We start from the raw sequence: 72,089 nt of genomic DNA, 5'->3' as shown, positions 1-72,089 counted from the left end.
GACTGTGCTTAAACTGACGCACAATATTTTTAGCGCAACGCAATCTGACTTTCAATAATCTCTACAAGAGAATGGCCCTGAATAACATTAAACTATACCTTTCACAAATCACTAAATCACTTACCTCACAATAATCTTCGTTTCTCCCACTACTGCAATACAGCAAGCGCCACTACTGCCAGCTAAATAAAAGATTCAAACTATGGAAGGCACTAACTACTGATAGGGATAGTTAGCAAATGAAAGATATTAATAGAGAACAAACAATGTATTTACCTTGATATCATCATATATATATATATATATATATATATATATATATATATATATATATATATATATATATATATATATCAGTTCATGACAAATTTCAAAACTCCGCCATCTCTCTCCCCACATCCACCACTGCTGGCGGCTCACCTCCAACTGCGCAACGCTACGCGCTGTTCACAGCCAGCTCCCTAACACTACAATGGTTGAGTATTACAACAATGCAAAGCAGCCACAGACTGCACACAGCACAGCCAGTGGTTTTCATACAGAGGTGGCGTTACCAAAAAAAAACCTAAACAGCCTACTTACAACCTCTATGTCTCACAATCTAGTGCGCTGTGCCTTACGCTATACAAGCAAGTCTTGAGATACCTAAATAGTGCTAAGAAATTACCCGGTACTGCATAACCGACTCGTGGAGATAACATCTTGGACCTACTGATAACAAACAGACCCGAACTTTTCGACTCTGTAAGCGCAGAACAGGGAATCAGTGATCATAAGGCCGTTGCAGCATCCCTGAATATGGAAGTAAATAGGATTATAAAAAAAAGGAGGAAGGTTTATCTGTTTAGCAAGAGTAACAGGAGGCAGATTTCAGAATACCTAACAGATCAAAACGAAAATTTCTGTTCCGACACAGACAATGTTGAGTGTTTATGGAAAAAGTTGAAGGCAATAGTAAAATGCGTTTTAGACAGGTACGTGCCGAGTAAAACTGTGAGGGACGGGAGAAACCCACCGTGGTTCAGCAACAAAGTTAAGAAACTACTGCGAAAGCAAAGAGAGCTTCACTGCAAGTTTAAACGCAGCCAAAACCTCTCAGACAAACATAAGCTAAACGATGTCAAAGTTAGCGTAAGGAAGGCTATGCGTGAAGCGTTCAGCGAATTCGAAAGTAAAATTCTATGTACCGACTTGACAGAAAATCCTAGGAAGTTCTGGTCTTACGTTAAATCAGTAAGTGGCTCGAAACAGCATATCCAGACACTCCGGGATGATGATGGCATTGAAACAGAGGATGACACGCCTAAAGCTGAAATACTAAACACCTTTTTGCAAAGCTGTTTCACAGAGGAAGACCGCACTGCAGTTCCTTCTCTAAATCACCACACGAACGAAAAAATGGCTGACGTCGAAATAAGTATCCAAGGAATAGAAAAGCAACTGAAAACACTCAACAGAGGAGAGTCCACTGGACCTGACGGGATACCAATTCGATTCTACAGAGTACGCGAAAGAACTTGCCCCCCTTCTAACAGCCGTGTACCGCCAGTCACTAGAGGAACGGAAGGTTCCAAATGATTGGAGAAGAGCACAGGTAGTCCCAGTTTTCAAAAAGGGTTGCAGTGAAATACAGGAAGATCTGCAGCGGATAGGCACTTGGTGCAGGGAGTGGCATCTGACCATTAACATAGACAAATGTAATGTATTACGAATACATAGAAAGAAGTATCCTGTATTGCATGATTATATGATGGTGGAACAAACACTGGTAGCAGTTACTTCTGTATGCGTGCGGCACGATTCGAAGTGGAATAATAATATAAAATTAATTGTTGGTAAGGCGTGTGCCAGGTTGAGATTCATTGGGAGAGTCCTTAGAAAATGCAGTCCATCAACAAAGGAGGTGGCTTACAAAGCGCTCCTTCGACCTATAGTTCAGTATTTCTCATCAGTGTGGGATTCGTACAAGATCGGGTTGACAGAGGAGACAGAGAAGGTCCACAGAAGAGCGGCGCGTTTCGTCACAGGGTTACTTGGTAAGCGTGATAGCGTGACGGAGATGTTTAGCAAACTCAAGTGGCAGACTCTGCAAGATAGGCGCTCTGCATCGCGGTGTAGCTTGCTGTCCAGTTTTCGAGAGGGTGCGTTTCTGGATGAGGTATCGAATATATTGCTTCCCCCTACTTATACCTCCCGAGGAGATCACTAATGTAAAATTAGAGAGATTCGAGCGCGCACGGAGGCTTTCCGGCAGTCGTTCTTCCCGTGAAACATACCCGACTGGAACAGGAAAGGGAGGTAATGCCAGTGGCACGTAAAGTGCCCTCGGCCACACACCGTTGGGTGGCTTGCGGAGTATAAAGGTAGATGAAGATGTAGTGTGTTTTCAGATTTGGGATATGGTGGAACACGTACACAGGTCGTTGGTTGTTGTCGGTAAATGCCGGTTTACTCTACAGGTGGTAGACCTCAGTAGCACCGAACCCGAAGCCGGCGCCGTGGTGACCGTCACAGGCTGGGGCAGCCTGCAGCCTGAAGGGGAATATTCAGAGCAGCTGCAGGCGGTCACGACGTCCATCATCGCGCGGTCTGCCTGCAACGCCAGCTACGGCGGACTCATCACAGAGCGTATGGTCTGCGCCGGCGAGCCCGAGGGCGGCAAGGACGCCTGCCAGGGGGACAGCAGAGGGCCCCTGGTGGCCGGCAACACGCAGCACGGCATCGTCTCCTGGGGCTTCGGCTGCGCCAACGCCACCTACCCGGGCGTCTACTCCAGCGTCGCCTCTCTGCGGTCGTGGATTAGAGCCACATCTGGCGTCTAGTCAAGTCACAGTGGTGTGATATTCCAGAGTGATCGTGAATGTATCTTAACTGCAGTCAATAAAAATGTTGTATGCACGAAGAAGCCCGTTAAATTTCTTTCATCGCATCTCGTGTTCTGCCCTAAGGACATATGTTTCACAATAAAGATATTATTCGTCTTTCTTTTCTCTTCGCCACCATTCTTTTAGTTTTAAATTATGGCGAATTTATGCAAAAAACACGAGATATGCATGCCTGAACGTAATGCACATGTGAGCGAAGCCTGCAAATTGCGCTGTTGTATTTGACTACGAACGGAACCTCTGCAAAATACGTCGCAAGCGTCACTCGTAGTGAGAACTGTGTAGCTGTGAGTGCGTTATGTCGGAGATAAGAGAATCCAAAAGTGCGACGATTGCTGGTGCTCGTATCGTGGCTGCGTCCATAATCAAGGTTGCTGAGGTGTTTCAGGAGACACCGTACCGAAGATTTATACCGCGCAGAGCAGCGGTGCCCACCTTTCTGAAACCGTTACCCTTCCCCACAATAATCAACATTAGCACGTAAGGATTAAAAAGAATTTTCTTTGAAAACTAACATCTTTAAAATAACGAAAGATTAATTATTTAGTTTTTCTTGTTGTTTTATTAGATCACAAACTAATGAGTCATCTGGACAATTGATACTGCTTATTTCTAGAAATCATTTTCTATAGAATACTAACATAATTTTCTGTGCACCATGAGCACTAGCTAAAACTACATCTGAGAAGATAAAGCAATGATCTACATTGAGGATAAAAACTTGCTACAAAATTTACTCCCTAGCCACACTCGCTCCAGCCACACCCTGCATCCCATTTAATATCAACTGCGTTAAAATCTGTCCAATATACTTAGGCTAACTGTTCGTAAGAATTGATTGCTGGACCCCATAGTTCTGAACTGCCACAAATTTGAAGACTTCAGGCTGTCACTGCTTTCTGTCTTACCATTTATACTAATAATATTAACAATAACAACAAAATAACTTCAACCAGAAATAGGAAATTATCATACAGAATTCCGACCCGGCCGTTCGAGTCTAGAGAAAATTTTGAAGCTAAACCTAATCCTAATAAGATATCAGAGAATTTATAGCAAAAATTTCGTGTATACATTTGTTGATTTCAAAGAAGCCTATGGCTTAGTTAACTGAGAGTCACTCCTCCAAATTTTAAAAGAACAAGGTAGGGTGAGAATGGAATCATAAAACAGACGCTGACAGATGCAAAGTCCAAGGTTAAAATTGTGGGGAAATGACAGATTCTTTGGAAATGAAAATGGGAGAACAAGCAGATCGGCTGTCTGTATTATTTTCCAATTGTATCGTTGAGAAAGTGATACAAGAATGGCGCAAATAAAAATCGGCACTCAAAACTGTCCAACCAATCACTTTTGGCAGAGGAAAGTTATCTATAGCTTGCATAGTATTTGCAGACAGTTTAGCAATATTAACTCCCAACATTTCATCAGTCAAAAATCAGACTGACCTCTTGAAAGAAACTGCAGAAAAAGTCGATCGATTTTGGAAAGACAGAGTACATGACCTGCAACAAACAAGAACCAAAATTCATGTAGACGAAATACAGCAAAATTAAAGGAATTCCACAATTTAAACATCTTGGTGAAATAATTCAGGAAAAGCTAATCGAAAAAAAGAATTTGGATGTCAAAAGATGGAAACTATATACCGAATTACTCAAAATATTTGTAACGATAAATTTACTTCCAGGCACACAGAACTAATAAATTGTGAAATAATATTGAAACCAGAATTTCCCTTTGAACCAGAAACAGCAATTCTGAACAGACACTGAAAACAATAACGAAAAGGTCCTATGAAACTTTTAACCTAATAATACTGACACAGAAGCAATCAGGAAAGCAAGCAATACACAAATATATAGAGAGACATTAGAAAACGCAGGTTAAGATTCTATGGACACATTAAAAGAATGAAACCAGACATATTTACAAAACAAGCAGTAGTTTTTCTTCGACTACAGGAGTAAAGCCACAACAGAGAAATGCTTCCATCTATGAGGTAGGCGATCATTTAGAGTTGGCCGCAAATCGATTTATTGAGACGTTTCGATATATCATCATCAAACATAGCTGTGGAGAACAAAGTACTATAATACAAAAAGATGCCTCAGGAAAAAGCGTATCCATGTGGACGTAAGTTTCATCAATAGTCGCCCTGAAAAGCAACAACAAACTACACGGGTGGGCACATACAGTGAAATACTGAAAATAAAGCTCTCATATATGTGGACCCAGGTGCAAAACTGTCCATCCAACTAGAAACGTAGTGATAAAGAAAACAATTTATGCCAGCAGTTGGTGTCAGAAACCGTACAAACAGTACTGGCTAACAAAGATCGTAACCAGTAGGAAAGCGTACAATGAATATATCGATTACATACTATATAAAATTGGAAACTGTGGAGGGACGATGCAGGCATATTACTTGAAAAGCGGAAATTATGTTTTGTACAAATTGAGAAATAAATAAACGTAAATATGCCGTTAGAGGGTGTGGTAGGACAGAGTTGGGCTGTGAAAAGTCTTTGCCCCTAGCCAAATAGATTTTATTTCATTTAAACAAGCTTTAAACATTTGCTTGCCACACATACAGTAAATTTAAGTAAATTTTAAGGCAGTTACACTTTCCAGAAAGAGAATTGTTTCACCATTAAATAACAAGTCAGTTCCGTAGCAGATCAATACAACAGTCTACCAAAACCACCAAATACCAGAGAAATAGTTCAAAACCTTTGCAACAGATGATTCATGTAGTACCAATGGTATTTTGCCATTAACATCAATTAATATTAATTTCACAGTAAACAATTACCCAGTAATTTATTTCGAGCTCGACAAAATAATTTCCGAAAGACGATAAAAGAGCCTAAATTGAATCTCTCTGCCCAAAGAATTCACAAAAGCATAGCAATACAACATCACAAGCTTAACAAACAGCTGAACGTTTAAATAGTCTGAAACAACTTGCTCACAAATGTGTCAGTAATTTTCAGCACACATGAAAACAACTGTAGAAGCAGCAAATTCTGCTTAGAATTCTAAAATGAAATACACAATAATCGTAAAAGGAAGTTCACAATAATCTAGGTAAACAACAACTGCACAGATAGGAACACATTAATTGGAACCACGGGAGAAATGCGCAAGCGGTGACCATAATACATCCTCTGCGCTAGAGAACCTTTCAAAAAAATTCAGTTGAAGCCTGGCAGTTAAAGAGCTGGTTGGTTACAGAAAAAATGAGTGAAATCTCAACTAACAGGAGATCAAACGAACTGGCAACTAACAGACTTGGATACTGCATCATGACAGTTAAGACGCAGACACATATCGAACAGCGAATGCTGGTAATATGTGGTGACCAGGCTGAGTTACGCTCAGTACATACAGCAGCCGACAACTGATTATAACATCATTAGACACCTAACCAGTGGAGAACAGGCCTATCTTACATCACACTCAAAGAGGAAAATTCGCTGTCGCCAGGTTCTGCTTGCTGGAAAGACCGGCCATTTAGCCCTGAAGCAAACTGCCCCCAGTCCCGCCGTAGAATCAGTATTCGCCCAACTCGTTCTTCCATGTTGCCGCTGTCCTACCTTGGCAGCAACGGCGTGGAGTCAAATCCAACGGCTGTCGTTGTCCGCTCTCATTCCAACACCAGACTCCTCGCTCCCTTCTTCTTCTCTCCAGCCGTCCTCGCAGTGGTGCTTATATCGCGGCGCCGAGCTGCTCCGTCATCACTGCCGTGCCAGTGGCGCGGATATGAAACAGCTGCGGCTGCGTGACGTCTTACGACGGCGCACTAACAATATATTCGGACTTCGTGCAGGATCTTAACTGTAAAAAGTATGAAACAAAGAGGAATTATTAAATAAAACTTAAATTAAAACGAAGTGCAGCTTGTACCTGCAGAAATGACAGCAATATACACTATGCGATCAAAAGTATTCGGACACCGACAAAAACATAAGTTATTCATATTAGGTGCACTGTGCTGCCACCTACTTCCAGCTACTCCATACCAGCGACCTCAGTAACATCGTGAGAGAGCAGAATGGGGCGCTCCGCGGAACTCACGGACTTCGAACGTGGTCACGTGATTGGGTGTCACTTGTGTCATCCGTCTGTAAGCGAGATTTCCACACTCCAAAACATCCCTAGGTCCACTGTTTCCGATGTCACAGTGAAGTGGAAACATGAAGGGACACGTACAGCACAAAAGCGTACAGGCCTACCACGTCTGTTTACTGACACAGACCGAAGACTGTTGAAGAGGGTCGTAATGAGTAATAGGCAGACGTCTATCAAGACCAACCTGCACTTCGTTTTAATTTAAGTTTTATTTAATAATTCCTCTTTGTTTCATACTTTTTACAGTTAAGATCCTGCACGAAGTCCGAATATATTGTTAGTGCGCCGTCGTAAGACGTCACGCAGCCGCAGCTGTTTCATATCCGCGCCACTGGCACGGCAGTGATGACGGAGCAGCTCGGCGCCGCGATATAAGCACGATTCCGAACTGCATCACGATCCACTGCAAGTACTATGACAATTAGGCGGGGTGTGAGAAAACATGGATTTCATGGTCGAGCCGCTGCTCATAAAGCACACATTACGCCAGTAAATGCCAAACGACGCAGCGCATGGTGTAAGGAGCGTAAACATTGGACGATTGAACAGTGGAAAAACGTTGTGTGGAGCGACCAGTCACGGTACACAACGTGGTGATGCGATGAGAGGGCGTAGGATGTGGTGAATGCCCCGTGATCGTCATCTGCCAGCGTGTGTAGTGCCAACAGTATTATTCTGAGGCGGTGGTGTTATGGTGTGGTCGTGTTTTTCATAGAAGGAGCTTGAACCCCTTGTTGTTTTGCGTGGCACTATCACAGCACATGCCTACATTGATATTTTAAGCACCTTATTACTTCCGATTGTTGGAGAGCAATTCGGGGAAGGCGATTGCATCTTTCAACACGATCGAGCAGTTGTTCGTAATGCACGGTCTGTGGTTACACGACAATTACATCCCTGTAATGGACTGCCCTGCACAGAATCCTGACTTGAATCCTATAGAACACCTTTGGGATGTTTTGAAACCCCGACTTCGTGCCAGGCCTCACCGACCGACATCGATACCTCTCCTCAGTGCAGCATTGGGCTTCCATTCCCCAAGAAACCTTCCAGCACCTGACTGAACGTATGCCTGCGAGAGTAGAAGCTCTCATCAAGGCTAAGGGTGTGCCAACACCATGCTGAATTCTATCATTACCGATGGAGGGCGTCACGAACGTGTAAATCATTTTCAGCCAGGTGTCCGGATACTTTTGATCACATAGTGTATATTATACATCATAAAAGCAGGTAATGTTTCATCTGTTAAAACGAAAAATGACAGGCAATAACAGTGGAAGTTAACTTTTTAAAAACTTACGAACAAGCTATGTAACACTTATGAGGCAAAACATTACGACCGCTGCCCACTGCGAGGTTGTGTGCTTCCTGGTGGCGCCGACCGGGGTAGCCGCGTGGTCAAGGCGCCTTGTCACGGTCCGCGCGGCTACTACCGTCGGAGGTTCGAGTCCTCCCTCCGGCATGGGGGTGTGTGTTGTCCTTCTGGTAAGTTAGTTTAAGTTAGATTAAGTAGTGCGTAAGCTTAGGGACCGATGACATCAGCAGTTTGGTCCCGTAACACATTACCACAAATTCCCAATTCTTTACCTGGCCGGCCGCGGTGGTCTCGCGGTTCTAGGCGCGCAGTCCGGAACCGTGCGACTGCTACGGTCGCAGGTTCGAATCCTGCCTCGGGCATGGATGTGTGTGATGTCCTTAGGTTAGTTAGGTTTAAGTAGTTCTAAGTTCTAGTGGACTGATAACCACAGCAGTTGAGTCCCATAGTGCTCAGAGCCATTTGAACCATTTTTTTACCTGGTGGCGCTGAGGGCACAAGACGCGGTAAGGAAAGATATGAGCGGAGCGGAGACGAATGGGAATCATTCTAGCGGCAATAAGTGGCACAATACAGAAATCCTCCGACTTAAGTGACTTTGATAAAAGCCAGATTGTTGTGGTCCGGTGCCTGGGAGAGAGCACCACGGAAACGGCGGAGCTGGTCGGCTGTTCGCATGCTACTGTCGTGAGCACCTATGGAAAATGATTGAAGAACTCTAAAACCACGAGTAGGCGACAAGAAGTTGGATGTCCATACCTCATCACAGAAGATAGTAATCGGGGGCTTGCCCGCTCTCTAAAGCAGGATAGGCGACGGTCCGTGGCAGATCTGACGACAGAGCACAGTGCTGACGCAAGCACAAGTGTTTTGGAGCACACCCTTCAGCGCACGGTGTTGAACGTGGAGTTCCGCAGCAGAGGACATCTACGCGTTCCCATGCTGACAACAAAATCGTCAATTATGATTACAGTGGGCACGGGATTATAGTGGTTGGACAACTGATCAATGGAATCGTTTTGCCTGCTCGGATCAATCCCGTTTATTTTTAAGCCAGCTTCATTGTTACATTCATCCAGGCAAACGGCTGCTCGAAACATGCGGCCTGCCACGGACGCAGGCTGGCGGGAGTAATTTTATGTTATGGGGTACAGTCACATGGCTTCTATGGGACATGCGGTAGTAATCGAACTGTGACTAAATGTACTGTAACCCATTATGCTTGATGTATTGCTCAACAACGATGGCACCTTCCAGCGGGATAACTGTCGGTGTTACAAGGCCAGAATGGTGCTGCGATGGTTTTAGTAGTATGACAGTGAACTCACATTGGCGTTTTGACCATCAGATTCGGCTTATCTGAATTCGTTGAAACCCAACTGGGACGCTATTGGGCGCCAGCTCCGCGCCCGCGAGCCAGCAGCCCGTAAATTACGTGAAGCGTGTGAACTGTGCGCAGGCATCTGTTGCCACAAACGTGTGGAAAACTAACAAGTACTTGTAGAATCCATGGCACGCAGAATAACTGCTGAATTGTATTCCGGAAGTGGATGAACACGGTTTTAAGTAAGTGGTCATAATTTTTTAGCCCATCAGTGTAAAGAGGTAAATATGGAGGGATGCTAAACCCTGTGTACAGAACAGGAAGTATTGTGTATCATGGCTGATAATAATGTAACACGTCAATAAATTAATGTGCTACTAAAATCTTCCACAAACACATCACATAAGTTTAAATATACCACGAAAATGCCTCCTCTGCGTTGTAGACTGCTCCCGAAATAGACTAAGAATTGGTTAAAATTTTTTGTTTTTAAAATTCAGTCTTAATCACACCACCTATGTTACAAGAACATAGGTGACCGGTTTCGGTCATAGCACATGACCATCATCAGACCTTTAATTTAATTTAGAAAGTAATAGAAAGCTTACTAGATTTACAATAAAATAAGACAAAATGCTTGTAAGGATGAAATACAATAAGACGTGTTATACCCATGGCATCCTTCGAAGATGGTAGGAGGAGCACTCTTCTCAGCTGTTGTGATGTCAACTGGTGCCAGCAAGTGACGAGCATACGCTTAAGTACGAAGATGCTCCGCCTACCTCTTCCCCCTCCACCTCACATCGACCAATCAGTATAAAAATGGGTTCATATAATCGTCAAAACGTAAAAAAACAAAGTACAATAATAACATAAAAGTAGTTACGTATAATATCTCTTTACAACCATGGAATTACTTAAATGTTGTATAAAATATCAATTAAAAGCTTTAAAATAATTGTACAGACGATGTATAGTCAGTGTGCCCTCTATTGTAAATCTATTAAGGTTTCTATTACTTTCTAAATTAAATTAAAGGTCTGATGATGGTCATGTGATATGACCGAAACCGGTCACCTATGTTCTTGTAACATATACGTGGTATGATTAAGAGTGGATTTTAAAAACAAAAAATTTTAAAAAATTTAATCACTGTTCCAAAAATGTTAAGAATTGGTTCATTACTCACTTCGCAACAAGAACGAACTATATGATAGTACAATACTACAGTACCTATGTAATGGCACACTATAAATAAGTCATTGTTCCCAATTCATAGTTGCTGTAGTTTTGTCAGATAGTTCGTTCTTGTTGTGTAGTAAACGAAGAGGCAATTTCTATTCTATTTGGGGACAGCCTATAACTCCGAGGAGGCGTTTTAGTAACGTATTTAAGCATATTTGATGTATTTGTCTCATTTTGCCGTCATGGATGCATGGTATTGCGACAGTACCTAACGGTTACTGCTAGTGTAGCTTCTCTTCCAAACAGCATACCGTACGAGGAAACTACTTGCGTCTTTACCTGAGATTATTCGTACTTTAGGTACCTGAGCTTTTCACGGCTCTGTTTAATATGATTAGTTCGATGTAGACATATGGTCGAGCCGCACACGTCTGCTTTTATGCCCCACATCCTAATTCGCTGCAAATAATAATCTGTAGCTGTGATTCTACAGTCAAATAGTCTACGCAGTGGCACGAATCGCAAGTTCATAAAATACAAAGCAGTACAGAATAAAAGTTAAATGAATAATTTAATAACAAGTGTTTTTTCTAACTTCTGTAGTTGATGTAGGCAACAGAGAATTATATTGAATAGTGCTTGTTGAAGAAAGAACGTCTCAAATAAACGGGGAGTGCTCCTATGATATTCAGCTAAAATACAGACAGAAAATAACCTTATCAAATGCAGTGAAGTTACGTTGAGAGCGTTACGAGAATTGTAGCAAAATCCCCAAACTAAACTGTGATCGAAGATACACGAAAACTAAGTCCATTTCGCAATCAAAGCACACGAAAAATTCACCAGCACAAAACAGTTCAGAGTTCGGCATAGTGATTTACAAATTATCACACGTGATACAAAAAATAGTAACTCATACTCTGTTTATCTTCAGTTCCATGAAACAGGCGGAAAAAGTTCTTACTCCGGAGCACATGCAGACGTCTCGAAACATAGCCCCTTCAGAAGTTGAAGTATGGTAGCGGCCGTTCACCACCCAGGATCTATCATCCACTCCATCAAAAACCACACGATACCACGGGCAGGTCTTCCAGAATGAACATCCAAGTGTGTAGAATCTTTCCCCTGAGCTCTTCACCACTCGTAAATTCCCAGTCTCCACTTGACTCCCATAGTGTTCCGCTACTGTCTGGTTTTATATTAGCTGAAGACCATCCCCACCAAAAATACATCGTTGTTAAGCTCTACAGACATGATATGAATCAACATGACAACTTACTGGACTGAACTAACATGTTACAATAATATTTAAATTAAAAAATGTCACAAACATTCTGTTAAACTAAGATCATTTACATTAAATATAACTAATAGTTGGTTCATAAATAAATAAGACAGCATTCTTGCTCACGTGTTCTCATGATAAATGTAACAGAATTGTCGTTTGTTGGTTGGTTGATTTGGGGAGGAGAGGACCAGACAGCGATGTCATCAGTCGAATCGGATTAGGGAAGGGTGGGGAAGGAAGTGGGCCGTACCCCATCCTGCTATTTGCCTGAAGCCATTTAGGTAAATCACGGAGAACCTCAATCAGGATGGCCGGACGCGGGTTTCCTCCTGAATTTTGCTTAAACAACTAGTTGTGCCTGCTTGACAGAGCGTCTTTTGGTTTTCTTTTCAATTGTGGTGTCCGCTAACACATGCGATTGACCATTTCTAAAGTAACACTCTTTTTTAATAGCACTTATAATCAACCTCTGAGTAGTGTTACTGGCAAAATAGTAAACTGTTCATTAAATAAATACACCAGTGTAACAAAATATGAGGTATTCCTGCCACATTCGTTTGGTGTGTAACCGTGGAGGATACGATCTTCTGGCAAACATTTTATTAAAAAAAGTGAGAAAAGACGTCGTAATTCAATATACAAAACGAGTACAGATGAGTAGCTCACAGGGATGATAACTATCAAGCAACGCTATCGGCTGAGATATCTTTTGTTGAAATCGCATGAAGCCTTTAAAAGTTGTTAATTAAGAGGTTTGTTTTGAAAATATTTAGTCACGTAAAATATTAATTTTTTGAAATATTGTTTTGTCATTGTATGCACTTCATTTTTCTAAAATCGCCGATGTATTCAGATTTGCTTCAATGCTTGACAGTGAATTATTATAGATTCTTGTAGAGCTGTAAGAAGCCAGCTTTAGCCTGTCTGACGCTCCACCATTTCTTGGAGCATTGTCTGTCCTATACAAAGGCCCTGCGGACAACAGCCATTCAGATACCCAGCTTTGAGATTTACACATTTGTCTTGTCCTTGTCTCTGCATCTGAGCTCGCCAGGGCTGGTTGCGTGACGTCGTTGACCTGCCGATTCGCACCCACCCAAGCAAGCAAACCCAGCTCTCCTCAGCAACAGCTCTTGGTGGACGAATAACTTCCCCACATACTCATAACGCTACAGTACGAAGTGCATAGTATTTGTGTACTGGGTGGAGAGTATGAGAAAGATGTTGTTTATACATTCTTTTAACAAGCTGTAATCTCCTCCTTGTGTCACAAGCTAATTGTAGTACTTTAAAAGAAATGTTTGAACATTTGTAAGTTATGCAATCAGTATTACAGCCATACAAAATACTGATAATAGTGATGATTCCTTACTAATTATAAGTTGTGTCCTTTCAGACATGGCCGAAAGAACAAACACCACAAATATTTGGACCAACTTTCACTATATGCAGTTCCCTTAGCAATGTTCTCTCGCTGACGACTAACGAGGGGGTGGGGGGGGGGGGGACCCCTCCACTAGAAATTCCTGACGGGTTTGGAAGCGATTTTGATTCACAAACCGTGAAACGCGACTATGTTCCCTCCCAGTCAGGATCTTTTACGCGACCACAATTCTGACTTCGTGTTCCAAACACGTTTGCCCCTCTTAGCTACACTGTCACGTCCTTACATTTACCCACGTTTACGTACAATGTTCGTAAGAAACATTAATATCTCACTAATCGCTACTGCCTCGTGCTCCAGTAGTGGCAATGCACTTTCAGCTGAGCAAGTGACTCAGCAGCTGTGCCATTTGTAAAGGCTTATCGATTCATCTGTAATTGCGCCCAAGGGTGATTTATTTTTGGTCTGGTGAGCTTAAGAATCTTGGTGAAATGAAATGGACAGATCCAGGGATGACAAATTGTGGATATTTGCTAAGTATTAGAAGAGACTAACATATATAATTAAAATACACGTGAATGTTCCTGAAGGTACCCTGATCAGCAACCTACTGGTTTTCAGTAACTGGCATCAGCGAACGAAGTGAATTGGATCGAAGATCAATTCAAAATTTCTTAACTGTTTTCTGTCTTTTTAGTTTTATTCGCTAAATGATATGGCATTTACAATAAGTGTAGTTGCCGTACAGAGACCTACAGTGCGGAATTTGTAACCCCAGATGTCAATGACAACATCGACCTCTAAAATTTAATAGTGTTTATAATGTTTACTCTTCTAGTTTAGATTTTACGTTCCGTACAGTACTCAATTCTGTGTTACGTTGTAGCCACACATTCATTACTGACTGAATGGACCAAAGTCGAAGGACACCACAGAGTCCGAACAAAGGTGCAGCGTTGTCCAGTATCCTTTCAATAACCAGTCAGCAAGCCATATGACTGCTTCCTTCATTTCTCTGCGCAGACACGGTCGTGAATCTCGCTTTCGCTTACTTTACATATACCGTAGGGAAGATGGCTTAGGCATTCTTCTGGCATTGTAGCTTCTGTTTCATCTCAGCTGGAAAGCATACATCCTTGGGTCATGCGCTTTGTTTCTGTTATCCCACATTAGACCTGTAAATAACACTGCGTTTCTTTAACGTTTGACACCCACATCTGATGCCCACGCCTGATACTCAGCACAACTCCGTGTTTCCCGGAGGGTCTCTATATAAACTGCTTTCTGTAATAAACTCAGACTTTATTTTATTTGTGTGGTGATGTCGCAATCACCATTTTAAGACCACCTACTCCTTTCTGACGAAAATCTACCTGGCGTCCTGTACAAAGTGGTGATCAGAAGCTGCAGGTCAGGCTCTCATTTTCTTCGTTCCGAAAGCTTGTCGTGTAGCGCACTTCAGTTTACCTCTTGTATTAAGTATAATGAACTTCGGACCCGTACCATTTCTATCGCTAAACTGTTAGTTGCCGAAGGAACAAGGGGCATATCGACGCTGTGTTATCCGCAGTATGCGCCCCTGGTTAGTCCTTGCTGCACGGATCAGACTATAGATGAATGCAATGCAGGCAGCTTCTCACCGATTTTCCTTTCCCGATATCACGTTGTGAACTGCGATATGATACAGACAACATCTGAAGCTTTCAGCAGTACGTGAGCTTCAAAATGCTACGAAAAAAATTATTTCCAATTGTATAGGGACAGGTGATAATGTCACAGTGTTTGGACGCGGTATTTGGGCTCTAAGGTTGGAGTGTTCGGTAAGATATCATCCGAAAATTCCAAATTGTCTGGGCAATGCTGGCAGCAATGGGTGAATGTACATTTTCTTGAATCGAATCAATTCCAGATCGCGGATTTCCACATCCTCATTTTTGATGATACATCTCATCTCCAAATTCGGTTGTCGCTACTCCTTGAATATAGCAAAGTTGTAAGTAGGCTGTTAATGTTTTTATATTGGTAACGCCACGTAGCGCTCTGTATGAAAATCACTGGCTGTGCTGTGTGCAGTCTGTGGCTGGTTTGCATTGTTGTTGGCTATTGTAGTGTTGGGCAGTTGGCTGTTAACAGCGCGTAGCGTTGCGCATTTGGAGGTGAGCCGCCAGCAGTGGTGGATGTGGGGAGAGAGATGGCGGAGATTTGAGAGCGGATGATCTGGACGTGTGTCCATCAGAGACAGTAAATTTGTAAGACTGGATGTCATGAACTGCTATATATATTATGACTTTTGAACACTATTAAGGTAAATACATTGTTTGTTCTCTATCAAAATCTTTCATTTGCTAAATATGCCTATCAGTAGTTAGTGCCATTAGTAGTTTGAATCTTTTATTTAGCTGGCAGTAGTGGCGCTTGCTGTATTGCAATAGTTCGAGTAACGAAGATTTTTGTGAGGTAAGTGATTTGTGAAAGGTATAGGTTAATGTTAGTCAGGGCCATTATTTATAGGGATTTTTGAAAGTCAGATTGCGTTGCGCTAAAAATATTGTGTGTCAGTTTAGTGTTGATCAGAATAGGTAAAGAGCGAAATGTCTGAGTACGTTCAGTTCTGCTCAGCTGTTTGAAAATCAAATAATGTAAGAGGTTTATCTGCATAGTAATTCATTAAGTTTTCTAAGGGGACGTTTCAAAGTGTATGAATAATACTGAAACCTCTGGTACCATGATACCCTGAAATACACCGTGTGCTCAGCTTGGCCTCAAAATTCATCTGACACCATAGCTTATGTAAACTTTGTTTGCTTTAACTTCGAGGAATTTGTTTGATTTCGTCTCATGGAATGCAGTTTAGGTTCACACTTTAGGCAACGAAGTTCTTGTTTCGTCCCGAGTAGCGGCGGGAAGACCAAACTTCGTTTCACTTCCTCAGGAACCCGGGGAATAGTACGTGCGATGATGTCCTACTCGTACTTGGGTCGTGAGCTTCTTCCATCGTTTTTGTCCCCCATCCACCACACATTTGCGAAAGCCGATGCTGCTGACATGGACCTGCTGAAGTGATAGGCAATAATGCTCAGGTTATCTTACATGACTTTAGAAAATACTGTAACACATTTCAAGGCGAACAATGATTTACATCTCTTGCGCAAAAGCTTCTCCAAATAAGTGACGACACAACTGGGTGTTAAAAGTCGCGAGTGGGAAGGGATATGCATAACGAGGCACATGTGGGCATCGTAGCCAAATCGGTACCATAAGCAGCATACTGCGTCGAAAACGGCAACGTGAAACATTTTTGGTTCGAGCTCGTACCTTCACACATGTCACAGGAACACTATTTATAGCCTCTGATTTGATCCGTCAAAGTAATTGTGATTGGGATTTGGGTGATTACGGCAACGGCCTCCTTGAAGTTTTTGCATGATTTCTGTGTGCGACAAAGTTACGGTAAGAAATTTAAATTTGTCATTCCATCACTTGTGTAAGGCATACCAGTCAGGGAAATATGATCCGTTCATTCACTACCGACTTTTGTCAGACTCTTTACCTTGCTGATTGTTTCAGCGCATACCACGATTACTCTGGTATCCAGACTGCAAATTTGAATGCCTGTCGGAAGAAGTGGACTCAGAGGCCAATAGGCGGTGGCAGTAACTATGAAGCGCTGCTATCGCCTAGATAGCACCATCGATAAATAATCCCTCATGTGAATGCTCGAAACAATATCTCCCTTGCACTGCAGGCGATATGTCGAACCATTATTCGCTTCTGTGTTCCACTTGTGTAGATTTACCGTCACACATCACATCATCCAGCCAGCGCCACTGTATCACCAAACCCTAGTTCTCGGAAATTATTGATTTTTTTGATATGCCACATATTGTGATGGTGCTTCGCTTTTCTGTAACACAATAGCAACAGATGTTGATTGGGCAAGGAATACGGAGACCTCAATACCCTATACTTGAAATTTTCCACCACAAGGTGGGACCAAGGCACTCATGGGAAGTATTGCTTCATGTGGTTCATTAGAGCGTTGTCAAGAATGACGCCTGCTTGTTATATCAAAGTTTATTTTACTCCGAAAATGTACATTGGTCATCAAAACTTTTTCCCATCTGAACTCCTCCTCTATGCCTCTACACCTCCTCTGTGCGCTGCTCTCTGCGAAAGATGACAGGTCCTGACGAGTTGCCTTCCTTTAATTTTTATTATTGTTACGATGTTTAGTGATATGAGATGACACTGACTGCGTACTGTGTGCCTTGGCATCTAGTTAGAGAGGACAATAAGAGGTGACAGGTCTCTTCTTCTCTTGACTAAGATTTTGTGGTCTGTCTGTCCTGCCGTGCCGTTACGTGGAGAGAAAAGATGTTTGGAGTTCTATCAGAAGGCCGCCTTAATGAGTCGAATTCAGGGAAAGGTGGAAGAAGCTAGCTTTAGGTAGAATGGCGAAGATTACATGGGGGATAATGGCTGCTCTCGAGTTTTCGGAGTTTGGGGGAGACACCACGGGGAGTCGCCAAGGAATTAGCAGTGGCCGGCTGCTAAAACAGCCTGGCGAGTTGTTCCCGGTGGTGGCCTGAGTGCTGTTTCGACTATGGACCCGTCTGGCACGACGGGCAGGCGCCCTCGAAATTCTCCCGGTCGAAAGAGCAATTTTTTCTGAAGCTGCAGGTATGTGAGGGTCAGATGGGCAACAAATATTTTCTTAGAGAACTGTATCTACTAACATAATGAAACGTTCTTCTATGAATCAGAGATTCCTGGACGTCCGGCAATCTGTCGCCGATGCAGACAGTGTATTTTTTGGAAAATTGGGTTTCCGTACCAAGCGATTTCCCACATGTGCAAAAAAAAAAAAAGTGCTATGATTACAAATCAATTGGCGACGTCAGAAATGAACTGGTGGCGTCAGTAACTTATCTTCTGGTAGGGAATCGTGCAAATACGAGGGCTGGAAATTAAATAGTGGCAACTATTTATTCACAACCGATACGAAAGAGTTACATGTTTGCACCTGTTGCTGTCCTACAAAGTAGTCACCAGCGTTGTGTAGAACCCTTTGCCAGCGATGTGGAAGGCGTAGTATACCGTTAGCAGAGCCTGTTCTGTTCATGGTGCGAATGGAGCTATCTACTACCTGTCGAATCTCTGGAACAGTTCTGAAGCGAATGCCACGACATGGTTCCTTCATCTTCGGAATCAAATCAGTCACAAGGACTTAAGTCCAAGGACTATGATGGATGGTACAGTACTTCCCAGTCCCATCGACCGAACAGAGCAGCCACAGCATGTTGTTTTAAACACTGAATCCTCTTTTTCAAGTACTTGCTACTTTCAAGTGAAGAACTGACTAGCTGGCAGTGACCTAGTAGACAGTGTCGGAAGTTCCATGCGGCTTTTCGCGGATGATGCTGTAATATACAGAGAAGTTGCAGCTTAGAAAATTGCAGCGAAATGCAGGAAGATCTGCAGCGGATAGGCATTTGGTGCAGGGAGTGGCAACTGACCCTTAACATAGACAAATGTAATTATTGCGAATACATAGAAAGAAGGATCCTTTATTGTGTGATTATATGATAGCGGAACAAACAATGGTAGCAGTTACTTCTGTAAAATATCTGGGAGTATGCGTACGGAACGATTTAAAGTGGAATGATCATATAAAATTAATTGTTGGTAAGGCGGGTGCCAGGTTGAGATTCATTGGGAGAGTCCTTATAAAATATAGTCCTTCAACAAAGGAGGTGGCTTACAAAACACTCGTTCGACCTATACTTGAGTATTGCTCAGCTGTGTGGGATCCGTACCAGGTCGGGTTGACAGAGGAAATACAGAAGATCCAAAGAAGAGCGGCACGTTTCGTCACAGGGTTATTTGGTAAGCGTGATAGCGTTACGGAGATGTGTAGCAAACTCAAGTGGCAGACTCTGCAAGAGAGGCGCTCTGAATCGCGGTGTAGCTTCCTGTCCAGGTTTCGAGAGGGTGCATTTCTGCATGAGGTATCGAATATATTGCTTCCCCCTACTTATACCTCCCGAGGAGATCACGAATGTAAAATTAGAGAGATTCGAGCGCGCACGGAGGCTTTCCGACAGTCGTTCTTCCCGCGAACCATACGTGACTGGAATAGTAAAGGGTGGTAATGACAGTGGCACGTAAAGTGCCCTCCGCCACACACCGTTTGGTGGCTTGCGGAGTATAAATATAGATGTAGATGTAGATGAATTACAAATGAGCTTCTGTAAGGTACAAGGGTGTGAAACAAACATAAAATCGCATTTTCTTAGAGCATTGTAAGCAGAGACTGAATGCACATATGAACAACATGCTAATATCATGGTTTTGTTACCATGTTGCCTATTGTTTTTTGACATCTGTGACAGTTCTAGCTGTTAAACAAAATATTTTGTACATTTTCGCTATAGTTAGTTATGGTCTGCAGACACTGGATGGCACAGCCTAACTTACTTCTGACATCTGGCACTATCTTCTTTTCTTCCAATTGCAACATAATGCTGTCTAAAGTGTTTACACAATAGAGTCTCTTTGAGTTACTTGAAGAAGCATCAACAAAACGATTACTGGCAGTATTAAAGTTTAAACTGTAACTCAAATCACAATTTATTGTGGTGAAGGCAGTAACACAAGGCACTCCCCTATCAACTCCCAACAAGCAAAGATTCAGTTTATTATTATCTTAATCACTGACCACTTATTACCTCTAACTTCTCTGATGTCTAAAAATGAACTTATGTCATTTAAGCTTTTTAGTGGGTCCTGTGCAAGGTAGTTCTTATTGGATTCTATACTACCCTGAATGGCTTTTCGCATGTTGTATTCTTCCACATCAGCAGGACGTTTTGCTTTTGTGACGGTTCTAGAACAACAGGATGGCATGTTTGGAAATATAGTTGGCGCGGTATCTTCTGTTTCTGTGGAAATACTTTTAGTTCATCTTTATCCATAATTTTGTCTACTCGAATTACGTAGGATTCATCGAAATGTATCACACATACAACTTGTTGTTTTAGTTTTGAGAAATCTGTTGGGATGTGACGAAGCCACACATTACGGAAATTTTCATGGGGTGGCTCAAATAGCTCTAAGCACTATTGGACTTAACATCTGAGGTCATCAGTCCCCTAGAACTCAGAAGTACTTAAACCTAACTAACCTGAGGACATCACACACATGCATGCCCGAGACAGGATTCGAACCTGCGACCGTAGCAGTCGCACGGTTCCGGACTGAAGCGCCTAGCACCGCTCGGCCACCGCGGCCGGATTATATGGGATGGCAGTGAAAATATTATTGCCTTCTCAGTTTCTGCTTTGTAATTCGATCTGTATCCAAATACACTGCACTTGCGTGACATTTCAGTATTTCATAAAATCTGGAGACAAAATGAAATACAATTAATGTACGATTTCGAAGTACCTGTCACAATTAATTTGTAATACTAGAGTTTACTAATAATGAGATTTACTGCAACTGGAGCACTCTACTCTAAACTTTAACGGTACTTACCTTCTTGATATAAGTATTTACTTCCAAACACTTCGGTATAAAATCACGAAAAGCTGCTGGGCCATGTGCAGACTTGGACAGTCGCTATATTAGTGGATTGCACAATACGATGTACTTATTTTAAAAGTGGCACTGAAAGAAGATAGACAGTTGTAAAATCCACGTGGTTTAGGTTATGGGCACTTGTGATTATTATATTTTCACATCCGCCTATTTCATTATTAAAAAATTATAGATGCGTTGAATGATTTCTGTACGCACATTAGAACAAAAGTGATTGAAAATAACTTACACTACAGAACTCCGCTCACTTACAACTCACAAACACACTCACAAGGGAACCTCCCCATCGCACCCCCCTCAGATTTAGTTATAAGTTGGCAGAGTGGATAAGCCTTGAAAAACTGAACACAGATCAATCGAGAAAACAGGAAGAAGTTGTGTGGAACTATGAAAAAAATATGCAAAATATACAAACTGAGTAGTCCATGCGCAAGATAAGCAACATCAAGGATAACTTAAGCTCAGGAGCGCTGTGGTCCCGTGGTTAGTGTGAGCAGCTGCGGAACGAGATGTCCTTGGTTCAAGTCTTCCTTCGAGAGAAAAGTTTACTTTATTTATTTTCGCGATAGGATAGGATAGGATGTCCGTTCGTTCATTGACGTCTCTGTTCACTGTAATGAGTTTAGTATCTGTGTTTTGCGACCGCACCGCAAAACCGTGCGATTAGTAGACGAAAGGACGTGTCTCTCCAATGGGAACCGAAAGATTTGATCGCAAGGTCATAGGTCAAACGATTCCTCCACAGGAAAACACGTCTGATATATTCTATACGAAACTGGTGACGGCATGTGCGTCAGATGACATGAATATGTTGTCTACCCACCTAACTTGTACACTTGGCGAATGGATAAAAAGATTCTTCTACCTTGCCGATTTAGGTTTTCTTGTGGATGTGATAATCACTCCCAAAAAAGTGACGAAAACATAAGAGTTTGTCACATAAACTGCAACAAATGAATGCAACAGTTTCACAGTCGCACAGTTTTCCCTGTGCTCTGTCAAAACATATGTTTTCAACGTTTTCAAATTTTTCCGTGTGTAGACCGTCAAATCCTGCATGTGTCCAAGCAAATCTGAACATGTCCTGGAATTTTGGAGAGCGAAGTTGATTATGTGTGAGTGCTTGAACTTTGATAATTGTCTGAAAATAAAAAATTAAACTTTTGCCTCAAGGAAAGACTTGATCCAAGGACCTCTCGTTTCGCAGTTGCTCATTCTAACCACCGGGCCACGGCGCTCCTGAGCGCACTTTATCCTTGATGTTGCTTATCTTGAGCATGGACTACTCAGTTTGTATATTTTGCTTATTTTTTTTCATAGTTCCACACAACTTCTTCCTGTTTTCTCGATTGATCTGTGTTCAGTTTTTCAAGGCCTATCCACTGAGGCAACTTATAACTAAATCTGAGAGGGGGTGCGATGGGGAGGTTCCCTTGCCAGCAGCTAACACGAGACGCACACTGCGGCCCGAGGCGCTAGCGTCATGATAACGCGCCGGGGCCTGTCTTTCTCGTGGGCCTCGTCGCCCAGCAGGCGAGGTCGTGCTGTGTCACGTCCGCCCCGCCAACCACGTTGCAGCACGTGGCGCCAGCACAGCGCCCAGCCGCAACCGGTTATGGGTCTGCCTTCTCGCTCGCCATTCTCAACACCTTAGTATTCCACACAATCCTTAGCACATATTTTAGTTCCGTGTTTTTATAATGATTGTTTATAAAAACACATACATAGAAAATCATAAGAAAAATCTGAGCTGTTTGCAGTCGAAACTTTATAATATGATTAATGCAAAGAATTAAAACCTGCCTTACTGCTTTCTTTTCTTTAAAGGATGTTACTACTAAGGTTCCTTACAAAAGCTGCAATCCTTTACAGATTTTTCTTGATTGTAATAAACATTGATCGTTAACTGCTTATCAAAAAGACATAAATAATCATTTTCTTGCGGTGTAGTCGTGCTGCTGTAGTGAATGTCAGTGTTTTGTCAGGTTATCAAAACCACTCATGCACCCAAATGGGCTAAGCCGCCACAGTGTGCGCATTCAGTACTTCAAGCACTGTCACGCCATGCAACGCTTACTTCTAATTATATCCTACACATTATTTAAACCCTTTCTACTTAACGCTAATTTGGATTTTGATATTTCTCGGCTGTTGCCAGCTTATTGGATGGTGAAGCTCATGCAACTATCTGGCACAGAATCTGGGTCGAATACGACTCACAGCCTCCTGTACACCTCTTACTGGACTGTCAGGAGAGATTAGACTTTGGAACAAATTCACCTTTCCCTCTGAAATTGACCCACGCGTCTCAAAAATCTATATACAGGCATCATCAAAGAGGTAAAATGCATAAAAGGACACAAAATAACTGTGTTTATAATTTGTGATTATCTTCCATTTTTATCTGGTCCCATTCGCCATTTCTTTACTATTCATATAAAAAGGTACTACTGTAATTCGCACTCCACGTGCTCACGCCACGTAATACAAACTTAGCTGATGACGCGCTTCTGGCGCTGCTGACCACAATCGAAATACCACAAGATAAACATTATCGCACTATTGGCGATAATTCATAAGCGATAATCATAGCTGAAAAAGTACCTCCAGCGAAAAATATCGCAACATAAGCGATTATCCATAAGCGTAACCACACTCTAAAGGCACCAACGAGAACATATCGCTGCACGAACCATAAACCTAATCGAACCATAGCGAAAATAAAATAAAAACCATACTTGAATGTGAACACGCCTCTGGCGTGTACAACCCACGTCCGTCTCGCAAGATAGCCCCATCGGTATCGGTGGCATCATCAAAACCACGCCAAGGCGCACTATCGGATCGTAGATCAACTTTTGTGGCACCATTTTCTCTTCCTCGCTGCGAATGGTGGAACAGACCGTGCATTCACCCGACAGGCAATGCACACACTATCCACGGAAGCAACCAAACCATTACTGCTTTTCAATATGATTTCTGAGAAGACTTGGGTCTCCAAGCCTTGTGCAGTTATTTCTGAACCAAAAATGCAGTTTTCACGTTGTTCCAACAAATACCTTTGCTGTGGCATGACAAGCAACTAAAATAGCAATGCCCAAGTGATAAACGAAACAGTTTTACGATAAACACTGGAGGTTTCCACCGATAAATCGGCACTTTCGTATCCAAGAAATAATTTTCCATCTGTGAAACATGAGAGGAGACCAATACGTCTCAAATTTGCGGTAAATTGTCAAAGTGCAAATGCTGTACGGAGAACTACAAACGCCTAACTCACTGATCACACGTGACAGGAGAATATCTTATCCGCTACTCATAATAATAAATCAACCAAAAAGTGTGACTGCAAACAGACAATGAGCGGTAGACTAAATGACTACATAAATGAATTGGAAATAAATGGTTCTTACAAGGGAACCTCCCCATCGCACCCCCCTCTGATTTAGTTATAAGTTGGCACAGTGGATAGGCCTTGAAAAACTGAACACCGATCAATCGAGAAAACAGGAAGAAGTTGTGTGGAACTATGAAAAAATAAGCAAAATATACAAACTGGGTAGTCCATGTGCAGCGTATGTAACATCAAGGACAACGTGAGCGCAGAATTGCCGTGGTCCCGTGGTTAGCGTGAGCAACTGCGGGACGAGAGCTGCCGGACGGTAGCTCAGCGTGTTCGGTCAGAGAGCCGGTTGGCCTCTGTAATAAAAACTGAGTGAAAGGATCAACAAATCGAACTTGACTGGATGTCATGTGACGTCCGCAACGACCAAACACAACGATCAACAACGAACAAAATGAAAAAAAAAAGAGTGTTCGGTCAGAGGGTTACGTGCCCTCTGTAATAAAAAAAAACTGAGTCAATCGATCAACAACGAACATAAATGGGTGTCTTACGGCGTCCGCCCCGAGCAGACACAACGAACAAAAGCGAACAAAATGAGATTTTAAAAAAAAAAGAGGTCCTTGGTTCAAGTCTTCCCTCGATGAAAATTTTACATTCTTTATTTTCGCAAAGTTATGATCTGTCCGTTCGTTCATTGACGTCTCTGTTCACTGTAATAAGTTCAGTGTCTGTGTTTTGCGACCGCACCGCAAAACCGTGCGATTAGTAGACGAAAGGACGTGCCTCTCCAATGGGACCAGAAAACATTTGATCGCAAGGTCATAGGTCAAACGATTCCTCCACAGGAAAACACGTCTGTTATATTCTATACGACACTGGTGACGGTATGTGCGTCACATGACAGGAATATGTTGTCGACCCACCTAACTTGTACACTTGGCGAATGGGTAAAAAGATTCTTCTACCTTGCCCGATCTAGGTTTTCTTGTGGATGTGATAATCACTCTCAAAAAAGTGATGAAAACGTAAGAGCTTGTCCCATGAACTGCAACAAATGAATGCAACAGTTTCACAGTCGCACAGTTTTCCCTGTGCTCTGTCAAAACATATGTTTTTAACGTTTTCAAATTTTTCCGTGTGTAGACCGCCAAATCCTGCATGTGTCCAAGCAAATTTGAACATGTCCTGGAATTTTGGAGAGCGAAGTTGATTATGTGTGAGTGCCTGAACTTTGATAATTGTCTGAAAATAAAGAATTAAACTTTTCACGCGAGGGATGATCTAAATCACGGACCTCTCGTTCCGGAGCTGCTAACGCTAACCACGGAACCACAGCGCTCCTGAGCTCAGAGTCTCCTGTATGTTGCCTATCTTGCGCATGGACTACTTAGTTTGTATATTTTGCTTATTTTTTTCATAGTTCCACACAACTTCTTCCTGTTTTCTCGATTGATCTGTGTTCACTTTTTCAAGGCCTATCCACTGTGCCAACTTATAACTAAATCTGAGGGGGGTGCGATGGGGAGGTTCCCTTGTTAGCACTGACTTACCTGGCCGCAGTGGCCAACTGACAGTTCCTACGCGGACTTCCGCTGCGGTTTGTGTTTGAGGGTTTAGGTTGTCTGATTTCCTTTACGTCATTCTGCGTTCGTGTGGCGGACTTCACCAACCTATCTCTACGTTATTCCTTATTTGATCTGATTTCCAGACGGGCTTCATGAACTGGTTAGAATATTGCATTTTCCTTCTGTTACTATTTCTGTTTTCTTGAAGGTTACCACCATACGTCCCCCGTCTGCTTCTATCGTTCCACTGAGGCTCCTTACTAAATCTTTGGGCTTGATATTGGTTTCTCGTCACCCTGTTTCTGTTTGTATTCTGCCCGTTATTATTTCCACAAAACGCACCTTGCGAATTTCGTTCCTTATGTCTGCTTCGGTCCTATGCATTTTTTGCTTGCTTCACGAATTTTAACTCTCGTAGTGCGCTTTTCGATGACTCTACTATATCATTATATTTCCCAATGAGTGCCTGCTGGTACTTCAATGGCAGTTTCATATAGCAGTGTCGCATTATCTCCCTATTACTCTGCGGTTGGTCCAGGTAACAGTTCTTGTTGACAAGCGTCTCGAAAAACTTTAACGGACTGTGGCACCCCAATGCTTCTTAATCCTACCTAATATAATCTCCTACTTAATCCTCTCTTGGGTGTCCTGTGAACAGTAGGTCTTTAGGAAAGCCTCTCTGAATTCGTCATAGCTGCAGTAGTTTGCTGCAATGCTACGCATATGCTCTGCTATCGAAGCTTCCAAGTATCCACAGACAAATTCCAATTTGTATACTAGTGGCCATGACTCGGGCAGTACCCTATTATACTGAGTAACCCATAGCTTCGAATGTAATTAATTGTGGTTCTGTTTGTAAACCGGAAAATTTTGAATTGAGAGAAAATTTTTTGATTCGACGTATTCATAATTTTGCGCCAATGGACTTTCTTTAATTTATGGAGCGCCTGCGCCCAATATTTCACGCCGACCGATCCCTGAACGCTATTGTACGCTCGTCTCGTGTCATCAGAGTCGTGTGGTAATGTTTCCGTACGTCTTGAGTCCCGCGTAACCGTGGAGTGGCTCGCGCTACTGACTCCGCGCGCTCCGCCGAGTGCTGGACGCCGTTAAGCGGGCGTTACAGCCGGATATCGGCCTGTGCTGGGGATTCCATTACGGGTTGAGTTGCGAAATTTTAACTTTGACATTCACTGTGACCAACGAATTCACAGCAACGTGCTGTTGCTTCTCGCTGAATTTCTACATGAGCGACCTGTTCGCACATTTATCTCGTCTCACCGTACAGCTCATTCTGCATGATGTTGAGACGTGTTTGCTCGTTTTCTAACATTTATTTCTGTGTTTTTTGAACTACTTTCTGTTCCTGGTTTTTAAGAGCAGAAATGACATTCTTGGTTGCGCTCGCTTCGACCTTTGCCAGCGCTGCCAGATCTTGCGCAGTTTGGGCATATTTTCTCGCAGCTCGTGTCACTAATATGGCTGCCCTAGCCTCACGTTTGGTTCCTACTGCCGATTCTCGCGTCTCATCTGACGTTTTCCTAACGTCTTTAACCTCTGATTTTACGCTCTTAGTTTCATTCCTGACGTTGTTTTCGTTTTCGACAAACTCTTCAGCCCTCTTTTGCATTTCCTTAATTTCTTTCATGACTTAGTCCTGTATTTTTTCCTCTTTGTCTTGTCGCTTCTGAATTTCCCTAATTTCATTAATACGGATCTCGTGTCTTTGTTATTCTTCATGCCATCGTATCTTCTCTACCTCTTGCATAAATTGAATGACCGATTCTAACTGTGTACTTCTAGTAACGTACCTAGGACTAGACGCACGCGGCTCAGCTGCTCTATGACGCCTTGCCCGCGGAATCGGATTGTTACTTTCCCTGACTGTAGCTCTCTCCGTATTTACACATTCTACATGAACTGCTGACTCGGCATCGTTTTCACTTTCAGTTACTGAGTGAACGGAACACTCATCATTGGAGTATTCTGCATTTACGCCCTTTTTGCAGACTGATTTAAATGTCTTCCGCCGTTCCATTTTATTCTGCATCAATGGCTGGCTCGTGTTCCATTTTGAACTATATTAGTGCGCAGCCTGTACAAAAGACCTTGTTTTCGTAAGCATTCAAATAGACTGCTACTTCCGCAAGTTACCGAGTCTAACGCAGCACGCGTTACAACTATACTCCGACTTTTTTTTAAAGTAAGCCCGTGAAACAAAACCTACTCTTAAATGTCGTACACCTTCCCATAATCAAATTTCTTCCACAAAAGCTTGCACAACGCTGTTAGCAACGACACAAAATCACACAAGGACTCACAGACAAGACACAATGACAAACGAGAAAATAGATAACACATACAATATGTACACTGAAATAAAATGACTACAACACACTATAGATTACTGTGATACAGAGCATAGCGCCAAAGCCGAGTCCAAACGTTATCAGTACATCATAGTCTTACTTTGACAAAAAAGAAAATCACACTCCTCTTTAGCAAGATAACGCACTAACTACCTCACAAAAGTGTCATGACCCGATATCCTGGCCAAGGGTCGCCAACTGCAAGCCGTCGCTCGTTTTAATAACAAATATATGTCTGAGTGGGGCTACTCACGTACAACCCCAATAAAATAAAACCAGCAGAGGGTGTATGAGTGGGAACATTGGCGTATTCAAATTTACAAAATAATGATAAGTGTTATTAAACCTTCAGTATCTACAACGAGCTGATAAATCTTACACAATAATGACAAACACTAAACAGATAAGGAATGGTGTATGATAGGCAAAGCATACATTTCGATGGAGGGTACACAAATTCTCGCCTGAATTAATATGTTTTACAACACAATCTGACTTTGTTTACATGAATCCGCTGTGAGGACGAACTCTATTCAAAAGGAATGAACTTCTATCAACTATACCACCCTAAGCCAGCGCAGCAGTACTTGCCCCTTTCACCTTGACTCAAGCGGCAGCAGAAAGCAGGGTGTTGTGGGAGATGAGCGGTCACTGCGGCAGCTGTAATATTCTGACCCGTCCACGAAAATATGGGAACTACGCGCTCTGGCGTTATGATTAACAGTGTGAGGCGCACTCGTTCGCTGGTCTAATCGAAAAAAATTGTCTCACAGGCACAACGGTACATGCTTGAATGTTCCTACTCCACCACAAGGTAAAGACCACGAGCTTCAACCGCTACAGAGTGTCCCGAAGTTCTCCGCCAGGGAAGGACCAGAAGAAGAAGATTTCAGGGAACCACAACTACTTTCCACCAAACCTCAGTACGGGAGCCGAATTAGCAAAGCGAAACCGCTCCCACGTCCCAGAAACCAATCGAACTATCCCCTGCTCATTGAATCTCTCCTCCTGACTATTTTGTTGACCTGGTACCCAATCTAGGCACAGCACTGGGGTTTCCGTGCTGGAGGCAAGCCTCTCCTTTGTGTATATTCGTTCGATTCCCGGCGGGGTCAGGGATTTTCTCTGCCTCGTGATGGCTGGGTGTTGTGTGCTGTCCTTAGGTTAGTTAGGTTTAAGTAGTTCTAAGTTCTGGGGGACTTATGACCACAGCAGTTGAGTCCCATAGTGCTCAGAGCCATTTGAACGATTTTTTTGTGTATATTCAGAGGAGCCAATCAGCGCCCCCAAGTATCTCTTCTATGAAAAAAGAAGATTTTTAGACTTGGGTGGCTTCGTTCTCGTGGTAAGTAGGGCCATGTATAGGCAAGAAACATGTACCAAGACGTGACCACAGTCCCTCATGTATGGAGTGTTCTAATCTTTCCAGGCCGACCATTACCAATTTCTGAAAGAAGGCTGTTAAGCTCCGCAGACAGTCGAGCCTGTGAAATATATATTTCTTCCGCTCACCTGGCGACTTCCTGGCGTCAAAAGGGGGGGGGGGGGGGGGTTGTTAGTTGTTAGAGTCCTACCTACACTAGACACTTACCCCAGTTGCTCTCTCTACGTATCATTCCAGTGTGTAACATGAGAATGCACAGAGTCTTATCATGTTCCCAGAGTTTGACCAAAAGCTCAGTTTACAGCAATCTCTCTTCAGTGTCTTCCTCCACACACTTTCAGCCATCCAGTTGTCTTCCATGACGAACAGGCGCCTATCTCATGTAAAATGTTTTGCCAACCGGGACCCTTTTTTCTGATCCTAGGCAGAAGGAGGAAAGAGCTTCGGCCAGAAGTCCCTCTGCAGGTAAGAACCAGTGAACACTCTTTCCCAGAATCACTCACACAGCAAGGTCGCTGCATTCAGCATTTATGCCCCCAGTTCATCTCACTTGCTCTTGCTGATTACCTCTCCTATGGCCACACGGTTTCAAACTCTCTACATGTTACACATGCAGTTACGAGAACCTTCCCCCACAATTTCCCCATGTAGAAAAAGTCATTAACCACACATAGCAGATGTAGTACCGGGGAACACTGGGATCATGCCGTAAAATGCGAATCTTAATCTGACCGTGCCATATCCAGAAAACTTTTATGTCGACTGACTCTGCTCACGGAAGCCTAGGCAATTGTAATTTTCTTTCATTAAAACATTTAATTTAACTCTGTTCTGAACGCTCTTTGACGAGTACTCATTTAGAAATACCAACCGGAACGCTTCGTATGTTGTGCAGTCTCTCATTGCGAACTGCATTTTCGCCGCTGCTTTGCAGCGTAAATGACAATACTCATATTTCATACACAGAACACGTCCCCAAGAAGTGGGTAATGACAAATCAAATTGCGAAACCCACTTACATGGGTGCATGCGCGAACAAAGAGTAAGACCGTACAGATACAAAGTGTCTTATGCACTATTCCTCATCAAAGTCATTAGAGCTACTTTTACGGCTTGGATTAGTTGTCTCGGCCATTCGCCGTAGATTACATAATCTTTCTTATAAATCTCTATAGTCATCTACTTCACAGCGCCTATGTTTACTGCTTGTGAGATCTATATCCCTTGCGTTGCTAGTAGTTCCAGATTTCTCGCCCTCATAATCTATCTCTTTATTAAATAACTGCGTGAGTATCTCTCTAGCTCTCTTGTTGATCTGTCTGAATTTCTTAAGTCTGGGTAGCGAGCGTACCTCATCACCCTCAGTGACTAATACAGGTTGCGTTCTATCAGAAGCAACTTCGTTACGTACGGAATTCTCCTCTACAGCAGCTGCAAGTGCATCGATTTTATCTTCTTGTTCTACTACCTGCTCACAGACGTGATCAACAATTTTGCTTTAAGCTGCACAAACATCGTTCTGCTGCCTTGATCTGTGCTTCATCAGGTATAGCGGTATTCTGCCCAGACAGATCATGTTCGAAAGCTACCTACCATTCTGTTCTCAAAACGCTCACTAACATCACTTTCCTCTTGACCCAAAACTTCTATTTGATTCTGAATTGATTTAGCAGTCGACTGATCCCCATTTGCCTCTGTCTCAAATCGACTTCCAAATTCACTTATTCTTTCATTTTTCTGCTCAAATTTAGCGTTTTGTTAGTCAAAACTTTGATTGATTGCACTAATTTTTCCTCCAGTAGTTTTTTATTCTTATTCTGCTCTTCAGAAAAATTATTATCCTGTTCTTGAGCCTTTCTATCTAACATTTTTGATACTTTGCGTACGAATGTCATAATAATGTCTTCTCTTGGACTGGTTACTCCATCTGATTGCTCTGCTGCTGCTTGAACCTAAGGTTCTTCCAGCGCACATTCTACGCTCGCATTCTGGCTGTTTGCACAACCTGCACCCACTTCCGACATTCCGGAGCGGTCTCCCGTTATCCTGCTTTTATGCGCAACCTGCTCTGGGCTGGCCGTAGCCTAGCACCCTTGGCTCTGCCCCACGCTGACATCTAGCCGCCCACAGCTGACGACTGACCACTCTCGACACCATTAGCTTCCGTGTCTCCTGAATTCTCCATGTTAACAAAATTCTTTGCATGCGACCTGGTAAGGCTAGTGCTCATAGCTTTCCTACACCCTGCACTCTACAATAGAGACACTAAACACTAACTAATATTCCTATAAGACAATGGATTAGTATATCCTAGGATGACTGTTTCTTAGAAGAACCTGTGATCTAAAATGATCCTGGAAGAGTTGCGAGTTGTAAGATTACCTCCTGGTTCTTCTGCGTAAATGACTCAATCATATTTTATTTATAGGGTCGCTCCTAATCTCGCTACACATTTTACCTCGACCAAGAAACAATTATAAACACAGGTCAACATTGACCTTTTACCAAATTCGGTAAACAAATTAATTACATGTGGAACAGATAACATTAATGAGGCGAATCAACATGAAGCAACACGTACCACAAAGGTAGCAGGAGCTAGTAATATTATCATTGGGATTAGCACAGGTTCATTCTTTAAGATATTCGTTGAACTCTGTTGCAACTATTAATTCAATAATGGTGCCAATCGTTTAAATTTTGGGGTGAATTAGATTCATTAGGATTAGGCAAGGGGGGGGGGGGGACGTCTGAGCAGTTGAGGGAATTTAGTTTTCTGAGAGTTTGCATTTATTTATCCTAAAACTGGCAAAACAGTAGCTGCAAAAGTTATAATGCTTTCTATGCGACATATTCTGTACATTTTGAGTTACCTGGAAGATACAAATGGAGAATTACCATCAATAATCTCACTAAGTACATGGTTATGCTCAAACGTTCCTTCTCTTGGAAAATAATGGGAAGGAAAAGGAACGATTTACTCAAGTACACAGTACACAGCAATTCAACTACGTGCACATGCAGTTAGAACAACATGGGCGTCGACCGAGATCTATGTGAAAGTCGTGAGCAAATTTCTGCAAAGCTATCGAGCGTACGCATGTTACTTAATTGTCTGATTCATTACCAGTAGAGTGAAACCTCTAATTAAGCAATTCATACGCATTTTACTTTATAAATAGAAAAATGCAATAATCATTTATTAACTTTGGCGCAACATTTGAGTACGTAGCTAAATCTAGGCCATGCAACAAGTATTACTGCTGGCTTCACGACCAAAATCGGGGCAAGATCTGATATAAAAAATTACTTTAATGCAGAAAAATTATTAAATCAGTACAAAATTAAGGGAAGATATGAGGTGGATGGAATGCTTGTACACACTTGGTTCACTTCTAAACAATTTCTAAAACTACTAAGTTTTCTGGCTAAAATAATTGTATCTCAAATAATATAGATCGACACTACTATTCTTCTCGTAGGATTACAGAAGGTGACTTTAACTTTTGTGTAACGTAAGTAACATGAGATGTGGTCATACGGCAGGCACGAAATCACTATAAAAACACTTAAAATTCTCACAGAAATTTCTCTGATGTAGCTCTTATTCTCATAATTAAGTTTGCAGGGTCCTTAACATCAAAATGAGATCGCAATAGACACTATATAATCCAAAAGATGCCAGCCATGTGCTGTGTGGTTGAACACAACACACAAAGAAACTGCACAAATAAACTTACATTCCTCACAAAATTACTCCTCCACGAAATATTTTGAATTTACTTTACTTTTAATCCCAGGATATCAGTTGCCCACATTTGCTGGGAACAGTCCTCACATTTTCACGCTTTTCTTTAAAACTGATTGGAGCAAAAAATTGTCCCAATTTCTTATTTTTTGTCCTTTATTTTTGAAATTTTCCAGATTAGTTGAAACAGGAAGCATGTGTTGAGCATTTTAATTGAGAACTCAACTTACTATACCAATACAATCAAATTTCACATTGCCGGCCGGGGTGGCCGAGCGGTTCTAGGCGCTACAGTCTGGAACCGTGCGACCGCTAAGGTTGTAGGTTCGAATCCTGCCTCGGGCATGGATGTGTGTGATGTCCTTAGGTTATTTAGGTTTAAGTAGTTCTAAGTTCTAGGGGACTGATGACCTCAGAAGTTAAGTCCCATAGTGCTCAGAGCGATTTGAACCATTTGAACTAAATTTCACACGACTTACTTATTATATTTAACTGCAAGAAAATGGACTAATAAAGGTGGGGAACTATTTTCTGGTGCCAATGAATTTTTTCTTGAATTTATAAATTACGCTATACTGATTGGAGACATGCCGAAACATCAGACTAGGTCATCTAGATAATCGTGATGTTATTTCGTTTCTGTTTTAATTGAAATATTTTAGAATAAAGAATAAATCTCATCTTTCACGGCATCCACTTACGTCAAAGTGAGTAAAGAATTATTAATTAAATGTTCCATATGCTTTTGAAAAATAATTCTGTGTTTCAAATTTTTATCTGTTTCCTTCCTTTTCCTCATTTGCTCAACTTTTTTGTCTGCCTGAGTTGAAGTTAATTTTTTCTGTCCTTTTCTGCCCCTAAAATGTTTCTGCTCTAGACGGCCACCTTGTCTTGCTTAATGGTAGCAACGGTCGTGAAAATGATGTTTATAATAGTTATTCTCTGATGTGGGAGTTAAAATGGGTTTTTCAATGGTTTATTCGTTACTTCTCTTCAGTATGTCCTTACAAAAGTTTCCACAAAGTTTCATTGCTCTACAAGCACTCGTTTTTCACGGGGGGCATCTCAAGTAGCGAAAGTTGACTTAAATTTTTGGGTCCGATACTTCTGATTTTTGATTGTATGAACGGAGTGTTTGTTCGAACTTCTTGTACTTGAGATCCTTGAGTAATATTGGTACATGGAATGCATTTTAATTACGGTATTGAAGTAAGAAAATTTTGTTTAACCATGAGAAGAAAATTGCATGCTTAAAGAAATGTTTCAAAAATACATGATCCACGTGTCTCGCGAAGATCAGTCAACATTTTTTCCACCTACGTAGCAGACACTCACTAGAAAATCAGTTTGCAAAAGCAGCTATCAATGTCACGTCACTGCTGACGTGTTAGGCGTTAACGTCTCGGTTATCGGCCATACCTTCAGAAGCGACAACGACGTCTTTCAGAGCGGAGAGTAATTTACATACCTTGCGTAAAAGTGACTGCAGATAAGTGCCTAGACGAGTAGTGATAAAAGTGGCGAGCAGCAGGAAACACGGGTTGTGAGCGGGACAGATGTGGACGCCGGTGGTGGTCTCTGTGTGCCTGCTGGCCGCGTGGGCCGGCGCTCTGCCCTCCTCGGGCCCTCGCAGGGCGTGGCAGCTGCCCGGTGGGCGCATCGTGGGCGGCGAACCGGCGGACATCTCGCAGTTCCCGTGGCAGGTCTCGGTTCTGTGGTACGGCCAGCTCGTCTGCGGCGGCTCCATCATCAGTAGCAGATGGGTGCTGACAGCAGCGCACTGCGTCGACTACGGTAGCGCGCGAGAGTATACAGTTCGAGCCGGTAGCTCCATATACTACCAAGGTGGCACTGTGTACAGGGCCGCTCAGTTAATTCTTCACAACCTTTATAGTAGGGTGATGACGGATTACGACGTCGCCCTCATCAAAATAAGGGGCACCATTTCGATGGGTGACAACGTTAAGGTAAGAAGTGCAGAATTATCACAGAATCACTTAAGTAAAGTGTAGAGATCAGAAAATTGAAATTCATTCACTCTCTATGTTCTACGGCATTAATAAAAAAAAAAGGAACAGTTTCATGTTGTGTGGTACGATGAACTAATTACGTTGTTAACGTCTGTTCGAAATTGCTTGACTGGGTTTTGTGGAGTATCGAATTTGGAGGACGTTGTTGTTAAAGCTTCTCAGATTGTGTTTCGATATGGTAATTAATTATTTACCCTATTAGTCATCAGAATATGGCAGATCCACGGAATGCATGTGTGGAACGGTTAACATGAAGAGGCTGGCCGGTGTGGCCGAGCCGTTCTAGGTGCTTCAGTCTGGAACTGCGTGACCGCTACGGTCGCAGGTTCGAATCCTGCCTCGGGCATGGATGTGTGTATGATGTCTTTAGGTTAGTTAGATTTAAATAGTTCTAAGTTCTAGGGGACTGATGACCTCAGATCTTAAGTCCCATAGTGCTCAGAGCCATTTGAACCATATTTTCAAGAATCAACTCATGACCAGAATTTCATGAATTGGGTTCCATGGAGCGTCGGAGAAAAGGTAAGATTTGGTGATGTGTGTGCGTTCCACATTCTGTCTGAAATAGACTGAGAAAGAGTTCAAAATTTGCTTATTTATTTACTCAATTTTGGATCATCATACAGTGATAAAGGATTTGTCATCTTAATCCAAGGAAAGTAAATAGTTCAAAATATACATACGCCAAGAATAAATAAATATGTTTTTATGAGGATAGGATAAATGGTCAGTTGTGGCCTTCATGAAGTAGATATCCCTGGATGTGCCTGAAATTAATTAGGAAATCCATTGAAAACCGAAATCAGGGCATCCGGACAGAACAAACTTCATCCTCCTGAATATAAGGTCAGTGCATTAATAACTGCGCCGTTTCATTCGGTACTGTACAGTGTCCTTCAATTTACACAAAATTGCTCCGGATAACATATGAAATGAAACACTGTTTTACACTTCATCGTTGCACAAACTAAGAACACGCGCTGGTGACCCTTCGACCTCGGACAAGCTGTTATGCCCATTGCACTAACTCTGTTCGGAAAGCTAGCTCTACAATAAACTCACAGCTATGTCGTACAAACATCCTCGTATTTTTCCTCAATCCGCTCGAAAAACTGAGTCAGCATTCCTTCATTACAACTGAGATATTGATCTCAGAATAATGACATTACTATCATGAAGCTTCCTGGCAGATTAAAACTGCGTGCCAGACCGAGACTCGAACTCGGAACCTTTTTCCAGGAGTGCTAGTTCTGCAAGGTTTCGCAGAAGAGCCTCTGTGAAGTATGGAAGGTAGGAGACGAGGTACTAGCAGAATTGAAGCTCTGAGGACGGGTCGTGAGGCGTGCTTCGGTAGCTCAGATGGTAGAGCACTTGCCCCCCCAAAGGCAAAGGTCCCGAGTTCGAGTCTCGGTCTGGCCCACAGTTTTAATCTGCCAGGAAGTTTCATATCAGCGCACACTCCGTTGCAGAGTGAAAATTTTCTTTATTACTATCATGCCGTATAGATGCTGCATGCGGAAGGGTATGATCTTACAGTCATGCGTACTGTGAACAGTAGAGGATTAGTTCAGAGATGATAATTTGTACCAATACAATTCACCCTGTGAGCAGCATCTGCTAATCCATAGTTTGTGGATAACATCATAAAATGGACTGACGTGACCAGAGTCCGATGTGAAACCAATGGAAAGCTTTTGTGATGAGTTACAACATCGACTAGACTTCAGACACCCGGGTACGAAATCACTCCATTTCTGGTTACGGCTCCTGACGAGCAATGAGTTGCCATTCCTGCACGTTACATTTTGCAAGAAAAAGGCCAATTCTCATTGCATGTATAAATTCTTAATTATCGATAATTTATAAAATATTGTTTACAAATTTTTAATGTCTTTTTAATTTAAATAAACTTTGCTAACCATCTTTTTATCGTCTTAATTTTAGAAGATAAAGGTCCATGGCAACGGCCTTGCCGCAGTGGGTATACCGGTTCCCGTGAGATCACCGAAGTCGGGCGTGGTCGGCAGGATGGGTGTCCATTCAGGCCGCCATGCGCTGTTGCCATTTTTCGGGGTGTACTCAGCCTCGTGATGCCAATTGAGGAGCTACTCGACCGAATAGTAGCGGCTTCGGTCAAGAATACCATCATAACGACCGGGAGAGCGGTGTGCTGACCCCACGCCCCTCCTATCCGCATCCTCCACTGAGAATGACATGGCGGTGAGATGGTCCCGGTAGGCCACTCGTGGCCTGAAAACGGAGTGCTTTAAAGGTCCATGGAAAACTTTTAAAGTCGATTTTCTCGAAAATTTTTTGAGAGTTGCATCAAACTGCTTGCGATATTAATATTTGAGTTTTGAACTTCATGTACTACAAATACAAACAATTAGAAGAAATCACCTGATGAATGGTCTCCTTTTTAGACTTTTATGTAGTATCCAATTTTAATGCACTATGTGTCACTAATCTCATTCCTGTTGTTTCTTAATACTTCCGCATTTCTTTGGTTTACTCTCGACCCGTATTCTGTACTCAGTTCCGTTTTTCTTGAATAACTCGAAAACCGCGCTTCTAGCGAAAATATTTGCTAGTACAAAATTAAACTATGTCCGATATCCTGAAAAAATATTCTATTCATTTTTCCTCTAGGACTAAGAGTTAGCAAGCCGGGGTGGCTGAGCGGTTCTAGGCGCTACAGTCTGGAACCGCTACGGTCGCAGGTTCGAATCCTGCCTCGGGCGTGGGTGTGTGTGATGTCCTTAGGTTAGTTAGGTTTAAGTAGTTCTAAGTTCTAGGGGAGTGATGACCTCAGAAGTTAAGTCCCATAGTGCTCAGAGCCATTTGAACCATTTTGACTAATAGTTTCAGTGTTGTAGGGGATAGAAAAATCGTAGATTATTAAAAATAGTAGTTTAAAGATATAAATCAGTAGCAGCTACTAGAAGAAACAGTCCCACAGGAAAGTACAGTGGCGGAATGGTTGTCTGCCGGCAGGTACCGAGGCCCCTGGTAGATACCGTGAGGTGACAAAAGTCATTGGACTGCGATATGCACATATACAGATGGCGACAGTAGAAAGGTATAAAAGGCCAAAGCAAACAGCGATCGGTTATTTGTAGGTGATTCAAGTAAAGAGCTTTCCGACGGAATTATGGCTCCAAGACGAGGATTAACTGACTTTCAACGCGGAGTGGTACTGGGAACTAGGTCTATGGGACATTCCATTTCGGAAATCATTATTGAATTCAGTATTTCGAGATCCACAGTGTCAAGCGTAAGCTGAGAACGACAAGTTTCAGATATAGCCTCTCATCACTGACAATGGAGTGGCCGATGGCCTTCTCTGAACGACTGACAGCAAGGGCGTTTGCGTACAGTTGTCAGTGCTAACAGACAAGAAGCACTACGTGAAATAGCTGCAGAAATCAGTGTAGGACGTACGACGAAAGTATCTGTTGGGAGAGTCCTGCGGAACCTGAGTTTAATAGTCTATTGCAGCAGACAATCGACTCGAGGGCCTTTGCTAACAACACGACGTAGGCTTCAGCGCCTGTCTTGGGCTCGTGACCAGATCGGTTGGACCCCAGACGACTGGAAAACCGTGGCCGGTTTCAGCTGGTAAGAGCTGATGATAAGGTCCGTGTGTAGTGCAGACCGCACGAGGCCAAGATGCCAGGTTGCCACCAAGGCACTGTGCAAGATGATGGTGGCTGCATAACTGTGTGGGCTGTGTTTACATGTAATGGACTGGGTTCTCCGGTCCAAATAAATAACTCATTGACTAGAAAAGTTTATGTTGGGCAAGTTGGAGACTATTTGCAGCCATTCATGCATTTCATGTTCCCAAAGACCAAGTCACAGTTGTTCGCAATTGATTTGAAAAACATTCTGGACATTTCGAGCGAATGGTTTCGCCACGCAGATCACCCGAGATGAATCTCATTGGACTTTTATGGGACATAATCGAGAGCTCAGTTAATGTACAAAATCCTGCACTGGCAACACTTTCGCAATTATAGATGGCTGTAGAGGCAGCATCGCTCAATATTTCGGCAGGGGACTTCCAGCGGTTTGTTGAGTCCATACCGCGTCGAGTTGCTGCACTACGCTGGGCAAAAGCAAGTCCCACACGATATTAAGAGGTATCCCGTCACTTTTTTCACCCAAGTACTCTAAAAAAAGGGGAACTAATAATTATGTGTTTTTCATTTTCTACAACTTGTTTCAGAAGTAATTACAAAAATACCAATCCTATTAATTACATACTTGTTGTAGCATCAACAACGATAGAAACACGTAAAAATGTAAAAATGTAGCTGTTAATCACATTAGTATGTATGAACCTTATTGATGCTTTGTGAACGATTGAGTTATCTACCCAAATATGGCGTACTCCTACAATGTTTTGTATTTGTCGCTTAAGTGACTACAATTTAAGCTAAAAGCTGAAAATATTTTATATGTCAGTGGTTTGCTTTTGTTTCTCTGATAAGATCATTCAGTCATGGTTAAAAATGGCTAGAAACATGTATTTAATTCAACCAATCTGTTCCTAAGTCGTAAAGATTCCGATCGACCACGTCTCACCACAACAAGGGATGGTCTTCGTATTGTGCACAGAGCATAACACAAACATTTCATATCTGCTCCTACCATCCGAGAACGAGTAATGGACTCCCTGCGCCTTCGCCTGAGGACTAGCAACAGCCAAACTAGAGAACTGCGATCCCATGCAAGGCTGATTTCAGCACAAATAGTGCGTTTGGAGTGGTACCGCGACTGGGAAACATGGATTGTTGATGAATGGAGGCGCATTGTGTTCAGCAGTTAATCGAGATTCTGTACTATCCTGGATGACCAACTTCGTGTGTATGGCAGCGACCTGGTGAGAACTTCCATTCTTCCAATGTTTTGGAGAAGCACAACTGGGTTACTACCCAACCACGATATTATTGGACTTGGCCTCGGGTGGTCCTTATCGGAAACACACATTGATGTTACAGCAAAAAAGGATGAAGGTGACTAGGGAAAACGAATCACACTGTCTGTGCTTTCAGGTCATTTGTGCATATACTGTCCAGCAGATCAGCATGTCCTCGTAAAATATCGTCAGTAATCCAGTAGGGTGTTATCCGTAATGATGTGTACCTATGGAAGTGGAAAACAAAGGATGACTTCGTGGAAACGGACACATTCGGGTAAAAAATAGCTTATAGTCAGAGGAGTAAAATTTTGCAGAAATAAAGAAAACAGCATGAGGCATACATCTACAGAAAGTACTGTTGTGAGGAGAAAAGTGGGAAAGAAGTCAGAAAGAACAGCAAAATACATTCTGAACGCGTAAAGAAAGCGGAAGAAACCTCGGGAAACGTTAAAACTCCTGTAAAACAAAGCCATCTAGAAATATAGTTTCTCTAGCGACTGGATAACACATTTATTCGAAAAAATGGGGTATTTTCAGCACAAGAAGGAACTCCCAACATTGAGGAAGCAGCTTATATTTTCAAAAACTAAGATAAATTTTCAGGAGGTAGAGAAACATTTCGGAAGATTTGGAGAGAGATGAGATTTCGTTGAAAAAATGTAAAAATAAGAGAAGCATCCTAACAATACATTCCGAAATTATTTCAAAGTATGGGGAGTATTTGAGAGTAACCGAAAATAATGAAAAGGGCCCAAACAAAGCAGTGATATTCATGGACAGTTCGCGGGAGCATACGCATTTTACCATGAAAAAGCGCTAGCAACATGAAAAAGTTCCGGGTGTAATGACTAACAGCGGTGCGGACGAAAAATCTATCGTTTTCCACGATTCAGGCACAATGGGTTTCATAGATGTAGCAGAGTTAATTTGTGATTCTAAATCTACATCTCAAGATAATTACGATGATGTGAATGGGGATAATTATCACAAATAGAAGAAACAGATTCCTTACACCCCAGGCGATATGTTGTTGTTCCTCATAACGCACTGCATCATTGTGTTTAGCTAATTGAAACCTCCATTCCAGCAAATCACAAAAAAACCACATTACTAAATGCCTCATTCATAACATAATTAGTTTTGCACCGAACTTAACAAGAAATGTGCTTTTAAAAATTGTGCGTTGTAGTAAGTAAAAGCCTGTTTTTGAAGCAGATGCAGTTTTAAATCATAAGAAATACACTGTTCTGAGGCTTCTACGATGCCACTGTGGTGTCAACCTGTAGAGCTAAAATGGAATACAGTGAAACAAAAAATTGCAGAGAAAATGTTTCTTCCATTAATTAAACTGTGTACAACAACCTGGTTGGTTAAAAGCTTTCGAACACGTAAAAAGAATAGAAAACGTATATTGGCGAAGAGATGGGTTAATGGAAGAAGCAATAGGGAACATAATAATCAATGTTGGGCTGGAGAGTGAAGGTGGATATGCAGCACATGACGACGACAGTGATATGGAGACTGACACGGCGCACGACACTGGAACTGATTCCAGTGAAATAGGTGCAGCAAATGAACTTGGCCAATACCCCCTGTGTAATAGACCATCCACTTCATAGCTCTAATGGCCAAGGTTAGAGCAGTTCTTAGTCGTTGAGGGAACACTGACGGCCCAACTGTACGTCACGGACATTCTGCGTCGTCACGTTTTACTTTTCACCAGCTCGGACGTAATCTCATCCGGGCGAGAGGTGGTGGGTGAACGCCGTACTGCCAAGTTCTACGTAAATTTGACTCAAACACCCTCTCAAAGCGTGAAGTTTCATTTAGTTTTTCCCTGTTATTCTGAGTGTTTCACTTTTTTTGTCAGGCGGAGTGTAATTTCATTTTTTTCCCTGGGGTAGTTAATGAAAGCTTGTAAGTCTCAGATTTGGCCAGCATACAAATCAGATATATTGTTTAGTGAACACTAAGATTAAAGCTTTCAAAAGACTCGGCGTGTTTCTTAAAGACTGTTGTACATTGTTTTCCACAAATCTGTGTCAGATAGGTAATAACGCTGAACATCAGCAAAAGAGCTTTGTATAGTCGTTTGAAGAAAGTCAGTTGCGGCAAAATTCAACGAAATATCCAAAAACAGTTTGTAAGAGATCTCCAGGAATCATGGAAATTAATTCTGCCAGCAGTGTATCTGAAGGTGCTGGAAAGCTTTTCCTATGATCGAAGTATATCTTAACAGTAAAAAGTATATGATTGATGTCTTGACCGTAATCGGTGGCTGGATACTTCTGACCAGTTAATGCGAGTTAGCATCGAGTGGCGGCTACTATGTACAGTAATTTCTACTTATCAAGTAAGCACCAGCAGTAAGTTCACAATAAATCTTCCATTCCGCAGTGGAGCTAAGCTGGTATGAATGTAGTGGACGGATCAAAGCATGTGACCAGTATGCCTACGCTGCTTTAAAATCTCCACAGATGTTCTGTTGCATACCTTTCAAGTACTCCCTGCTGAAAAGAACGATAAGGGATGTCTCCGAATCAAGTCTCCGGATCCGAATTCAGGTCCTCACACAGTTTCCAATTTTCAGTGAATTTTGTTTCCATTAATGATTCTCTGCATGATATTAATACACGTTATTACCTGCATTACGTATATATATCCTTAGACTCATAATAGTGATCACCTAGGTTAGGCAAAAGGCTGGTATTTTGTAATAAGTATGGCTGCCTCAGTTATACTGTAGTGGAGCGTACCGCAAATTACATATAAACTTTACTCCTTACCTCTCGCTTTTTTTCGTACTTTACCTGATAACGAAGTTTCGAACACGGTGCGATAGGACAACATTTCGAAAATTCCGTTTTTTGTTTTGTTTACGCTTGCGTACAATGATATGCTGCGGAGGTACACATTTACGAACTTCTTCTCCAATTAAAATTAGAAACAGCAGAGCCTATCAATAATATCCGAAGTTAAGCATTCCAGCTTTCGAAAATACTTGAGAGTCGTGACATAGATATAATACTTCTGAAGAGGTCATTAACTGGAGAATGGCGGACGGTTTTGGGTATGAAAATTATAATCCATGTAGTCAAGGATATAGGCACAATAGTATTATACATATTAGGCATTTCATTCAGTTCGGATGCGACACTTCATACGGACGGAACATCATGGCCCATTTATGAGAATTTTGGTCAGAAATAACTTTTAAAAAATCCGACCAAGGTTTGTGAAAGGTTCTCTTCGGTAACAGGCGGATGCTAGAACTTGAATACCCCTTGAATACCCTTGTTGAGGTGCCACGTGTTCAGCAATGTGCGCTGGACGGTGTGCTCCGGAAAACCTGGGCTCGTCCTGCTTTACAGACCGGGAAATCGTCTTGCCTTCACGGACTGTAGTGACACGTGGACGTCCAACACCTCGTCGCTACTCATGGTTGCAAATTCCTTCAAGCACTTTCTGTAGATTCTCACGGCAGTAGAACGCTAACAGCTGACCAACTAAGCTGTTTCCGACATGATGCTTCCCAAGCGACGGGCCATAACAATGTACCTTGCGTCTAAGTCGCTGACATTACTAGATTTTTCCTTTTTCGGGACAACCTCTATAAAATTTTTCGACATTGCAGGTACCAGGCTGATAAGCTGGTAACTGTTCGACGAATAAGGATCTTTACCAGCCTCGGGTATGGCCAATTCCTTAGAGTGCTTCTACATGGCACGGGAGCGTGAAGTACTTATCATGGTACTCAGAGCATCCAACAGACGCTGAGTGAGAGGAGTTGACATTTTCCACACTATCGGGTTTTTGCCGGGCCAGTGTCACTTGGTTTTCTGGTATTCAGCGTCGGAAGTTGCGAAAAAATGGTTCAAATGGCTCTGAGTACTGTGGGACTTTACATCTGAGGTCATCAGTCCCCTAGAACTAAGAACTACTTAAACCTAACTAACCTAAGGACATCACACACATCCATGCCCGAGGCAGGATTCGAACCTGCGACCGTAGTGGTCGCGCGGTTCCAGACTGAAGCGCCTAGAACCGCTCGGCCACTCCGGCAGGTCTCTGAAGTTGCACCTGTACTTCGTCTGCTGAACTTGGATCTATGGCCTCCTCTCCTTCACCGTGTACCGATAAGAATATTAGGAACTGCTAGGTCATATATATGAAGCACTGGGGTGCCGATATGGGCGAAGGTCATTGCAGACAAGTCAGTTAAGGGTGTTTGGCTTGGCTGCCGGCTAAGATACGTCACTGTCTCCTGTGGGCGACACGGAATGTCTTTTGAGATTTTCATGTTGAGTCATTGTCCAAACGGAGAGTTACTATCCTATCTGCCCCCTGCCAGTATTTGTGCCCCTAAATTGAAGACTTAATGTCGTTAAACAGCTGGTTAAGCAGACGACTGGTGTCAGCACTCCTCGTCAGCCGACGGACGCGATTTCCCTTCGCATTCGTACTGAAGTTTTCGTACCGGTAATGGATTACTAAGCGTACATTTACATCCAATCAGTTGCCGAGTACGTGCTGATTAAGTTAAGGCGTCAATAAGTTGATCCTTCTCTATATACTTGTATTCAAACAATAATCAAAGGTACATTGTGGTAGTGGTGGCGACATGTATTTTCTGAATGGAAATAAACAATGCTGGGTGGGTTTTCACGGTTTTATCTAACTGGTGAAGCATTTTCTCATACAGATGACACATTATAAATATCATATAAATTGCAATTACAATATCTCATGAAGTTAACTACATGTGTCGTTGAATGCCCGACATGGATTTTACACTCGGGGTGCTTTACAGGTGACGTGATTGAGATCCAATTTATGAAGTCAAGGGGAGAGAATGGACGCTTCATTGCCATTGTGCGTGCTTAGTGCATATTGCACGCCAACCGACTTTTGGTTTCCTCTCACAGTCTCAGATTCATACCATGCCATCTTTGGCTCTGCCCGCCGCTCATAGACTCTGACGTATCGAGCCACACGTTTGTAGATTAGACCATCAACCTTTTACTTGCGCGTTAAACAACAGAATGAAGACATCTTGTCTCATTAGAGCACAGGATCGTCTCGTCTCCCTCTACCATCATTTGGCTTCTAAATGAGAAGTTTCGGGTTTCCCATTCCGATTGACGAAGACGGCGTTTTATACGGCCAGGTGTAGCTCCTTGGTTCAAATGGCTCTGAGCACTATGGGACTCAACTGCTGTGGTCATAAGTCCCCTAGAACTTAGAACTAGTTAAACCTAACTAACCTAAGGACATCACAAACATCCATGCCCGAGGCAGGATTCGAACCTGCGACCATAGCGGTCTTGCGGTTCCAGACTGCAGCGCCTTTAACCGCACGGCCATTTCGGCCGGCTGTAGCTCCTTCTCTGTGGCATTATCAGTGATACCTTTCTCTGTCTAAGGTGCAGTTCAGCGGTCACGTTAATTTTATGCTGTTTCTCTTCCAGAAAGAAATATCTAGCATCTGCTTCCAGTCTCAGGGGAACGCAGTTGCAAACAATGAAGTTTGCTATCTTCAAAAATCTCGTATTTGTGCTACACTTAACTTGTGGACTATTCGGAGCACGCCTTTCTGATGGGCCTGCCGGTCCTAGTCGAACCTACCGATGGAGGAAGTGACTGAGCGGCGGGTTTTCTTTTTCAAGCAGGAACCAAAAGCATGCAGCTGGTCCATGATAATAATTTTTTGTCCCTCAATGGCCTGTTGCAAGACTGTCAACTGGACGCCGCTTCGAAGACTTATGTGTTCCTCACCTACCCCCGTTATCCAACTAGGGAAAGAGGACCTGAAGTTTAACGTGGAACCTGAACCACTTGTGGTTTCTGGCGGCTAGTCACTTCTTTGACAGGTGAATGCTAGATTAAAATGCAGACTGGGAAATCCGTGTACTGCTGGGATTCGCTACCACGACCTCTTGACTTCCCGGAATGCACTTTACAGTTAAACCACCATGCCCAACTCGCAGCTGTTCCAAACTCATGCAGGCAATGCATTATTAATGACAACCCAGTACTGCATTCTCACTAGGTTATCACTAAATCTGAGATACCAGAATGGTTTTGGCGTAATGGTGGGCGAGGGCTGCGAAGAGAGAACGGGGGCCTGGACCTGTCGCAGCACTTTTGCTTCGACTGCTGCCAAAAGCGCAGCTGGTGGCATGGCACAGATTCCTCCGCACTAGCTGTCTCTGAGTCTGGTCTGTTTCCGCAGCTAGTCTCAGAATGCATCGTAGTTCACGCCTTCGTGCCGACTACACGCAAGCTGGTGGCAAACTCTTGGCGATCGAATCAAAGGTAATGCAATGTGATTCAGTGACGGCGCATTTCATGAACTGGCAGCCACATGACATGTTATGCCTTCGATGATCGATATGACCAGGACATCTGGGCTTCCCCACTCATTGGGTCGGGTGTGGGATCAAACTGACCCATGACAACAGCATCATACCTTTCTTTGGTGCAATCCAGCTGCCTCCCAGAGGTATAAGTGACATACGAATTCCAGGGAGCACTTGCGACAAAGAACCATCAATCTATCAACAGAATCAGCTCAAAATCTACAGTATCCAACAATCAACTGTCGAGTCTGTGACCGCAACCAAGGTAATCTCTCAACGAGATAAGCTAATCTTCACTGCCATGTGTTCTGCCACCGACAGAGCTAGTATATACGACCTCTGTTGATTCACTCGGCTTGAGAACAGAATCAATAACTACGCCCATGTTCATAATATCCTTACGAAATAACTGCCAAAATTCTAGGGGTTGAGAGTGCCATTAGCAATCCAGACACCTGCTGTCTTCCCAACGAATGTTCAGCCATTGTTACCTTCTGTTGTTTATCTGCTGGCGACAACAAGGCTGACGTGACTGCAGCGGGAATCTGCTGTTATATGTTCGCTTTGAACACAGTGGTAGATACGAGATGCACCTTAAGTTTCTCGAGGATGCAGGGAATATCGGCGGGAAGAAGACGCATCTGATGAACATTACGTGACACATGGTCATCAAAGGGTGAACTGCTCTCACTGGAAGAGCTCTGCTATGACTCTGCAGCTGCATCGATAGGCTGCGGCAATGCCTGGGCTTGGAGAGCCCCTTGGTAGGGGTGGCTAGACTGTTAAGCGCGTGTCTTTCAGTGTTCCGTCCGCTCCTGGCGGTTGATGGGCTACAATGGTTTGCTTACTGGATCTTGTCAACGCCGATCATATGCGTTTTAGGTCTACTTTCGACTCTGTCTTCTCAACTTGTGGAACGAATTCCTCAGTGTTGGTTAGCTTCACAAAGGAGTCATACATCACATCTGTCCAAACTTTCGCCGTGCCACCCTCACCCCAATGCGTAGTCTTCCGGCCCCCTTGTCTATAGCTTGTTCATCATTGCTTTAGGGTTGATAGCTACGTGAAATACTGCCAGTGTTATTGGACCACGTCCCATCTAACGTGCCGCAGCGAATGCTGTACCAACATGATGGTACATCTGCGCACTTTGCTCAAGTGGTACGAAATGATTTGGATGAGATCTTTGCTGAGGACTAAATAGGGGGCAGTTGGACCGGTGGCATGGCCTGCTCTTGACACGCCTTGATTTTTCCGTGTGGGGACACCTGAAATATGTTGTCTACGAAATAACTATCGAATCAGATGAAAAGCTAATAGTGCGAGTTATGGTAGCCTTTGATGCAATCCCCACTTTGCCAGGGTTGCTTGAAAGGACGCCACATAGGTGTTGCTCCACGGCGTGCATTCAAGCAGGAGTGCGTAATTTTAAGCAGTTTCTGTAGCTGCTTTGAAATAAAGATCGTGAAACAACCCCTCCTCTCTATTACTTTGAAGTTATGAAGAAACTGAAAAACGTTGCCCTGCAGAAATGCTACCACGTCGACTCGGGTGGCGCGTTGTATGCCTACTTTCCCGGCGGCGCGCGACGCTGTTAAATGACGCCTAGCGTCGAACGGTAAGGGATGTGGACAATGTTTACTAAGTTGAAACGTTTGCTATGACCCGCTTTACCAGCCCTCTCGTTTGTATCATCCATTTTAGAAACACGTGTTAATGCTAGTGCTCTTATAAGTCAGGACGTAATATTTATTAATGAAAGTCCTTCACTTTTAATTTCTGTTGGAATCTCCTTCTTAATAGTTAGTCTTTTACACTTCTATATGTTGTCCTTGTGTTCCAGTCTGCGCCATAATATTTATTCCTGTGGTAAATACAAGAGAACGGAAGATGTCAGACTTAACATTCTCTGTTGGTTATTAAAAGTTTTCATTTAATTACATTTTTCGTTGTTAGTCTTCCAACATTTATGTCCATGCACTGCACCATTCCTTTTTATGTATGCTGAGTCTTAGAGGAACGAGCAGTCGGTGCACCTGATGATTCTCATTTTGGAAATTACTCTTATCTCACGGAATAAACTTTTTGTTGTGAGGCTAGCAACCCAAGTAATTTCAATCAGCAGAATTGGGGAGTGGTTTAGGAGGCAGGTAAACGTGAACATCTTCATTTTTACTGTTGGATAAAGAGGTGGTACGTCACACTCTTTCCCTCTTCTTTTCTTTGTAAGGAAACAACGATATAGGATCGTGTAACATCATTAGATGGAATTAGAAGTGATCTGGACGTAGTGAAACTTTTGGAAAAATTTTCCCCACATGGGAACACGAAACAACTGAAGTCCTTTCTCAGCTTCCGCTGTTATTGACACAAAAATGTATCAAACCAGTCATTTCGAGACCTATGGTCCCGCCGGCAGTGGTGGCCGAGCGGTTCTAGGCGCTTCAGTCCGGAACCGTGCGACTGCTACGGTCGCAGGTTCGAATCCTGCCTCTGGCATGGATGTGTGTGATATCCTTAGGTTAGTTAGGTTTAAGTAGTTCTAAGTTCTAGGGAACTGATGACCTCAGATGTTAAGTCCCATAGTGCTCAGAGCCATTTGAACCTACGGTCCACAGCGTTATTGAAAGGCGATGCTACTTCTGTCAAATTAATCGATCAGTTAAAGTTAGAGTTAGCCATGGAAGAGCTATTAGTAACTTTTCGTATGGGAAATAACTGTGGTAGTTACGGAATTAGTGTTCAACGTCCCAGACGGTGTAGAATGGAGAATAAGAAAAACACAGGATGACAGTTTTTTACCAGTCGAAACTAAAGAATGATGTGAAGGCGATGGTCTTCGAGATGTGCTATGTCATGTGGTTGAGGTCGCCATAGACGGGACACGAGACTTCCCTGTATCTGATCGTTGCACCTAACCGCGACGCGAGGAGGAAGCACTGAGCAACTAAGTGCCAGATGCAGTGTGACAAAGTGTTTCTGTCTCCAAAAAGACGAAAATGTTGCCAAGCACTGCTCCATACCCGAACGGAGGATGAGATGTGCTCGTGAATAACGCACTTGCTTGTCCCCAGGCTAAAGTGCGCCCTTTGTGGAGAGCATAACGTGGCCAGTTGGGCCAGATGCGTCGATGTAAGCGTGATGAGGCTACATTCTGTTCCAAATTACTCAAGGACTGATTAGTAAAATCCCGATTCTTTAAGGAATCGGACCTTCATGTTAAAAACGCTTCAGTCCGCTAATTATTTTACAAATGAGCATATGTGTTAAATATATGACGTAATGCTTGTGGGCGAGACAACGTTTCGTAAAGACGTTTTTGTAGTGCCTGTTTGTTCTGATTTCGATGCAAAGTTCCTTTGGATGTGCATGCACGTCGACAATGAACATTTGTGCCGGACCGGTACTCGAACCCGGATTTCCCGCTTATCGCGAGTGGTCGCCTCACCATTTGGCTATCCGTGCACGACTCACGAACGACCAGACCCAAACTTCCACATGTCGTCGGCCATGCGTTTACGATCTGTACTCGTACATCCATTATGTATATTCCCGTACAGGTCGGACGCTGTACTTGAAAGTCGCTTGCCCGGTATCAGCAGATAAAGACGATATTGCAGTGCCTGTTTATTCTGCTTACAATGCAAAGATCCTTTTGACATGCACGCAGTTTTGTGAAGTCCGTGAAAAATCTACTGATTTTACTTTCGTCAGTATCACAGATGTTTGAAGTGACTCTGTCACCAGTAATGGAACAGCGTTACTGTTACATTCACATAGTGCGTTCTCGATGTCTGACATGATACACAAATGATAATGTAATGGTGACTGTATAGCGAGAGATGTGAAAGAACCATTGCAGAAGTATATTTGGATTAGGAACTGTTGATTTATTTTATTGTTCCACAGTTAGAAATACAAAACAAACCAATCTGTAAAGTCTGGGCTCTTCCTTAGTATGTTGTGATTTATTATCCCGGAAAGCATGGAGTTCTGCCAAAGAGATCAAGAAATTAAGAAAGTGGAGACGTACAACTTTGACGGGTCGCTTTGTGACGGTACACCAGGCTAAGAAAGGCACACCAACAAATTAATACAACAGATCGGATCATAGCGTAACAAAAACCACCTCATCGTTCTAAATCTCAAAGAGACATCGCTATCATAAGGAAAAACCCACATTAGATGAACACAAGCTTACAACGCTCCATGTTTTTAATATTGACCATTTTCTGGTCATTTGTAAGCTTATACTCATCTAAGATGGGACTTTCCTTGTGATATTGATGTCTCTTTGAGATTTATAATGCTGAGGTGGTTGTTGTTAACCTACGGTCTGATTTCTTATAATTAATGTATTTGTATCCCTTTTCTAGCCCGGTGCATTTTTGGACCCAAACAGACATACGTGGGTTATTCGTGTTTTCTTGACTGCATCTCACCAGCTGCGTTTCGATTTGTTTAATATAGCTGTGGCTGTGTGACCTTTAGTTCGCCATACACTGTATGGTTAATTTTATGATGGTGTTCTTACCATATACACGAATTTTTCGACGTCCACCTGATGACAGCTGTGAGGTTTGAATATGTCAAGTGATACTGCTGTGGTTCACAAGTTTTACTATGTGGCTCAAGATTACTGCCATATGTAGTCTCAAGCTACTACACTGGTTGTTTTATTCACTTGGTTTTTCTCATTTTTAGAAGGGTTTGATTTAGTGTGCGTTCGATGTTCTAAAGGCCTATCGTATGTTTTTATATTTTTTGTAATGTTTTGCATGTTCTGTTATAATTCTGTTATGTCAAAATAGTTACTTTCGATGCGTAAACTGGTCGCGTAATTAAAATAGCAAATTCTGGAATCATACGGCTGTTTGGTGATTGGTCTTTTGTAAAAAGAAGAGTCTCCTTTATATTGACACACAACAGGGTGAAGCAGACTCTGCAATGTGTACAGGTGCCGCCCTTTGCGTAGCATCGTATAAACAGGCATCTCTATGTGAGAGTTGCTTGTTATGACTCTCTCTACCAGATGTCTTATTTTTAACGTTAATTTCAGAAACATCTTTGAAACTCGAACCCCTCGTCGTACCGAGTCACAGAAAAGAAATCTATTTCGTGTTCCGCAAGTCAACACACGGTACACGGTGCAGTGTACCTTCCACACTGCTAGTCACTGGTCCTGCAGTCTTCTACCAAACAGAATTCCTTCCTCCAAAAGGTAAATGAACTACAGTGAATTCCCTTCGCCACTTTACCTTATGCTGTTAAGACTATTACGCCGCCCTAGGTGCTACTGCCACCTATTTCCTTCCTGCCGCTTACGCACTGCGTCTACAGTCTGTGTACGCATTCCGCACTCTCCGTCTACACTAGGGCCGGCACACCGCCCTGTACGCCAGCGCTCCTCACATACTCCCATGTCACTACACCCTTTATGCTTCTTACTCTCTTGATTAACTGCCTCCTGAAGAGCCATAAAGCGAGTTCTCTCTGATTATTAGGCACCGTTCAACACCACTGTAGTACTAATGCCTGACAGGTGAATTTCTCGATATATTTGTCACCTCGAAAACTCAAATATTCCTTCACAGAAAGACATCAGTACTTTGCAACTAACTTACCAAATCAGGTATTTTTTAATAGCCTAGAAGTTACCAGACTCACAAAGATTCTATAAGTACTCCCGGTACCGCACATCACAGCAAACTTTACCATAGAGGGGTTAACTTCGCTGTATTCGTCGTCCGTGCGGCTCTTGTAACAGTACCCGAACATAAGTCTACCTTGTGGCATCACCATGTCGGTAAAAATTCACTCTTGTCACATTGTTTCACCATGGAGATGTTATTCTCCTCGCGACCTAGGAGCGGCAACCGAGCATTGTAGGTTTCCCCAGGAGCCTTTAACCAAAGAACGATACGTGCCAAATTGAAGCATACCATCCGATTATGAGCCCACTAGATGAAACATCACTAGGGGTGCCGTAAAATTTGTAATTGCCAGAATTTGCTCCCATGTTCCGGATTAAATTCCAAACCTCTCTGCAGTGTCACATAAGTGAGGGATGGGTCGATGTTCGACGTTTCCTGTTACATAAAAATTTTAAAAATTAAGTAGTCTAAAAAAATTTTTCAAATGTGTGTGAAATCTTATGGGACTGAACTGCTAAGGTCATCAGTCCCTAAGCTTACACACTACTTAACCTAAATTATCCTAAGGACAAACACACACACCCATGCCCGCGGGAGGACTCGAACCTCCGCCGGACCAGCCGCACAGTCCATGACTGCAGCGCCATTAGACCGCTCGGCTAATCCCGCGCGGCTAAGTAGTCTAAAAAGACACTAAATGGGGAAGTTCTCCATTTAGTCGACGAGAAATGTAGTATGTGGAATATATTAAGTAGAAGAAGTGCAGGACGTGTTTCCGATATCAGAGAATCTCTTACAGGTTACTAAATAAATACTTCTTTGTATGTGAGTCAGGATCTCTTTCTATTTACTCGTGCAGTCCAACGTTATGCGGACGTTTCTTATATTTTTGTACAACTTACCAAGTTCTGTCAAGGTCGGTACATGTGTCACTCTTACCTTCATTTGTTTGGACTGCTGGTTCAAACGTGTTTCAAGAGTGACTCTCACGCTACATTCTTCAATAGTATGTGTATCTCGCTCGTCGCTCAAGTAAATTATGCTGGAAAGGACATGCTGTTCCTTAAAGCATTAACTCCATGTGAAATCACTATCATGCTCCTCAAATAACTGTAGCACGATACTGACTTTGTGATATGGTTAGTTCTTCTTCTTCTGTAGTGGTCAATCCAAGGATTGGTTTGCAACAGCTACAATGGCAGCTTGTCTCCATTCTGTGCGTCTTTCGGCTTTTCTCTTCATTTCTTTATAGGTGTTACATCCCACATCTTTCACGATTTGATCCATGTACCTCAGTCGTAGTCTTCCTCTTGGTCTTTTTTCCTCGACATATCCCTCTATGATTGTGTTCAGGAGTCCTTTATGCCTTAATAGATGGCCTGTAAATTGCACTCTTCTTTTAACAATGAAACTCCAGAAGCTTCTCTTCTGACCTGCTCTTTCCAGAACCACTTCTTTTGTGACCTTGTCGATACATTTTATTTTGAGCATGCGTCTATAGCACCACATTTCAAAAGAATTTAGCTTCTGGTCTTCCTCAGTCCCGAGAGTCCTTGTTTCACACCCATAGCATGCCATATGATTTCAAAAATCTTTTCCTGATTTCAAGGCTGATGCTCTTAGATGTTAATATGTTTTTCTTCTTGTTAAAAGCAGCCTTTGCTTGAGCTATTCTACTTCTCACTTCTGCTTTGCTCCTTCCATCCCTGGTAATATTACTGCCCAGATAAGTAAATATATCAACTTGTTCAAGCAGTTCATTGCCTACATGAACTTGGACTTTCACTTGATCTTCTTTGTCGCGTGCCATTACTTTTGTTTTTGCTTTATTAATTCTCATATTATATTCTTCACCCATAACTTTATCCATTCTATTGAGTAGGACTACAAGATCTTCTTCACTTTCAGCCAGGACAGCTATATCATCGGCATATCTTATCATATCTATTCGTTGGCCATGAATTACTACACCTGTCTGTGAATTTTCCCTTACTTTTTTCAGCGCCTCTTCAATGTATACGTTAAAGATAACAGGGGATAGTGCGCAACCTTGTCGGACACCTTTCCGTATCTGCACCTCTTCTTGTTTTGTCCGTCCACGGATAACTGCTGTCTCGTTTTTGTACAGGTTCCATATCATTTTTCTATCTTTATGGTCTATTCCTACTTTTTTGAGTACCTCAAACATCTTATCCCATTTAACATTATCAAAGGCTTTCTCTACATCTACGAAAGCTATGTATGTTTCCAGGTTCTTATCTAGTCGTTTCTCTATTATTAGTTTTAGAGCAAATATTGCTTCTCTGGTTCCTCTATCTTTCCGGAGTCCAAACTGGTCTTCGGAGAGTCTAGCTTCGACTTTTTGTTCTATGCGTTTTAGGATAGTTGAGGTTAATATTTTAGAGGCGTGAGTAACTAGGCTGAGCGTCCTATAATTTTCACATCTTGTAGCATTTGCCTTCTTTGGAATGGGGATCATAATGTTTTTCTCAAAGTCTGTAGGAATTTTACCCTGCTCGTACATGTTGAAAACAAGATTATACAACTCCTGATTCAGTTTTGCTCCTCCAGATTTCAGAAGTTCGGCTGGGATATTGTCTATACCAGGCGATTTGTTGTTTTTCAATTTTTTCAGAGCTAGTTCAAACTCTTCCTTTAATATAGGTTCACCTATGTTGTGTGTATCTACTTCTGTTTCTTCTTCCGTGATGTTTTCAGAGAGGTATGGTCTGCTGTACAGTTTTCCTATATATTGTTTGCATCTTCTTGTAACTTCATCATCGTCATCCAACATATTGCCATTTTCATCCATCACAACCCTACACTTGTTTCTTCTGTCTCCAAAGCAATGTCTCACACATTTATAGGCCTTGTCGATATTTCCCTTGCTCATGTTGTCCTCAACTGAAATACAGAGATCATCAAGGTACTTTTCTCTTGGTTGTTTTGCCTCTCTGTTGATTCTGTTTTTCAGACTCTTGTATTTCTCTTGGTCTTTCTTCTTCACATAATTTTTTAATTTCCTTCTTTCTTCCATCATATTTAGTAGGTCATTAATGATCCATTCCTTCCTTTTCTCGGTCCTTTCTTTTCCTATTACTTCCTCTGCTGCTTCTAAAATACCAGTTTTTATTTTTTCCCAGCTGCTTTGGATGTCATTGCAGCCCTGTGTATTTGTTTTCTTGTCTGTTTCTAGTTGATAGTGCTTCAGTGTATTTTCGTTTTTCAGGTTTGTCAAATCCCATTTACATGTACTTCTTTTTTAAATGTTCTTGAATTTTAGTTCAGTCGTCATCATAACGAGTATGTGGTCACTTTCCACATCACAGCCTGGATATGATCTGCTGTCCTTAACTTGGTTTTTAAATCTTTGCTTCACTGAAGTCAGTCTGATATCTGTTAATGTCACCAGGCATTTTCCAAGTATATCTTCTTCTTGGGTGATGATTAAAGAAGGTATTTGTAATGCAAAGTTTATTTCTTTCGCAGAATTCTACAAGTTTATCCCTTCTTTCATATCCTAATCCTAATCCAAAATTCCCTGCCACATCCTCTTCTTTACCTTCCCCAACAACGGCATTCATATCTCCCACGATGAAAAGGTTTTCAGCTCCTTTAATTCTGCCAATTACTTCTTCAAGGTGGTCATACATCATGTCGATTTCATCATCCTCGTGCCTCGTAGTTGGCATGTATACTTGGATTATGATTGTGTCTCTTGGTTTAGTTTCCAATCGGACATAAATTATCCTCTCACTATGTTGAACAAATCCTTTTACTCTTAACCCCATCTCTTTATTGAGGATAATTCCCACTCCTGCAATCCCGGGATTGTCTTGTACTGTTCCAGTGTGTATGATTCTGTAATCCCCTGACCAAAAGTCGCCAGCATTTGGCCATCTCATTTCTGAGACTCCCAGTACATCAATATCCATTCGTTTCATTTCCATTTTCAAGTTTTCCAGTTTACCACATTTAAGAAGTGAGTTGACGTTCCATGTTGCTATCCTTCTTACATTAATGCGTTTGGATTTTGGTATCTCTTTAGTTGTCCCCGCCCGGAGATCCGAATGGGGGACTATTTTACCTACGCAGAATTTAACCAAAGAGCTTTCCATCATAAGCTGTTGATACTTGGGGTACCCACCCGGGTCTTTAATGGAGTGGTTTCCCGTTGCTCTCTCCATTCTATGCCATTCGCCACCTTGTGGCTCCTCCGCCTTTAGGAGCAGTTTCCCACCCCAAGGGCAAGAGAGTGCCTTTCCTTCTAGCCGCTCATCCGCCCTCCTAGAAGGCCGTTGGCAATTGATAGAAGGTAATCTCCTTATCCCGGGAGATATTCGGCTCAGTAGAAGTATAGGTTGGAAATGGAAGACCCCTAGCCCTCGAAACCTAATAGGGTCGGAAAAGAACAAGAGTTGGCCGAGGGTGGCCAAATAGGAAAGATAAAAGTGAGGAGCCTGGCATAAGTAAGTGGAAGCAATGCCAGGACTCAGCTCGGGACCCCGTGGTCGCCAGCCACGTACTCACTAGGTGTGAGTCCCTGAAGTAAGAATGGTTAGTTATGCTGATGGAAAATGCTACTGACGCCAAGGAAGACATCAAGCATTAAGAGATGTATATGGTCCACAGCTGAATGTTCTTCATAGCACAATTCTGCCTCTACTGGCCTTCATAGGTGCCATGAGTATTGGGTCAACGTTCCTTCTACCCCAAAGTACCGATATCAAAGATGGCGGCGATGACGTCATCCAAGATGGACGCTTTTGGCGGGAAAGTGACACGCCACCCTCCCCCAGAAAAATGGCGGGAAGTTCAAGTTTTAAAAAATGCGTCACACCTAAGAAAATGGTGGGAAAGGAAGGTCACTTGTGCTACCTCCACTAACCTAAGTCACCCGACCGCCACCTCTTCCTACGACATGGCGCCAAGTTTGAATTTTGACTGTAAATAAAGGTCAATTCGCGTATCTCTACTAAGCTAAGAAAATGGCGCGAAAGAAATGACACTTGTACTATTGTAAGTCACCTGACCACCATTGCTCCTAAGGATTCGTGGGAAAAGGACTCGTCTAGTGCTGGACATAAGTCTTTATTTTGCCTGCACCAGTCTTTATTTAAACAATTTCATGCAGCACAGCCATCCAGTGTGTTCACAACTAGGTCTGGACTCCAACTAACCTAGTACACAGTATCACCACCAGAGGGCGCTCTCATCTGTGACGTAATCCTAGATGGTGGGGGTAAATGGCTGGAAACGTGTGTTCACCATGAGGCCTAGTATATATTGCCACCACCAGAGAGCGCTATCGTCCATTCCATGACGTAATCCAAGACGACTTTCTGGGGTGAGGGAAATGGCGGGAACCAAAAGGACCCCTTAATTCAGTCACATGCTCGACTTCAGCCAATAGGGTGGTAGTATCTGGTGACATCATTGTAGGAGATATAGGCGAGGCTCAGGAGCTCTGGGAACTCAGTCTTGTCCAGTCAGGCAGCAGAAGCAGCAGCAGAAGAATAAGAGCAATGAAGCATCAACAGCAGTTGCACTCCAGCACAGTCATGCACAACAGAATTAAACGGAAAAGTAAGCATCCCATATTACATCTTTCTCTCTGGCTAGCCTTATTACTATTATTATTCAAACTTTTCACGTCTTGGTCCATATCTGATGCTTCCTCATCTTTGTTCAACAGGCTCAAGCACCAACATGCCAAGCTCTGCTGACACATCTGGACCAGTATCAACCTCAGCTCTGAACTTGTTGAGACCTGCAGCAACAACCTCCAGTGCGTCATAACGAGTAGGGGTTACGTGGGATCCGGTAGCGCACATAGCCCATTTGATGGAGCAGGCAAAGGAGCATCTGTTGTCTGTCCCATTCATCGATTTGTGCGATGAGGACACGCGATCTGCCCCCGACACATCGAATGCTGTTATTGGTGGTGTTAAACAACAAGATGGAGGTCAGTACTGGTCACCAACATATGACCCATCCCAGCAGAACACCCCTGTGATAGTGCAACCACAGAGTGCAGATACTGTAGATAAGAAGGCTTCGAGTGCACCTACGCTGTTCACCTCCGCATACAATTTAACTCCCAGTGGATCGAAACGTGTGAACATCACTATAGAAGCGCATCATGTCTTGGGGTTGCATGCGAGAATGGAGACTGAAAATTTCGAGTACCCAGTGTTACTGACAGCGAACAGACAAACATGGGCTATTAAAACCTCCAGCCATCTAGAGACACCTAGACTCATCATACTTGTGTGTCAGACTGATAGAAGAGGTAATATAGCCCATCGTATTTGACAACTGCAAGTTAACTAATGCCAAAGTCTACCTCAATTCAGAATTCTACCCATATTACAATCTACATCTGCAGTGGAATCAAAATGTATACAGTCTAGCATATGACATGTATGCAAGGTTCATGCTTCTTACTATGAAATTGCGGATGGAGAGGGGGGATTGTGTGTACTTGGTCCGTGTAAGTTCAAAGAGCTTTCACTGATTATCATAATAGACTGCTTGAAACAAAATGATATAATTAAGTCTGGACCTATAGATGTGTGAATTCAATTTGAATCACCAACAAATGCTGTAGTTCTATATGAATGTGTGATCAACTACTGCCCACTCACAGGTGTTGTGCATCAAACCGTATAAATGAATAGGTACTGCACCGTACCTAGAGCATTTCATGATGACGTGTCATGGTGTGAACATCATTGTGGCTACTCGAGGTTTATATGATGGTGAGCGTAGACAGTTCGTATTTAAAGATGTCACCTTTGTAGCGCACACACAACATGCTGGAATAATAGAGACATCATCTGCAAACATTGCATCACCAAGATCATTGAAGCAAGTGAGGTGTGCTAAGACAAGGAAGAGCGCAAATTGGTTAACACATTTCTGCCATGGAATTCTGGCAGATTGATTCTGGCATACCTATAAAGATATGGTGACTGCACTTAAATTACTCGATCACATGGAACCATCATCTACGTGAAGGGGAAGGACAAGATCTCATGGATGCATCGAATCTTTAAATTTGTTTCTATTCAAGACCTGGAAGTCTACAGCTGTCCTTTTATCCATTGACTCAAGAACATGTATCAAAAAAGTACTGTTGTATCTGCTTATGAAAATGCAAAATTACTTTTATGCTGGATGAGAAATAAATAATTTTTCTTCCCTAACACTCCTTGTATACTTTATTGTTTTGACACCTATGTCCCTAGCAAGTAAGTTTATCGGTGATACTGTACCTGCCTCCATCTATACATGCATTCCACTGGAACTGTCTGACTCACTTACCACAGCCTTTGTGCGCTGTCACCAGTCGAGTAGCGCTACCTGTGCTATTAATAGGTTCGCTTTCACATTCCTCGCCCCTCGCCTGAAGGGAAGTCTCTGAAAATTTGTGCATTCGAGGTGGTACGTCATGTAGCTGCGTGGTGCAATGCAGATGTAACTGCAGAGTGTTTAAACGTATATATTTTGACAAAAACATAATGATTAGGGTTTTTTTAAATAAGAACAGTGACGTAGGATAACGAATTTTTTTCCCTTTATTCATCTCAATTCAGTCCTTGAGTTTACAATTTAGTTTGTGATGTGCAATATATATATATATATATATATATATATATATATATATATATATATATATATATATATATATATATATATATAACTTACTTACATGCTAAATATTATTACTAAAGAAATTTCATCCCAACAGACTATATTGAACAGAGCTACTATGTGAATTAACGTTCTCGTACTTAACTAGATGGCTCTAATTTTTTGTTTTTGTTTTGAAGTAGACATTTTCCATGAAATAATTAATTAATTAATTGAGTGGCTCCAACTCATTGAGACAATATATATATATATATATATATATATATATATATATATATATATATATATATATATATATATACGTTTGAAATATATATTTATCATTGAAATACTTTAATAACATCAACATTTAATTGGATGGTTCCAAATTAACTAAGCAGCTCCAAATATTTTTTGAACTGGGTGACTCTAGACATTTTCCACCACAGACAGCTGAAATACTTAAATAATAACAATTTATTGGGTGGCTCTAAAGCGTCCAACCCAAACAGCAGTAATATATATAATGTTCGATCCTGCACCCCGTTTTTTTTGAGCATAGCTTCCCAGAACAACCCAGGTGCCATGTAATAAACAAGCGTCCAACCCAAACAGCAGTAATATATATATATATATATATATATATATATATATATATATATATATATATAGTACTGCTGTTTGGGTTGGACGCTTTAGAGCCACCCAATAAATTGTTATTATTTAAGTATTTCAGCTGTCTGTGGTGGAAAATGTCTAGAGTCACCCAGTTCAAAAAATATTTGGAGCTGCTTAGTTAATTTGGAACCATCCAATTAAATGTTGATGTTATTAAAGTATTTCAATGATAAATATATATTTCAAACGTATATATATTTGGATGGAAATAAAACTACTTTGACTGGATGGCTAGCGGTAGATGAAGCTTAAACGCTATTCTATTTACACAGACACACACATATATGTGATGTCTGCCTGAAGCACATACCCTACGTAAGAATCGTCTGCCAGACCCATTATTTTTCCACCTAATTCCTTCAATTGGTTTTTGGGCACCCATCGAAACCTACCAACTGGCAGTGGCTGCATCATGGCGTACCAGTATAAGTTGTTCACATCTAAGCACATAATGTAACTCAAATCAAGGGATGCATTAAAGCTGACACCCATCTGCGGGTTATTTGCCTTGGCATGCCTGTGAACGCATTGACAAAGTCCCCCATGGATCCAACAGTCAAAAAATAGAAGCATTGCAGCATCAGTCAAATGTTCGATCCTGCACCCCGTTTTTTTTGAGCATAGCTTCCCAGAACAACCCAGGTGCCATGTAATAAACAAGTGGGTCCAGAGAGTACGTGCCGGCCAGCGTGGCCGTGCGGTTCTAGGCACTACAGTCTCGAACTGCTAGACCGCTATGGTCGCAGGTTCGAATCTTGCCTCGGGCATGGATGTGTGTGTTGTCCTTAGGTTAGTTAGGTTTAAGTAGTTCTAAGTTCTAGGGGACTGATAACCTCAGAAGTTGAGTCCCATAGTGCTCAGAGCCATTTGAACCATTTTGAACCTGAGAGTACGTGGCCGTACATACACTCCGGAACTTTTTGAAAACATCTGCAAGCAAACGCACATCTGTGTCCGTGTATAGTCTTGCGTATTCTACCAAATTGGGGATGTTGAATTCCCGCCAGACATTCACTGCATGCTCACAATCTGTTGCAGTTACGGCATCGCCTGTGAGAGTACTGGTAAATGCAGATATGTTGGGAAGCCTGGTTTCATTGAGTTTTGACATGCTATCTACATACTCGTATGGGAGAACTCCTTTCCTAGTCGCAAGGTGGAACTTTTCCTCATCAGGAAATGCAGATCGAGTGATATGTATATCATTCCGAGGTAAGTTTCAACGAGTTTCTGGAGTGAAGTCTGCATAAATCATAAAGAGTCAAGGAAGTGGAGTGTAATTTTTGGCGTCATTCGTTCTGAGAAATAAATGTACTTCTCAACACTTTCATGGAGGACACTGACCTGATCATTCTTCATACCGAAATTAACGAAGTGCTCAACGAAAAAATGAGTGTCATACCCACACAAATTATAAAAAAGGCAGGTTTGTGTCGTGGTAACTTATACTTCAAATTTCAGTCGTTATGAGCTGCACAGCGGAACTTTCCCGTAAGATGGCAATGATCTCTATGGGGAGTTTCCGCTTTTCTATCTAACGGTAGCCCACAAATATGACAATTAACCTCCCTCTCATACACTTCATCATCTTCCTTTGATTTGGTCATATAAATGTTGGTGCTGTAGAGCTTATCAACTTCCCATGGAAGTTTTTCAAGCTCAGTGGGAAGCCAAACTGCAGGATCGTCCCCGACATAAGACTGGTAGCGGTTAAGTTTAGGATCATGTCCACATGCAACTTGGAACGCTGCTGCACAAGGTACTTGTTTTTGTGTGAAGGTTGTATGTGAGGCTAAGGGGTTCCCTTCACAATGAGTAATAGGAGCCAGCAGGCATTCAAAGTTGGCGTACACTACAAAAGGACATCGCTGCTGGTGGTGAGCATTTTGAAATTTAGTGAAGCTATTTTCCTCTGTGGGCATAATAACACATACTGGGTCCTTCGAAGCACAATCTAATAGATGTACCTAGCTAAAAACTCTTCTGATGAAATATAATTCAGACAACTTAAACAAATATGCTTTTTATAGCGATTTTTTGATAGTTGGGAGGAAAGGAGTCGGGACATATCTTTGATCCAAACATGGTGATAATTATCACCTTCAGAGAAGAGCACATGCAGCTCTCGCTCGCTTGCAAATTTTGAGGAATGGAGGGGGCCGACGATGGTATGCTTGTCTTGCTCATCTGACTTGTCGTTATTCTTCTCCAGACCATAAACGTGAACTGATATACCGGTATTCTGCACCTCAAATTTAGGTATGTCCTGGATCTTTATGGGGAACTCTATACCATCAAAGTTAAAAGATGTCTTAATATCACGGACTTCGTAGCTGTTCGGTCACTCAGGATGATCTATCTAATTGTACTTTCTCTCTCTAGCCAGGATTGACCATGAAAAACAAGCATTATCATATGGATTTTCGACATTAATGTATGCTTTCTTGGTAGCTGTATCTTTAGGGAGCTTAATATAACTGGACCCTCCATTTACCGGATCAAAGACACGTATATGGATGTCAAAGTGTGGTTTGTGGCTAAGCGCTTTAGCTGACCCACGTACTTCCATCTTGGAAAATCGTGCCATAATAGCGCTCAAGGTGAATTCATGATACCACTCAGCAATGGATGTGCTCAAAGAAAGAACGCCATTAATACCCCATATATAGTGCAGAGTTGTAGTCTCTGCATCACCTGGATGTTTACGTGGGTGACTCAACTCACAGCATAGTACTGTGCTGCATTTAATGGCGTTAAATGTCGGATCCTCTAGGACTTTGAGGACCTCGGTCTTCAAGACAGAGAGGCACACTTCTAAAATCCAACAGGATCGAGGTACCCTCCTGGATCCTCAATCCTTGTGAATGAGATGCGCCACTCAAAAGCCTTAGCAACATCTGAGCATTCTAGAGGGGTCATTATACGGTTATTCTGATGTCCTTCACTATCAATAGGATGGGGGAGAGCACTACCGCTAGGTATACGTTAACCAATATCACTAGTACTACTACTACTGCAACTAGGAGTTCAGGCCATCGATGATAATGCTGGTGAGGGTGCGTCAGCTGTAGGGAGGGGTATGCACCTTGGTACACACACCTTTCATTGACGGCAGCGGCGAATTGTCTGAGGAAGTGGAGGCAGTGATGGTCGGTGGGAACAACCGGGCTGCAGCGATGGCCCGTCCCCATTACCGACTGGTGAGGTGGGAGACATATGCCCTTGTTCGTCTTCTTTTGCCAGCTGAGTTGCCCGTGGGTGCCAGAGGGCTTGTGGGGCTGCAGGGCAGGTGTTGCTGCCATCTCTCGCGCAGCTGTGATTGGCGCTATATACGGCGCAGCATGTGTCTGTTGTGTTCGGCAAATTCCCGCCCCCGCAAGCACCGCTCTAGATACACGATGTACTTCGTGTGATATATGAAGATAGTAACTGTTCTGGAAAGAACATATACCATTGATGACCATGCAGCCCCTCTAGAATAAATGATAATTAATTGAAACCCTCAGCTGCCCACAGGTGTTGTTGATATACCTTGATGGGGACAGCTGAAAATGTGTGACCCAACCAGGACTCGAACCTGGAATCTCACATTTTCAGCTGTCCCCATCAAGGTATATCAACAACACCTGTCGACAGCTGAGGGTTTCAATTAATTATCATTTATTCTAGAGAAGCTACACAGCCATCAATGGTATCTGTTCTTTCGAGAACAGTTACTATCTTCATATATAGTTAAATGGCTAGCCGGCCATTGACATTCATCTGTGTGAATGCACACAGGTTGCCCGAACTCTTACGGGAATCATCACCTTGGTGTGCGCGAGTAATGAGTGGATTGGCAAATATCTATTAGGAACATTACATATGTAGATTGTGGACAGTTGGGAATGTGAGTCTCACGGGAAGCGTGCAAGGTATAAGTCCCTGCAGTCGCGTTATTCATCTGTGTCCTCAGTGGCTCAGATGGATAGAGCGTCTGCCATGTAAGCAGGAGATCCTGGGTTCGAGTCGCAGTCGGGGCACACATTTTCAGCTGTCCCTATCAAGGTATATCAACAACACCTGTCGGCAGCTGAGGGTTTCAATTAATTATCATTTATTCACGTGATATGCCTGTAACATAAATAAGAAAAAAATAAGTTTAATGATCTAGATTTAAAACAATAAATAATAAGACTAAATAAGAGTAATTATTTGCTGTAATGATAAGGTTAAAAAAATATTCACTTCCACTCTGGCTCCATGACTTGAGCAACTCATCAGCACATTCAGTGAGGTCTCCCACCCTCTCAGGTATATCCGCTACCTCATCTTTAAGGGACATGAGCTCTTCTTCTTCATTCGCAGCGGCCGCCATCTCGTGAACCCAATCAGGGATTTCACCCCCGCCTTGCTCTGTTTGCATGACACTCTCAGTGGCTCCCTCCCTATGCACTGAATCATCTAGAAAGAAAAGAAAAGAATATGTCTGAGACAGCTCAATCTAGGCACTTGGAAAGCCAATGTATATTACACGAAATTATTTTATCTAAGAACTACGTTTTACAAACGTACTTACATTCGTGCTGTGCTCCAGCCCTCTCGACCTCTAGCTGATGGGCTAGCTCAGCTAACATGCGAGGGATGACTTCTAGAAAGACGGAAAAGACTGAGAATAATATCCAGTATGGAAAAAAAAATCCCTGCAACATGCACACTCACACACACACACACACACACACACACACACAATTTTAAAGGGCGCAGCTGTCTGTGGACTGTGGCCCAAACAGATATAACACATAACACATATATAGAATCTGTTAAAGGGCGCAGTAGTCTACGGACTGTGGTCGAAAAAGATATAAAACATACAATCCGTTAAAGATCGCAGCAGTCTGGGTAGACTGCGGTCCAAAACAGATGTAACACACACAATCCTTATAAGGACGCAGCAGTCTGTGTAGACGGCGGTCCAAAACAGATCTAACACACACAAACCATTGAAGGACGCAGCAGTCTGTGTAGACTGCGGTCCAAAACAGATATAATACACACAATCCGTTAAAGGGTGTAGCAGTCTATGTACTGTACCCAAAATAGATATTTGATAAACACAGAAAACATATACCACAGACTCTGAATCTGTTAAAGGGTGAAGTAGTCAGTGGACTGTGACTCAAACGAATATTTGAACACTGAAAAAGTACTTACCAGGTTATTGATCTTAATCTCCTCGACGGCGTTTGTCGCTGCTGCTGCTGCTGCTGTCGCTGCTGGTGCTGCTGGGACACTTCATGATGACGGTGAAATTACAATGACTTACCTCTAACAAACTCGTAGAACTACAGAAGCAGACTGAGAGCGAGTTTGGTTGTGATTTGGCTTATATGGCTTCTATGACGTCGTTTCACGTCACTGATGCAGTAGCCAATAGGAGTGTAGCATTCTAGGGTTGGGGGGGGGGGGGGGGCGTGCCACATCATGAATTAATGATGACTGTGCTCCTAGTGGGAAAACCTCGAGCTTCTCATTTGATCATTGAATCTCCAAGTGAGACATTCAGTTATCGAATATAATTAAAACTGGATTGGAATTAATTACTTAGGTAATTCATATGTTAGATGCGCTATGTGCCACATGTGTTCCGTTACAGTCGTTAGCATATTTCTAGAAGACGATCTCCGGGGTCAGTATGAGCATGTGGGCTAGAGGCCATGACGTCAACATTCGTGCACTTGCGGGCTATGCACGTGGTGCATGCCCCATTAGAAACGCATGAGAAAGGAGAGAAAGCTTTGCAGCATCTCTCTCAGCGCTTGACTACAGGTGGGGCGAGGGGTGACACTTGTTTCACGTACTGCAAGTGACGATCTTGGATTACGTAATGGGAGCATGCTCTGGCTGTGTCCTAGACCATGTGGTGAACACAATGGTTGCCAACATCTTGGGTGATGTCACGGACGACAGCGCCCTCTGGTGCTGGTACTGTGTACCAAACCAAGTGGTGAATACACTGTTTGACACCATCTTGGGTAACGGTACTCGTATCAGCAGCTGACGTCACAGTAGTGCTCTCTGATGGTGACAATATGTACTAGGCCTTGTGTTGAACACACTGTTTGCAGCCATCTTGGATAACGGTACTTGCATCATCACCTGACGTCATGGCCGCCATCTTGGACTACAGCGCCCTCTGGTGGTGGCACTGTGTAGTAGGTCAGTTTGAGTGCGGACCTTGTGGCGAAAACACTGTTTCCAGTCATTTACCCCACCATCTTGGATTATGTCACAGATGAGAGCGCCCTTTGGTGATGGTACCGTGTACTAGGTCAGTTGGAGGCTGGGTCTCATGGTGAACACACTGGATGTCTCTGCTGCATTAAATTGTTTAAATAAAGACTGGTGCATGCAAAATAAAGACTTATGTCCAGCATTGGTCGAGTCCTTTTCCCACGAATCCTTAGGAGGAGGTGGGGTCAGGTGACTTAGGTTAGTCCAAGCGTCCTTCTTTTCGCGCCATTTTCTTAGCTTAGTAGAGATATGCGAATTGACCTTTATTTACAGTCAAAATTCAAACTTGGTGCCAGTTCATAGGATGAGGTGGCGGTCGGGTGACAGGTTAGTGGAGGTAGCCCAAGTGACCTTTCTTTCCCACCATTTTCTTAGGTGTGATGCATTGTCCTGTTGGCATTTGAACTTACCGCCATTGTTCTGTGTGTGTGGAAGGGAGGGGGGCGTGACAGTTTCCCGCCAAAAGCCTCCATATTGGATGACGTCACTGCTGCCATCTTGGTTGACGTCATCGCCGCCATATTGGATGACGGTACTTTGGGGAAGAACAAATGTTGTCCCAATACTGGATTGGTACATATTTCGAACTGTTCTCCTGGACAATGGAGTATGGACATGAACGTCAATCAAAGTAGTCGTTTAATTTGATTCCAATCTCGATGGACTCATGCACACAGCAGTTGTAATTGACTGTATTGTTGGGTCAATTTGTTGATACTGAAGGTCGCCTGGTGTGGTGCCCCAAGTTCAACAATATGTGATGAACAGTGTGCAGCGAAACGATTGCTGGTGCACAAGCATTGTAGTCTGTTGTCATATCTGTCACAGATCGCCGCCTTTCCTGCTTTATAGAGCGGAAAAACCTCTGTCCTTCACGTTCTTTAAACAGGCATGGGAATCGCAAACCTTGTCGCTTCCCGTGGTTTCACCTTTGTTTAACCACTCTCTGCATGTGCTCACAGCATGCGAGATATGATCCCTCTCAAGTTCGGGGCCGTAACATTGTACTGAGTGTGAAAGTCGCTGACATCAGTAGATTTTCCCCTTTGCAAACAGCATCATCACTCAATTAATAATTCCTCATACATTTCTGTAAGTTAAAAAACACTGTACAGTCACATAAATGTGACTATCAGTCAAAAGCGTAAATAAACGTCTTTTGCAGCCTGTGCCACAGTGAGACGTGCAGGAAGAAAGTCAGTGAGATTGTGGACGGTACCGACAGGGATGTGGAGATGTGCCGATTCCAGTGCCGGTTCTCGGTTGAGGATCTGTGGGGTGAAGAGACCGATAGAGGTGGTAGCGCAGATTCCCTATTGGGTTTACAACTGGGGATTTCTATGGATAGAGAAGTACGATAAACCCATCCTGGTGCTCCTCCAACCAGGAGCATACACTTTTAGCCGTCTAATGTGATATGTTGCATTGCCCTGTTGGAAGGTGCCATTGTGCCAAGGAAAAATAACTAGAAGATAGGGTGTGCATGGCCAACAGGGATAGATGCATACTTCTGTTGAACCATTACCTTGCGGAATAAATAGACCATCCAGGGAATGTCACGAAACACTCTGCAGAGCACAACAATCTGATGATTGTTGCAGGGTGTTTTCTTTCTGACGTTTCACTCCATAATGCTCTCAACAGTTGCGCGTTTATTCGTCCATACACATCTCCATAGTCGTCGTTCATCCCTGTCATTTATGGCCCATGGTGTACAGTATTTGCCTCGACACCAGTTTTATGTAGCACCATTGGAAATTTGGAAATTTGTGGTACGGTCTTAAGGGACTAAACTGCTGAGGTCATCGGTCCCTAAGATTACAAACTACTTAATCTAACTTAATCTAAATTACGCTAAGGGCAACACACACACCCATGCCCGAGGGAGGACTCGAACCTCTGTCGGGGGAATCGCAAAAATCCGTGACAAAGCCCTAGACGACTGGAAAACCGTGGCTTGGTCCGATGAGTGCAAATTTGAGTTGGTAAGAGCTAATGGTAGCGTTCGAGTGTGGCACACGCCCCCAAGCCAAGGACTGAAGCTTTCAACAAGGTACTCCATAAGTTGGTGGTGGCTCCCGGTCGCAGGTTCGAATCCTGCCTCGGGCATGGATGTGTGTGATGTCCATAGGTTAGTTAGGTTTAAGTAGTCCTAAGTCTAGGGGACTGATGACCTGAGATGTTAAGTCCCATAGTGCTTAGAGCCATTTGAACCATTTTGGTGGTGGCTCCTTAATGATGTGAACTGGGTTTTCGTCGAATGGACTGGATCCTTCGGTTTAACTGAACCAATCATTGACGTAAAATGATTGTGTTTGGCTACTTGGAGACCTTTTGCAGCCATTCATAGACTTCACGTTCGAAACAATGATAGAATTTTTATGGCTGACGCTGCGCCATGTCACTAGGCCACAATTGTTACCAATTGGTTTGAAGAACATTCTGGACAGTTCAAGAAAATGATATGGGGAACGAGATGGCCCGACGTGAACCCTATTGAACTCTTATGGGATATATCTGTCCTGCACCAGCAACACTTAAGCAATCATGGACGGCTATAGAGGCAACAAGGCTCAGTATTTCTACAGGGACTTCCAACGACTTGTTTAGTCCATGTACATGGAGGTCGCGTAGCTGCGCTACACTGGGCCAAAGTAGGTCGGACACAGTGTTAGGAGGTGTCCCATAAATTTTCTCACCTCAGTGTACGTGCCCTCCACTGGTAGTGTGGCCACCTGCTGTCTGTGAGGAGTCGTTATTGCAGATTGACGTCGAACATAGGTGGTGGTCACATTAATGTGACAGAACCGTGTACTTTCCAAAACGCGTCTCATTCGAATAACGAAGAGGGCTCTCAGTCTGCTGGTAGATAGCGGTCACAGTGCTTTGGCTCACCAGTGTTTGTATCAAGTTTGGCTGAAACTGCACCAGAAGTTCCAGAGATATATTTAAGTGTCGTTTTTTTCTGAACGGATCCCTACAACTGTGAAAGCCACAGGTGTGTCAACCCAAACGTAAATAGTCTTCCGCCAACAAATCATACGTTTCCTAAACATGGTTGTAATGACTCCTCGTAGTTCACACACATACACACACACACACACACAATTTTCGTGTACAGAAATGTATTACAGTGTTAGAACAAACAGCCCTCGAAAATGTGAAGGTCCCTATTTCTGTGTAAGTTTAGGAAACGTGCACTAAATATACAAGAAAGTTAACTGACTTTGGAGCTAACAACTACCGAATTTCATAGCTTCCACCAAAGAATTGATCTGATGTCTTGTCACTACTCTTTTCTGCACTTGTCTTTCTTTCTCCGGAAGAAATGAAGGTGAGTGGCATATATTCCGCAGACATAGCTGGTCTAAGACAACTTCAAGTGTAAAGATTTGTTAACTACAAGAAGATTTGTGTCTTACATTACGACCAAATCAACCATTTAGCGAGATTGCCTGAAGCTAGAGCCTGCATTATATCAGGAACTCTTGATTACCAATAACATAAATTCCAACAAGGAAATCAACGTCCATAACTTAATAAGGTTATTTTCTGCCAACGATGATGTTCTCTCCCAACAAAGGTGCTTCCAATTGGTATTCTTATAATTTGCAGACGGTCAATCTGGGAACATCTGAACCTGCAGCTGGCACCTCCATGAATGTCACCGGTTGGGGCACTACAGACACAGGGTCAATCTCTAGCACACTTCAATACGTCACCGTCGAGATCCAGGAGCGCTCGTCGTGCAACAAAACCTACGGTGGCACAGTCACGGAGCGCATGATCTGCGCGGGTGCAGAGGAAGGCGGCAAGGACTCGTGCCAAGGAGACAGCGGCGGGCCGCTGGGGGCAGGATCCACCCAGTATGGCATCGTCTCCTGGGGCGCGGGATGTGGTCTGCTGGGATACCCTGGCGTCTACTCCAGCGTCGCTGCTCTGCGTTCTTGGATTCAGGATCAAACGGGTGTATAGTCAAGTGCACCTCGTCCAGAGTCATTTTGGGTACCTAAAAACATCGAATTTCAATAAAGAATTATGGATATAAGCGTGTTCTTAAATCATCATGACCAGTGTTCTACCCAAAAGCAGTTTTTCCCATGGCAATTCTCCGTGCCCTCCTGTCTTCTGCTATCTTCTTCTGGTTCACATAATTTCCATATCCCTTTATGACGTCTGACATCTTGCATCTCCTCCTTCATCTCGATCTCCTATCACGAACTGAATCTGCCAAAGCGTCTGTTTGTAGGCACTCCCGTCTCGTCGAATGTCCCATCCAGCTCTTCTTGCCTTCTACTATAACGTGCAGCAGTCTTCTTCTGCCACCAACCCATTCCAACATTCTTTCGTTACTTGCTCTTTCCACCCAGCTTATCCTCCCCACTTTCCTCCGCATACACATCTCAGATTCTTCTAGTCCCTTTCTCATCATTTCGTCTCAGTTTCCATGTTTCTGCTCCTTAGAGCGCCACGTTTCAGGCGAAACGCTTGCCAAGCCTTTTCCTCAGACCGTTATCTAGTTGGCCACATAATAATCTCCTTTTTCTACAGAATGCCTCTTTCGCTATAGTGATGCGAGTACCAATCCTTAATGGCATCTCAAGCATTCAGTATTCATACTGCCAAGATCTTAATAAACTCTCTTACTCGGCTTAAAACAACTTGCTCTATCTTAATATATGCCAATCTCCTTCGTTTTTCGATCACCATAATGTTTGTTTTTACTGTATTAATTCTCATATTTTTTAGGATTTTATTTACAGTTCGTTTACTTTCTGCGTCATGTCATTAACAAATCATATACATTCTATTCTGTTTCCACCAACAGACACTCCTCTTTTCCCATCTAAGTCTTTCGTAATAATCTCTTCCATGTGTAAGTTTAGCAATAAAAGGAGAGACAACATCCTTGTCTAACACCCTTTCCAGTGCTGCTTCCTTCAGACACGTCATTTCAAAGCTTTATTCTCACTTTCTGTTGTAAATATAAGTTTTGAACCAACCGTCTCC

At 42.7% G+C, this 72,089-nt stretch overlaps 2 protein-coding genes across 2 annotated transcripts in view; both read left to right on the top strand.

The window, feature by feature from the left end:
• Positions 1–2,876, top strand: part of LOC126252323 (trypsin delta-like) — a 15,713-nt gene extending 12,837 nt beyond the window's left edge. The window contains exon 2 of the mRNA XM_049953207.1: positions 2,460–2,876. Coding sequence (XP_049809164.1) covers positions 2,460–2,822 — 363 coding nt within the window. The 3' untranslated portion in view covers positions 2,823–2,876. The remainder of the gene's footprint in view (positions 1–2,459) is intronic.
• A 32,206-nt stretch (positions 2,877–35,082) lies between these two features.
• Positions 35,083–71,054, top strand: LOC126252431 (trypsin delta-like). Its single transcript, XM_049953323.1, has 2 exons — positions 35,083–35,493; positions 70,695–71,054. Exons 1-2 carry the CDS (start codon positions 35,083–35,085, stop codon positions 71,052–71,054), a joined length of 771 nt encoding a protein of 256 aa, XP_049809280.1.
• Positions 71,055–72,089: the final 1,035 nt, after the last annotated feature.

The sequence above is a fragment of the Schistocerca nitens genome, chromosome 4 (genome assembly GCF_023898315.1).
Source record: "Schistocerca nitens isolate TAMUIC-IGC-003100 chromosome 4, iqSchNite1.1, whole genome shotgun sequence".
NCBI lineage: Eukaryota > Metazoa > Arthropoda > Insecta > Orthoptera > Acrididae > Schistocerca > Schistocerca nitens.
This window is presented reverse-complemented; position numbering and strand designations above follow the sequence as displayed.

Coding starts and splice junctions, on each gene's coding strand:
- LOC126252431 (XM_049953323.1), top strand. CDS start 35,083: ATGTGGACGCCGGTGGTGGTCTCTGTGTGCCTGCTGGCCGCGTGGGCC. Junction 35,494..70,694: donor CGATGGGTGACAACGTTAAG/GTAAGAAGTGCA, acceptor TATAATTTGCAG/ACGGTCAATCTGGGAACATC.